This window comes from Sardina pilchardus, chromosome 4, assembly GCF_963854185.1.
Source record: "Sardina pilchardus chromosome 4, fSarPil1.1, whole genome shotgun sequence".
Lineage (NCBI taxonomy): Eukaryota > Metazoa > Chordata > Actinopteri > Clupeiformes > Clupeidae > Sardina > Sardina pilchardus.
This window is the reverse complement of record NC_084997.1, coordinates 12,170,741-12,242,829: the sequence shown is the minus strand read 5'-3', so window position 1 is coordinate 12,242,829 and position 72,089 is coordinate 12,170,741. Positions and strand designations below refer to the sequence as shown.

The 72,089-nt window shown below is 46.6% G+C and overlaps 4 protein-coding genes across 9 annotated transcripts in view; 2 read left to right on the top strand and 2 right to left on the bottom strand.

Moving 5' to 3' along the window:
• Positions 1-940: 940 nt before the first annotated feature.
• Positions 941-17,774, bottom strand: ppp1r1c (protein phosphatase 1, regulatory (inhibitor) subunit 1C). Its single transcript, XM_062534190.1, has 7 exons — positions 17,384-17,774; positions 15,801-15,861; positions 11,671-11,702; positions 10,537-10,603; positions 6,377-6,607; positions 3,978-4,199; positions 941-2,562 (listed from the first exon to the last, which is right to left on the bottom strand). Exons 1-7 carry the CDS (start codon positions 17,462-17,464, stop codon positions 2,468-2,470), a joined length of 789 nt encoding a protein of 262 aa, XP_062390174.1. The 5' UTR covers positions 17,465-17,774; the 3' UTR covers positions 941-2,467.
• A 4,236-nt stretch (positions 17,775-22,010) lies between these two features.
• Positions 22,011-59,452, bottom strand: itprid2 (ITPR interacting domain containing 2). 6 transcript variants are annotated; one of them, XM_062534184.1, is made up of 20 exons: positions 59,351-59,433; positions 50,326-50,435; positions 47,964-48,246; positions 46,604-46,643; positions 44,588-44,637; positions 43,806-43,859; positions 39,741-39,783; positions 38,941-39,039; positions 38,083-38,309; positions 32,776-33,611; positions 31,898-31,946; positions 30,829-30,914; positions 28,834-30,498; positions 28,045-28,119; positions 27,448-27,563; positions 25,789-25,978; positions 25,358-25,414; positions 24,501-24,920; positions 22,912-23,064; positions 22,011-22,320 (listed from the first exon to the last, which is right to left on the bottom strand). In XM_062534184.1, the coding sequence occupies exons 3-19, from the start codon at positions 48,166-48,168 to the stop codon at positions 22,960-22,962; spliced, it is 4,317 nt and encodes a 1,438-aa protein (XP_062390168.1). In that variant the 5' UTR covers positions 48,169-48,246; positions 50,326-50,435; positions 59,351-59,433; the 3' UTR covers positions 22,011-22,320; positions 22,912-22,959. The 6 variants fall into 6 exon arrangements, with proteins under 6 accessions (XP_062390168.1, XP_062390171.1, XP_062390170.1 ...); XM_062534187.1 differs by having other exon boundaries at positions 25,834-25,978; XM_062534186.1 differs by having other exon boundaries at positions 38,083-38,291.
• A 4,478-nt stretch (positions 59,453-63,930) lies between these two features.
• On the top strand, positions 63,931-66,888 carry neurod1 (neuronal differentiation 1). The gene is made up of 2 exons (XM_062534183.1): positions 63,931-63,989; positions 64,618-66,888. The coding sequence occupies exon 2, from the start codon at positions 64,627-64,629 to the stop codon at positions 65,686-65,688; it is 1,062 nt and encodes a 353-aa protein (XP_062390167.1). The 5' UTR covers positions 63,931-63,989; positions 64,618-64,626; the 3' UTR covers positions 65,689-66,888.
• A 1,900-nt stretch (positions 66,889-68,788) lies between these two features.
• Positions 68,789-72,089, top strand: part of cerkl (ceramide kinase-like) — a 48,017-nt gene continuing 44,716 nt past the window's right edge. Inside the window, 2 exon segments of the mRNA XM_062533418.1 lie at positions 68,789-69,137; positions 69,789-69,805. Of these exon segments, the coding sequence (XP_062389402.1) occupies positions 68,789-69,137; positions 69,789-69,805 (366 nt within the window).

Below are 72,089 nucleotides of genomic sequence, written 5' to 3'. Positions count from 1 at the left end.
CTGTCGTGTGTGTTGGCGTGTGTATTGCTGTCGTGTGTGTTGGCGTGTGTATTGCTGTCGTGTGTGTTGGCGTGTGTGCTCTCTGGCCTTCTGAGACCGTGGTGCCCTGTGGTAGCAGAGGGGCATCAGGAGCCCTCTGGGCATGCCATTCTCTCGGGCGGGCACCCCTCCACATGCCCTTTGGCAGGAGACACGACCCAACTGATGGCAGAGGGGCAGGTTTTGGACCCAGTAGGGAATAGTGAATTATTGGCACCTCTCACCTTGATACACACACACAAACACACGCACCAATATCCACACACATCAGATGTACTTCCAGCCTTATAAATGTCTCCACAGATTCACACACATACACACACTCATGGAGACACATACTCATGCACATAGGTGAACACAGACACACACAGACACACAGACACACAGACACACAGACACACACACACACACACAGACATATACTCATACTCGGACAAGCACACAAACAAACACAAAAACCCATTTAGTCATATTCACACTCACTTAAACCACACAGACCGAGAAAAAACACACACACACACACACACAAATACACACCATAAACCCCCTCATCCCCGACTCTGACAGTTCAACACTGCAGTTCCTGCTGCTTCAGTGCGTTTCCCCTCAACAGCAGGGTCCCAAGTGAGCACTCTGTGTCTGGAGCGCTGGCGATAAAAACAGCCTCTTTCACTGCAGAGGGCCAAGCACCAGGAGCACACACACTCTCTCAACTCCCCTGCCCTCTGGTGCAGTCTTCCACGCTCCTCCCTAGATGAGCCGTCAGTGTGCCTGCAGCGCCATGATAATCTACGGTACAATTAACACATTCATGTTGTGAATGGGTTGCCTTTCACACATGTTTAGTAGTCAGAAGTCAAAAGAGATGGGATTCCAAGAAAGGGATTCAAAAAATGAATGGTAAAGCAAAGAAAGCAGGTATATATTTTTTTTTTGGTCAGGTAAAAGCCATGCATCTAAAAAAAAAATACAAAATTAAACACATTCAGGAATGAAAGCTGCCAGTTCATCAGGCAAGTATCAGATATTCCATTACATTTGTATCTCCTTTTCGAATTACAAGTTGTTCTCACTCGTGGAAATGTATCGAACTAAACAAAGAATTATTGTTTCATTAAGGGTCATTAGGACAGCACGATCAAGTCCCATCAGATAATCAATAAACTCTTCCAATTCCCTCAGACATCTGTAGTAGCTGTGTACAGACCTGAGATGCTGTGTCTACATGTAGGCAGACACAGCCTTTCACATTTGCACTACATAATCAAAATACCTGCTTATTTCTTTTAAACAAAAATTGATACAAGTTTTTTTTATATATATATATATAATAGAACCTAAATGTCTCATTCACATAGAGACAGTATTTCTAAAATTCCATTCCTTACAGTTGAATAACATTGACACAGAGGATTTCTATTTCTTGAAATAGATTATCTTGCATATGCAGTAAACTATCATTAATTATGAAGTTGTTACCGTGAAGATAACGTGACCAATATTGACCAGGTTATTCAATCAGGTTAAGGCACTATTCAGCTTCTGGTGTGTGGGTATTTTTTATTGGAACCTTTCAGAGCAAGCTGTGTGTTGCTGTGTGCTTTTCTTAAGCTCTTTGACAATTCAAGGAGGGTGGTTCTCTAGTTTAACTCAACACAACGCACAAAAGCCTGTGGTGTCATTTGGATTATATACAAAGAGGAATTCTGGCATTCGCATTTCTTGAACAATAAGATGCTCTCTTCTCGGTATGAAATAAAGATGTCTTTTTCTCAGAGTCAGGGTTTTTACTAAAGCCACTTTTACAGAATCTCATCATAAACAGTATAAATTGCGATTCCTAATGCACACCACTCCATTCACAATGTCTCACATATTCAATGCATCGACAGCCTCAATATGAAACAGCAGAAACTACAAAAATAGTACAAGTACATTTGTCAGGAATGCACACGTCTTTGCCATTCTACCGGTACAAACTCAATAAAGCTTTACTCTCTGTGATGAGAAGACATCCACCAGTCCACAGCCTGACACACCTTTTGCATGCTGCGACAGTATTGCTGTGACATTGTCATACAGGCTCTTTCAAAGCAATCATCAACACATGAAATAACAAGAACCTTTACCTAAACTGACCTAAACCTAACCCTCAACTTTAAAAAAAGGAACGGTAAGAATACCAACTAAACTGTTGAAAGGAAGTGAAGGAAACACAGAAACTGCTGATGATTTCAATGCCCGTAACTCATTGTTACTTGTTGGTCGTCAGTATTACCACTACGCCATGAATCATTTAATCATTTCAGATCACTAAAAAAAAAAAGTGAGAAATAACAGAAAAATCAAAGTTCACTTTAGAAAACAATACCCCTATAGTTAGCTCTTTTAAACCTTCATGCACCTCCGGCCCTTCCAACATGTGCATTCACTTTGCGGTTCCTTCTTCCTGTTCGCTGAGGGCCTCCTCTTCCTCAGGGAAGGGCATCCCGGACTGCGTCTGTGTCTTCAGCTGCTTCACTCCTGAACAAGCCACACAGGAGGACATCATGAGAGAAAGAGAGAGAGAGAGAATGACAGTTAAAGTAGGACACAGAGGGTCAGCATAGGACGAACAAGACAGAGAGAACGAGAGAGAACGAGAGTAGGACATGATAGCACCTCATAAATTATACAGAAGGAGAGGAGAGGACAGGAAGCAGAAGACGAGAGGACCCTGTAACTGTCAAGTGGCACCCCCTGATAACTACAACGGTAAAGCATGCCACCACATCCAGCCTCCTAAACCCAGTCCTTTTCTGAGAGCTAGCATAGTGGGACATAAAAGACCCAAGATGAGACAAAGAAATGGTTGAAGATAAAACACATTCAGTGGTGAGTCAGGCAGAACTTCAGCTGGACTAAATCTTGGGCTAATAACAGTTAAAAGGGCTTATCGCCTGGGGACTGCATCTGCGTATCTTCACTGTGATGAGACTTTCCATGTAATGGCGACATAAGGAGGTGTTTGCGACGACGCATGATGCTTAAGATGTATATGGAGGGTGTGAACAAATGTGCTGTGTGAGAGAGAGGGAGAGGGAGAGAGAGAGAGAGAGAGAGAGAGAGGGAGCGAGGGCGAGAGAGGGAGAAAGAGAGAGAGGGAGAGAGAGAGAGGTGGAGAGGGCGAGAGGGAGAGTGAGAGCACAGTGTGTCACAGAGGGGAGTCTTCTGGGATTCCATGTGCGCTTTCACAGGAACACACCATCTGGTGTGCAGACACACTGGCACAAGAGTCCACCATGTTGTTTATCTCCCTCTGCTGCTCTTAGTTAAAGTGAAATGAGGGAACGATTTGAACACTAAGTCAACCAATTTACTCTGCTGAGCCTGGCTTTGATAAATTTCTCTAAGACATGTTCTTTGTTCAAAATACTATTAGACTGGAAGGCTATCTGATGTACTAAAGTATCCTAATAACCAGTTGTCATCCCCATAGCACAAGATCAGATACCTAGCCGGCTCCTCTGACTGATCTCACAGTATAGCCTGGACTCCAGCCATAGCTAGCTGCTATTGTGCAACACCACCACCACCACCACCAGGATCCAACAGATGCGTGTGTGTGGCTGTCAGAACAAAATGTGCTGAAGACTAGCTTTGAGAACCAAGATGGACTGACTGACTTGGCAAGTACATTTACTAAGGTGCAGTTGGGCAGGTATATTGCCAAGATGCCCATGATGGACAGGTAAGTATGTTGGCAAGTGACACTTTTGAGCAGGTTCATGTACCAAGATGCCCTAGTTTAGCAGGTGATCATGTTATCCAGATATATTAACTGTGCAGGTGAACATGTTAATCAGATACATTAGCCTGCAGGTGAGTGTGTTACCCGTGTTAACTGTGCAGGTGAGCATGTTACCCAGATATATTAGCTGGGCAGGTGAGCATCTTACCTGGGGTGAAGGGGGGCTGGTGCTGGTAGGGTGTGTCTTTACGGCGCGGTGGACCTCCCACTGCTGACAGCTCCTCGGACTCGGACAGCGGGTCGAGGTGAGACAGGCCCTGGCGGGACAGCGAGGCTGGGATGGGGTGGGGGTGGGGGTGAGGTTGGGGGTGTGTGGAGTCCCTGTCCTCCACCGCACGCGCTCCGTGGCTGTCGCTCTGATGCTCTCTCCCTGTAGAGAGACAGGACGCACACACACACTATGAGTCCAGCCCGATGGACCTGACCTGGCCACCAGGGTCACCTTTCTTGACCTCTCTCACCTTTCACCGTGAGGCAGCTCATTCTCTGCCAAGGGTCACAGGTCACCTCACTCATGATTAAGAGTGGCGTTTGGAGAGCACTGACATGGAATTAATGTTACATGAACGTAAACAAGACAGTGCTACTGTAGCTCGGCTAACAGGCTACTTTAACTTGACTAATATTGAGATACACACAGACAGAATCAGCTTGTCAAAGCCACATTACCACCACCTCTCTCCCCACAAACATTCTTCACATCACAACTACACCATATATTTCTACTTAATACAGTGTGAGTACTTGCCTACTACATGTATTGCATAACCTTACTCTTGATAAATGTATCTATTTACATTATTTAACATTTTATAAACAATGGAAGATCAGAAAACAAATGCAATCTAGCTATTAAAAAACATAATAGACAGATACCCAGCAGTTAATAGCTTCAAGCCATTAAAATAGTTATCTCTTTATTTATTTTCCAATATGTTCAAGAGAGTCTGCAATCAATCATTCCATAACCGAATGCTAAACAAAAATACACAACAAAGAAATGAGTGATACGGCATGTTGCAGAAAATATGCTGCACATATTTTTGGCCTGACAGAGAGAGTATGCAGAGTTAAAAGGGCCTGAGTGACGAACACCTCTAACAGACAGCTATTAATAAATGAACAACTCATTTTTGGAGTTCTAATTTAAGCAGTAGAAAATATTCAACAAGCTAGGTTGAAGGTACAGTCAGAGAATGGCTGGATGGAGGATTATGGATTATGGACACACTCTATGGAGTCTACGAGATTACAATGTACAATGTATTGTGATTATTGTGTGTGTGTGCGTGTGTGTGTGTGTGTGTGTGTGTGTGTGTGTGTGTGTGTGTGTGTGTGTGTGTGCTGTGCTATTAGGTTACTGTAGGAGGGAATCAGAGAAATGCTTCAGTCAAAGTGAGGAAAGTAAAAGTCCAGAAGTGCTGTACAGATACAGAGTGAAGACACTAGTGGGAGGTTATCGAGAAATTGTCGAGGGGCTTGACAAGTTTTTCTGCTGACACTCTGAAGCCTCTGGTGACTCTCCTGCATGGAAATATACGTAAAAAGGAAAAAATAACAATAACGACAAACACAAACCATAACCACAACAACAACAACAACAACGACAAAAGAGAGAGACAAACAAAAGGTGATTAGCCAAGTCCAGTCACAACACACCTGGAGTGTTCAATATACAACCCAGAGAACAGCTGAGTCTGGTACGGACCCAGACCTCAGATCCGGCCGAGATGCGGCCCACATGCGGCCCAGTTCTGGCCCTGATCCGCTTCAGGCTCAGCCGCTCTCTGTGGACTCATGTTGTTGTATACAGTGACAGCGGAGGACAGTGACTCTACTACATGCATTCAGTTGTGTTGTGTCTGTGTCCTCTTGCTCCTAAACTCAGCACAGGGAACATCCAGACACTGTAGACCGAGACCACAGCCGGTCCACATCAACTGAAGGCTTAACTCTGTGGTAGCACGCTCAGCTCAGCTCCTCTCTGCTGCCCTCTAAGAGTGTGGAAATCGAATCTTGCGTTGAGCAGAGGTGAAAAGTCCACCGCCAGGAAGTCGACATTCATCCTGGTATGCCGTGTTTAGCGTCTGGACAATTTACAGGCAGAGTTCCTCGACCGGGAGGTGGTTCCCGGAAAAGGAAGTCTGCAGAGGCCGCCTCAGGGCCCTAGATGGAGCAAACGCTCTGCAGCACATTTTCCTTCTCAACCTGAACTTTCCCACTTTCTAACATGCATGGGAGAGGGAATTCTTTGGAACGACGTACTGTACAGTTAGGGGATGAACAGTGTGGAGATGAGAGGAAAGATGCTGTGTCCACTATCACTTCCCGGTATCGAACATACCGTCTTCAACTGCATGTTCAACAATGCAATTGCACTTCCAATAGAAACACACAGCATGTTCTATTCCAGAAGGTTCTCTTATGATTCATATGGGCTCACAGCTAACATGTCACAGAGGAGCTGGATGGATAGTTTTCCTCAGTCATGCAGGTGAGAGTGATGGAGCTCCTTTGGGGTGGTCAGGGGGCCTGGACTGGACTTACCCCCAGCAGCAGTGCTGCCGCCCGGGCCGCCCTGTGTGCCGAGGGGCTGGCTGACCCGCGCGTCATTGCCATTGGGCTCGGGGCAGTTGTGGTTGGCCCACGGCGGGGCGGCGGCGCTGTTGCCGTAGCGCTGCGCCGTGATTGGGCTGGGCGTTTCAGGGCTGTCGGCGAGTCCCGCCTCCTGCCGCTGCTCCTGCCTCTGAAAGTGCTGCTCCACCACCAGCTGCAGCTCTGCAGTCCGGCGAGCACAGGGGGAGAGACGGCACAGGTCCACACACACACATGCACACACACACACACACACACACACACACATACATGTACACACACACATGCACGAACACACACTCACACACATGCACACACACACACACACACACATATCCATACACAAACACACACACATGCACAGACCAACAAACACACACAAACACACACACACATGCACAGACCAACAAACACACACAAACACACACACACACACACACACACACAAACAAACAGACGCACACACAGACACACACACACACACACACACACACACAAAGAGACCAACAAACACACACAAACACACACACACACACACACACACACACACACACACACGGACAGACAGACAGAGACACAAACAGCCCACCACACACACACCAACAAACACACACACACACACACGCAAACAGACAGATACATGCACACACACAGATCAACACACACACACACACAGACACACATCCATGCACACACACACACACACACACACACACACACACACACAGGGGCTGTCAGCCCACATCTAAACAGTGCTCCCCATCCCAACATACCCCATTCCACCCCGCTGTATTTCTCCCCCTCCCTCCTCCACCCATACACTCTCCTTTTTTTTACACACGCTGCTGTTTCTAAGCCCAGCGCTCCAGCAGTAGTCTCCCGTGGACATGTTTCCAGCTGCTGTGTTGTTGAGGGTCCAAGTGGTACTGCATGCCTCTGAGGCAGGAACACTTCTAATTACCAATAATTCAAAACAGTTCGCTATGGCTACACTACGCAACTTTCCATCTGTGGCATAAATTGCCGCATGTAACTAAATTATCCACAGCTTCTTCCTATGGGCATTCATACCCTCATTTGTTACGGGAGGGGTATTAGCACACAGACAGAGAGTATACTGCTGAGATGCACACAAAACGGTGTGGGCAAGGTTACTGCTTATGAAAGTCACAGTCCACAGAATGCCGGAATCTTCTAGAAAACAATTGTGTAACGCTGACGAGGCTGAATTCATTGGGTATCAGATGAAGCGATAGGAGGTCAGGATTACATATGAGCCCTATGTGAGAGACTAATGTCTGCTGTATGATGCATAGAATGGGGAAATGATATGTAAAAAAGGCCGTCGCAAAGGAAGCAACACAATAAAAAAAAAAAAAAAAAGCATGATACACATAGAAGCGCACATCCATATTGTAACCTAAAAGCGTCCAAGACGAAACCAACACTCATACACTCACACAGTCTGTGGTGGCACGTCTGTTAATCATAACACCCTTGTAAATAAACTAACAATGGCGACCTTTTACAACTTCCCACACACACACTGGCAACTCAGTAATACACATACACACACACACACACACACACACACGCAGGCACACACCAACCACGTCACTGCCAACTACGTCACTGCCTTGAGTGGTCTCGCCCATCATGATCTATGTCCACATCGTACAAGCAAGATACATACTGTGAAATGTCAAGGCATGACAGAGGGGGGTCTGAGTCAAGCATGTAAACAGTCATGCTCCATCTTGGTTCGGAGTATATTCACATTCACAGACAAATATTTGTTACTTATCTAAAGTGACACAACAAGCATGGATGATAATATTATTCACAGTACAGAGCACTCCAATCCGTGACCTCAGGGCTGATTTAAAGCAGAATATTTATCCAGCTGAACCGCGGAAAAGGAGCTTGATCGCCCCGAAGGAAAAGGATGTGATCAGCGTGTTCTCCTCACTGAGGGCAAACTCCTGCGTTTGAATAAGTCATGGACTAGACTTCACAGAGAAAGCACACAGTATACCACCACTGCACAGTAAACCTCTACTCTGAATTGCCCAGTAATTTCAGATACACACAGGAGAGGGATTTCATTTCTTGTGCTGTATACAGTAGGTAGGTGATTTACCACGGTGACAAATGAATCAACAATATCCAAAAAAAAACGTCACTGACAGAGCAGCCTTTGTGATCTTCTCATTGTGGGTATCAAGCTGGCACTTTCCTTCATCTGTGTTTTGTTGAATTGTGTGTGTGTGTGTGTGTATGTGTGAGACAGTAAGTAAGAATGAATGTAAATATTGTAGGAAAGAAAGAATGCTGGAAAGAAGAAAAAAGTGGACTAAGAAACTGTGACTATCCAACTTGTTTTCTTCCGTAAATAACTGACATCAGTCACTCCAAGGGGTTTGTCTTAGCCTCAGTAAACTCTCCCGCCTGACCTGCGAGTCCTGTGCTTCTGTAAGGTGAGCAGTGTAACGTCAACAGCAGGCAGCAGAGCAGACAGACATCCACAAGCCCAACCCCACCACCCTCACCACCCCCACCACCACTACCACCGCCGCCCTTGGTGGGATGGGATGAGTGCCGATGTACTTAATGAGATTTGAAAGGATGCTGAGTGGTCACTCATTACAGAGAGCACTGCTCCGACGGCCGCCTGTCCATTTGAGAGCTTGGGGGCGCACTGGAAGGATCCGTAGATCAATAGCAGAAGCTAATGTGTATTTAGCACGTCCATTACAGGAAATGCCTTGGCCATGAGTCAGCGAATCAGCCATTTTGTGCTGTTTCATATATGTCTGACAGCGGGCACTGGTACCAGCGCTGGGAGCCAAGACTCCCCTCCAGTCCAAGCGTTCTGCCCTTTTTCCTTAAACAACCAACAACATCGACAGACCACTAACAGAAAAGTCGTTGTTCATTCAATGACTTGAGATCCCATGATGAAATAGGCATGATGCGTTCATAATGGCGAGGCGGATTTGAGAACATGTGCCGTTTGTGCGGGCTGGATTTCGCTTCCTTTTCCAACGACGTCCATTGACCTCTGCGCTCATCTCTGTGATTACCTAGATGTGCCGTGCAGTCCGACAATCCAGCCTCGGCGGTGCCATGAAAAACACGATCCGTTCTAATTCCAGCAGAATTAGAGAGATGAATCGTTGAGTCTTTGAGATGAATCTAATGTTCGACATCTGTTTTTCCTCTGTAAACAATTGCGGCCTAACAGTGTTGATTCCTTATTTGGAATGCTAACATACAGTACCGAGACCTCTTCTGCTCCCCCTTTGGTAAGAAGCCTGCACCAAACACTTTCCTGCAAGCTACTCATTAAGAGTCTTAGAAAGACAAACTTCAGCATAATAAAGAAATGAGGCCAAACAAAATGTTAAGAGATGCGGGAGATGCTGGAACAGAAATAGACAAACTCAAGGGGCAAACAAGGCTGATCAAATGTAGGATGCCAGCAGCCAACCAAATGTTTTTAAATGTTAGCACAGGGATAGACTCAACACAAAATACCTGAATGTGTGAGAAGCAGCGTAGCAAATATTGTGCAGTGTAGTACAGTATATCCCTTTGTGTGTGTGTGTGTGTGTGTGTGTGTGTGTGTGTGTGTGTGTGTATTTGTATGTATGCGCATAGATATACATAATCCTGACAGCATGTACTGTTGGTCTGGGTCTGTGTGAATATTTATGTATGAACACATATGTGTGTGGATAATTGGTGCATGGAAATCTATGTGTTTACATGTAAAGGGGTGGGTGTATAGCTTACATTATGCATGTGTGCATGTAGGTGTGAGCGTGGATATGTGAGTGTATGCGCCTGTGTTTGTGTACGTGAGTGCATGTGCCTGTGTTTGTGCATGCCAATGTGTATGCTTGTGTGTTGTGTGTGGGTGTGTGTGCTTGTGTGTGTGTTTATTCATGTCTGCACATGTGCCCTTGTGTAAGTTTGTGCATGCAAGTGTATATGCTTGTATGTATGTATGTATGTATGTATGTATGTTTGTGTGTGAGTGTGAGTGTGAGTGTGTGTATGTGTGTGTGTGTGTGTGTGTGTGTGTGTGCGTGTGTGTGTGTGAAGAGCACCTCTCATGGTGGGCGGTGTGTAAACACTTTGCTTCCTCTGTGCAGGGGAGAGCTGCGTGCCGGGAGCCTACCGGGTTGGCGGCGGCGGCGGCAGCAAGGAGAGAATGGAAAAGAACAGCATGAGAGCACAGATCTGATTTCAGCCGCCTCCCCCTCCCCCTCCCCCTCCCCCTCCCCCTCCACCATCACCATCCCTCATCCCCCTCCAACACTATTTCAGGAGCTCTGTCCCTCTCAGGTAATCAATGACAACCGCATCAGAGAGAGAGAGAGCGAGAAAGAGAGATAAAGACAGAGGGAGAGAGTGAGAGAGCGTCCTCCATACCACACCACAGACCAGTCTAATGCTCAGGGCTATAGAACTCGGCCTACAGCGGGCGTTCACATCAACACACTTTTTCTTTTTACCTTCCAAACGCAAAAATTCCAAAGTGATGAGTGTTGAAAAATACAGTATGCAGAATATATGATAGAAATGGATTGCGTATGTTTTGCATGACTAAATATAGAGGCAGTTAAACTAATGACTCATTGTATGAAAAAAAACATGACCTCAGAAATTATTTTATTATATTACTATCACTATTTTTTTTCTTGTGAGTCCTTGCATTTGTAAGAGAGTCACTTAGTTTTCTGCTTACATCGCACTCAAATGGCCAGGCACGGGTGTAGCGGTCAGTTGGATTTGAGTGCCCGGAGGTGAAAAAAGTGTGTTAGTGCGATCGCCCCTTTAATGCACACGTCTGCGGGCCAGTTAGTGGGGCACACACACAGAGAGGCTTTAGTGGGAAAATGCAATAGGAGTCCTGTGTCGGCACTCGGTAGAGAGCAGAGAGCACTGCAGTATAACGAGGCTGGAGAGGATGCTCTGCACACATTCTCTCATATTCAGCTCATGTACACGTCTCTGTCTCTGTCTCATTTTCAGGGACTTTGTGTCTGCCTTTGAACTGCGCTATAAAAGCGAAGGCAGTTGAAAGGAGCATAAAACACAACCTACCATACAGTATGCAAATTTATTTCAACACATTTAAAATACATTATCTAAATCTGTATTTTGTAATCTTTCATAAAGACATGCAAGATAAAGAACATGAAATAACATGAAGTACATTGCGTGAGAAATCAACATACCTCTCCCTGGCCACTGGGTGTCTGTTTGTCATCTATAAAAACAAACACACACATGTATGACTCATCCTGGCCATTTCCTGTCCGAGCGTTCACATGGATATCTAACGAAATCGGCCTGTCCAGCCAGACAACAGGGTCCCGGTTCTGCAGACGCAATATTTCTACCAAGATCATAACCTGCTTAGTCATGCTTGTATACTGCCCAGGTGAATCATCTGTGATCTAAAAACATAGTGTCCATGTAACAACAGGGACAGCTAACATGGCAGAAAAACAGACTCCCTAAAGAAGCTGCAACTAAACAGGACCATCATGCCCCTCAAGACCACTTCATGTGTAATTGCAACCTCCTAGTCTGAACCATGATCTTTGACTTTGTGAATGTGAAAAAGAAAGACTTTAGATCTAGGGAGCACTCTGTCAAATAGATAGTCAGACTCGTTCTCCAGAGATTTAGACCCAGAACACATTGCATTGATCACTCTCTCAGCCTTAACGACCTTTAGTGAATTGGAATCGACCTGACTTGCCTGGCACAAACTGTCTGCAGAGATGCGCCTGACAAAAATGACAAGCACTGGTCATTCCCTTCAGTTGAACTGATACTCTTTAAGTCTGCTTTATACTGTAAACAAACTTACACTCATTGACTATGTTTTTCAGAGAGGTGCAGAGGTTACACAACTGCAGAGAGCTTGTGCTTACATAACCATGATTTGTTGACACATAGACTACATTTTGTGAAGCCGTGTTATGCGATTTTCCGGCCAAGACTAAACCATCCCAAAATTATGCCTGTTTTGACTAAATGGAAAACTTAGTCATCCACTGATGGAAATAATCATCATTAAATCTATACGGGAGGGGGAAAAATGGACACTAACAAGTTCTTTGGCCACTAGTTAGGCTACACAACAAAATCCCTTATAAAAGTAGGGGAAACATGGGTAGAAATATGGATGAAAGTGATCCATCCATGACTAACACGTTCATAAACACTAGGAAAAGCGGGAAATTATGACGCTTCCCCTACAACCGGCTTCCAGTGAACCCAGGAAAGAAACCCTCGGAACGGTCCCTGGTTTCGCGTGAAGCACCTAAACAGCTCCTGCTCCAGCTTTTATAGCTACTCCAGCCGCTCAGGGAAGCCTAGGAACGAGCCTGTTTATGGCCTGATTAAACCGTGAGCGGCGACACGGCTAGCTGAGAAAAAAGAACACAGCAACCTGTTATACACACGACTTTGCCAAAGGGGCCTGTTTTATGACTTTGACTTCGTCAGGACACCAATCTGAAGTAGGCCTACAAACATGCGGACGTTATTAACTGAGAAGCATTGTGGAACAGCGGCAGCTACCAGCGCCCGTAGGTTTGGAAAGGCTTCAGTGCGTTGTATAGTAATCAGGAGCACCGGGGGTAATGCGTCCAAGCTGCTGGGCTTCAGAGAGCCCTTCCCTGAGAACCATGCTGAGAACTGTAAAGAAATCTCTCAGATATCGTGCGTCACGTCACAGAGCAGTCGTGTGACGCAAACGTTTATGAATCTACAGAAATGGGCCCTATTTAACGAGACAAACTCAGTGTTTTATTTTTTATTTTTTTTGCTCTATGTGGTGAGGGAGAAATACCAGCTGGACAAAGGACTGCTTGTTGTTTGAATGCTGCTCTGTACGGCGCTCCCACGCACATTCACGTCCAGAAAAAGAGGAAAATAAGCCCCAGTCCACCACTCCAAGCACACAGCCACGCCAGTCCAATAGGCCCCTATGTGTGTGAGAACCTCACCAGCGCACACATACACTATATAGCCCGATCAGGAGCTGAAGTGGTGGAAAATAAACACATCTCAGGCCGATGCCTCCGATACATCTATCCATGGAGGGTGCGCAGCCAGCTAACATAGGCTACAGCAGGCCGGGCACAGCTCGGAAAACTAAGACCCAAGGAGGGAAAAAGAAATCACACTTTGGAAACAACCGAGGGTTTGGAGAGCGAGCCATCCACAGAGCTCCATTCTGCACTGGAGTGAAATAATCACTGGCTCTGGTGCACCGGAGGGAGGTCCCATTGGCAGCAATTACATAAGGATGGGGGGTATTATAGCCTAGCTAGCGCTTTGGCTGTGGAGGGAGTGTGGTATGAACACAAACGCCTGCAGGGAAAAGGAGTTAGCTGAGGGGAGGAGAACTGGACCAACTTTCCTCACAGACGATAGGCCACAGAGGCCAATGAGACCCATTTCAAAACTGCATTTGCACACTAGTGGGCGGATAATATGGCTCGCTTCTGTTGGCAATTCTTCAAAGACAGACAACCAGAGAGGACTGCCAGTGGCAGGCCAGTGAAAAGATCATGAGTAAGCATGATCCCCTGCTGATTCACAGCTTAGCCGATACCAATAAGAGAGCGGCACTTGTTTGATGGACATGGTTGATGGGCAGTTCCAACAGCAAGCCAGGAAAAGTTACCTCAAAGAAAAAACATGATCTGAATCGATCATTGTATCCATTGTCCAACTGGGGCTGTTAGATTACCAGCTCTGGTTTTTACAAAGGTTAGGCCTGTCACGGATGACAGAGACAGTTTTGACACCACACCTCTTTAAAGCAACACTAAAGCACTTTTCCTCTGTTGCACAAACGCTATTTGTTTATCCAGCAAATAACGATGTCCACAGACAAGGTAGAGTATGTTGCATGGTTTTATGAAAGTATGATATATTGCGACATTGAAGCAAGTCAAATTTGTAGTTTCTCATGCCGTATTCCATTGTACTACAGAACCGCTACCCGATCTGGTAAACTTGCATGGTGCGGTTTTTATGGGACAGAGGGTCACAAAGCGAATGCAGAAGTGCTGTTCACCCTGTTACGAGTTGATGAACCACTGAAATGATTTTGGGAATATTATTTGAAGGTACAAAAAACTCTTTAGAGTTGCTTTAAGTGAAGGTAATTAGAGTTGAGATGTTCTCCGACTGTCCTGTTTAAAATAATCTCATATTGTCACATACTGACTCAAAATCTTGCACGTTAAATGGTGACAATATGATTCAACTGTGAGAGGATAAAAGACAAGAAGTCTTTTCAGTTGTTCAGCACCAGAGTATGTACTGAACTCGCTTGAAATCAAGTACATCATGGCCAGTGTGTCTTCAGCTCTTTAGTTTGTAACAGATGTTAGGTTGAAAGGATCCGAGGAGTACTGACAGTTCTGCTACAAAATGGCTGATGATATGGGGTCTAAAGGGCAGAACACCGAGTCGTTCTGTTGTACAGTGTTCCGGCCGTGGACGTGACAGACCGTGAAATGGGTGGTGGCGTTCCTGCGGCGGCTGCGTCGTCGGATTTGCCGCCAACCCACTGACACCATATGCTGACGCCACATGGAGGGATGTTTGTGCTGATACCGGCCGGCAATCCCGACGTCACACACTCACACACACACACACACACACCCACACACACACACCCACACACACACACCCACACACACACACACACACACCCACACACACACACACACACACACACACACACACACACACACACACACATGCTACACTGCATTGCACTCAAGGTTAGATGACAGAACACTGAATCTCTAGTGAACTCAGCCACCCCCCCACCCCGTGCAGCCACCCAACCCCCAGGTGGCTCTCAGCATGAGACAAAACATTCCCCTGCATCATCACATACACTACTGATTAAACATTAAGGTCATGCTTTGAAATGTCTTTGTCTCAATGCCTGTGAATGTAAAAAAAACAGCCTTGATTGAAGCAGCATATGAGAAGAGTGCGTTAGTCTTAGTTTACCAACATTAGCAGAGCTCATTTGTATGGTAATTATGTTGATGGGAAACAAATTCATATTCAACCCCTGCATTCCAATTCTGTCAGACTAATCACAATCTAAATTGCCAATCACACATGATTTCAAACAGAACTCATAATATCAAGAGTGCAATAAGTGGGACAATACGGTGCAAAATGTCTGCCTTAAGTGTCTCTAAACCACTTGTTCTAAATGTCTCGCTGGTGTGAAAATTGAAATTTCACAGCTAATTTCTTTCAGCTTAGCCCCTCCAACCTAATGCATGTACTGTACAGATGACTAGATCAGTCTCACCGGCTGCGTTTGGATCATTGTAGATGACCAGGGTGGCAGGCGTGGGTCTTCTCTTGCGGATCTATAGAAGGACAGAGAGGGTTTTTTTCTCATTACATTTGATAAGCAGTCACGTCCATTAAGTCACCTTGATCCTGTCAAACATCATCCTAGCCAAAGCATGTGTTGACTACAGTATTTCAAACCTCATACCAGAATCAGCCCCACTTTATTTGGATAGTCCATCCACAGCACAGAGAATCTACAGCTGCTCAGATTAGCCAGTATCTGCTGACAGTGTGTTAGCTACAGTATATGGTTAAGGTTATGGTTGGATTTGTTTAAGGTGATATTCAGAAATGGTTCAAAACCAATTTTTCACGCTGAACATGAATCTTGAACAGATGATCAGTTTAGTCTCTATGGTCTCTATAGGCGGGCTATCCAAGTGAAGCGTAAGCGTTACGCCCAGAATCTGATAAACCAGGACATTGGCCAGAAACAGAGCATCCTCCGTTCCCAGAACTTCCACAGGCCTCTGCACGCACATGTGTGTGTGTTTATGACACACAGAGACTGAACGTCAATTGAATCAATAAGAAGAGAAGATAAGTGGGGGAAGGGTACCAGTCAACTACAATGCTGTGCCCCGACATGTCCAATAAGATATGATCTCATCTTAGAAAGCCCCAATTCATCCTCAACCAAGGACATCGCGATCAATGGAAAAAGCGCTTGAAGAGCAGCAAAAAAAAAGGAGAAAAGAAAAAAAGAAAGAAAAGAAACCTTTCACCTGCAACCTCTTTCATTTTCATTTTCACGCCTGTTCGGTGATATAGTTGATGAGGCACAGCGGAAAAGGCCTGAGAGAGCCTGTTCTAATGGCGCTCTTAGTCAGCACCGCCAGGCCCCAAACTGATTGGCCACTGACCCGACATCATCATAATTTTTCTCCCCAGCACTTCGTTGTTGTCCCACCGTCAGCAAAAGTTCACCTCAGATAAAAGAGAGAGGCTCACCGTGTCTGTCAGAACAGCCGCTTTGCGTGCAATGCTTCTCATTATACAGAATGACAGTTCCACAATGATGCACAGTGTGGACACTGACAGTATGGGGTTTGTGCTGTTTGAGCATTTACTTTTCTAGAATAGCAAAGGATCATCAGTCGACATACTTTTTTCTCCTTCTTATAACACTTGACACACAGAAGAAAAAGAAAGAAAGAATGAAAGAGAGAGAGAGAGAGAGAGAAAGAAAGAAATCCTGCTCTCCACACAAAAACACCCCACACAGCAGAACTGTGGCATAGACTACCATTAGCTCTAATCTCTATAATGTGCCCATACTGCGAAATAGATTTACCAGCAACCTGAACAAAGCAGAGCCTTTTGAGTGGGTCTCTAGAGAAGCCCAATCCCTCATCCCCACCACTCTCTCTCTCTCTCTCTCTCACACACACACACACACACACACACACACACACACATACTCCATTATCCTGAGAGGAATAGGAGCTTTCCCAATCCCCCTCTCCCTCTCTCTCTCTCTTTCTCACCTTCTCTCTCTCTCTCTCTCTCTCTCTCTCTCTCTCTCCCTCTACTCACATGTTCGGCGGCCTGCGGGTCCAGCTGGCTCTGGAACAGTGGCACAGAGAACTGGATCTTCTTGGGACTGTTGGGCTCCATGTTTTCCACGCAGGACACGCAGAGCGCGACAAGAGACCCGCGAGAGGAGGGAGGGAGCGAGTGAGCAAGTGAGGGAGGGAGGGAGGGAGCGGGAGAGAGAGAGAGAGACAGAGAGAGGGCGAGAGACACTGAGAGTGAGAGTAAGAGAGAGAGAGAGGAAGAGAGAGAGAGAGAAGAGCTACTACTGGTGTGCAGCTGTGTGGCCAAGCTTACAGCAGCAGCAGCAGCAGCAGCAGCCTCGTCTCTGGCCCCCACCTCTTATGAACACTCTGACTGCTCTTCCTGGACCGCCCGCCTTCCTCCTGCTCCACTCAGAGGGAGAGGAAGAGAGAGAGAGAGAGAGAGAGAGAGAGGGAGAGAGAGGGAATGAGGGAGGTGTATATGTATATGTACAGAGAAATGAGAGGGAGGAGAGAGGCAGAATAGAGCAAGGACAAAGACGAGAAAAGAATAAAATAATAAAAGATTCAGAAAAAAGAGGAGAGGAGAGGACGGGGAAGAAAACAAAGAGAGAGAGAGAAAGAGAATCGTTCCACTTCTGTCAAGTCCCGGCCCAAAGAAAAAGACAAAACAAAACAAAAAGACAAAACACAAACAAAAAAAGCGATGCAAATTTCTTCCTCCGACTTTCTTCCACGAAACCTCACAAATCACGCAGATAATAATGAAGCGTGGCCACACTGCTCTGAAGATTCTCAGTGTCCAGCACCCGTCCTCCTGCACTCGGACTCGAGACTCCCAGCAGCGCTGTCCCAGGTCCTCTTCGCGCAGGACTCCCTCTCGGCTCGGCTACCTCCCACGATGGGCTGGTCGGGGCTGGACAGCAGTGGGCTGGGCTGGGCTGGGCTGGGCTGGGCTGGGCTGGGCTGGGCTGCGCTGGGCAGGGCTCCTATCTGTGAGATACAGCTCTGCCTCCTCCCTCTCTCTCCCCAGTATCATTAGCGGCGCTCACAGAAGTGCAATCTAAGCCCCCATCGGGACCTGCTGATGCATCCTCCATTATTGATGATCCAAGTTCAGGAAGCTGCTGCTGATTTTTTCTCCCCTTCTCTGCTCTCTCTCTCTCTCTCTCTACCTCCCTTCCTCCCTCACTCCTTCTCTCTCTCTATCTCCCACACTTCCCTCCCTTTTCTTTTTCCCAGGCCAGAGTAAACCTGAAGACAAGAAGAGACTGTGTGTTTTATAATGCAGGATGTCCTCAATCAACTGTGGCACATCATTCGTAGATTTTTTAATTATTCAAAATGACTTCTGTGGAGACATATGCATCAATGTCATCACGGGGGCCCTTATTTTTAGGCTGACCTGGCTAATATCATTAGTGTGGCAGGTTTTGCGCGTAATAATTAAGTCTAATTATACAATTCCGAAGAATGGACATTTATTAAGCCAACCTCACGCAGTGTTAATGAGAGAACTTGTAGAAACTATAAAAGCTCCCACGCCATGCATAGACCCTGCTCTGAAAGGGCAATCTCTTTGCTCGTTGGCTGAAGATCCCAAATTAAAAAAAGAACATGGAGGTCAGGAGGGAAAGTTCCAACAGATTAACTATTAACAAAATGAACGAAATTAATTTTCTCCAAGTGAGCCCTCAGAACCTCTCCACTCCAACACAACACTGTAGCAACTGATAGAGGATAACCAGACGACACTGTGCAGGACATTCGACACACACACACACACACACACATGCACACAGCCCTATGTGTTTGGGAATACTCGCTGTACAGTTCCACTGCATATCATAAGTGCTTCGAAAACACTGCAGCGGGACGAGATGTTTGTTTTCTTATTTCACCACCGGTCAACAAGTCCACCTCTGTAGCTGCTGCCCTCTGGCTGTAGTGGCCCAGCGCTTGTTTGTGCCAGTGCGTCAATGGTGCCCATTAAGAGGGCATGAGGTCATCCCCCCCCTGTGCCCAAATACACCTCAGGAACACCTGATGCACCTCAGGAAATGCCAAGGAGTTAGAGTAAAGCTTTCAGGGGGGCGAAGGGCTGAAGTGTGGCCAAATGACCATGGCCCAGGGCTTGATGTTGAGGGCAAGGCTGGTGCTGGAGGTGTCCCGTGGGTGTCGTGACTTCAAATGCGGGGTTAACCTCAATCAGGATTCTGGAGGAAATATCTGTTGCAAGTGAGGTCATCGGTTTGCTTTGGGTTGCCAATTTTCTTTCTTTCCTTTTTTTTTTTTTTTTTTACCTGCCCAGGAAAAGTGAGTTTTCCAAAACACACACCCAACAAACTACACACACACACACACACACAACAACAACAACACGCCACAACACATCACACACAACACACACACCACAACACAGGCTCCCTTGTGTCCCTTCCCAGAAACGAGAGGGAGTGATGGCAGGGGTGAGGAACAGTGGGACACTGAGCGTGTAGACATGCAGGGTGCACACCAGTCCGCCAGACTCCTTCCCCTGAATGCACAGCAATCTTCTGGTGCCAGCAGCCAGGACACGGCAGCTCCACATGCCAACACTCAAAAGGCTGCTGGGGAGAAACACACTAGGCAAAACTAGCTTGGCACAATTCATTCTTTTGAAAGTTACTACACATTTGGGGGGGCGGGATAGGAGGGGGGGGTTAAAAAAAAAAAAAAAAACAGTCTCAAATGATCTCAGACGTACTTGAGGCTTGGTCCTCCTTGGATACATTTAGCGAGCACTTATTATTATCATGGTGATACCTGAGCGCTCAATGACACTTGTGTGTCAAACGGACGGGCAGTTCTCCTCAGCCGTGATCTCTTTCAGTAGCCCAGGACCCACTGACCGCTGAGTGTGTGCGCCAAGCCCGTTCTGGAGCCGGGGCCTGCACAAAAGGCCTCCTTATGATATCAAATCCCTTAAGCACCCATTCAACCTGCGCTGCCACCGACAGATCCACAATGTGGCCTCGTCCGAGAGGCCCGTTTCCATGGCAACGCGGGCCTAGATCGCACTACCAGCAATAGGAGGGGGGGAATGGTAATGACCTTTTATTCGTTTAATTCATTTTCATCATAAGCATGGACATCTCTATTCATTTCAGAGACCTTTTTTTCCCCCAGCAGTGCGTGCAGAAAAGGCCATCAGACAAATAGAAAATCACTCCATTTAAATGATGCTGTTTGGATGGCCTTATCGCTCACAAACAGTGTGAATTGCTGTGGCATTGAGTACACAAATGCTGCTAATATGTTTGGAGGAGGAAGTGGGAAACAAAAGAGGAAAAACAAGGGTGTGTGTGTTAAATTGTTCAGCTACCAGGAAGTGGAGCTGGGCTGAATGTTCAGCAGAGATGAGATTTGCAGCATGGGGCAAATTAAGGGCCAGGGACAAATTAAGAAGCACAACAACACAACACAACATGGTCTGCCCCATTGTACTTCCTACCTCATGAGTAGGTCACAGGAAGGCAAATCCTGCCTAAGCTCATTGCAATTCCCGCTGCTATTTTTATTTATTTATTTATTTATTTTAATCTAATGACTTATAAAGAATTTTGGACTACCAATGTGCATTAATAGTGCTATATAAATAATCATATCCTGCTGTTGTGTAATAGATAGACACCATTGCAACAGAGTTACTCAAAATAAATAAATCTTTATTAATGATTTGCTGTAGACATCATCCCTCATACATCCCAAAAGGTGACAAGTTAGCAAGTCCCTTTAAAAACAATGTGCTTGGCTAGCACATCAACTGCAGTCATACGTACAGGTACTACGAATCAATTAGTATTACAAATCATTTTCCAACTAAAGACAAACGACAACGAAAACGAAAACAAAAACAAAAACAACAACACAAACAACAGTGACAACAATCCCTGTGGTCTCTCTCCCTTGCTAAGGCCAGAGGAAAACACTTTTAGTGTCCGTCCACATCCAAACTCTTAGCTCTGGTCTCGGTTGTTACACCACATGTAAAAAAAGAGAAAACAACGACCTAAAGTAGTGCTGTCTACAGAGGCAAAACTTATTTAGGAATGTGCTTCAGGCTATTTTAGTTCTTTGTCCTCGTTAGGAGAGCGTGATAGATTACAGACATAAATAGAGCCAACGAGCAGAAACAAATACGCGTGGCCGAGGGGAACCTTCAGAAGTGGCACACCTAAAAAACAGTAGTTGCTATTGGTCAATTCAAGTTGCGAGTGAAATGTATTGCACAGTTAGTTCCTCACAGAGGCTGCATTAGAAGAGAATAGGACAGTGGGTCTGTTTATACAGTAGACACTGATCTGGAAAGAGGACATACACAGTTTCACGTATGAGTCCAGACAGACACACAGACACATTCACACTGAAGACACAAACGTACAATATATAATTTTTCGACACAGACAGACGAGACAGACAGCCGGCCTCTTCGAACTTGTTCACCTTTCGGCAATCGGACATGCACGTGGACCAACAGCACATACTTAAGCACGTCCCACAAAGGCATCACAATTCAACATTGTACCATCAATATAGCCAGGTCACCATCCCAGAACCCCCAGCCCCCCCCCCCCCCCCCCCCCCCCCCCCCACACACACACACACACACACACACACACACACACCCAGCCCGGCCCAAGTAAGCAGCCGGGTCACAGTTTTGATCAGCGCATCATCGTCCACATACAGCAGTGTCGGTGTGTGGAGAAAAAGGCGTTCCATGTGTGTCTCTTTCCCCCGAATGACCGAGGCTAGTCGGCGCGGGGGGGTGGGGTGGGTGGTGGTAGTTTGGACCGGTCTGAGCTGGCCAGGCAGGTCTCTCCTCAGTGCAGGCTTCAACAGTGTTCAACACACAAACTCTTCAGTCCAAGCTTGTGCCGTTTTTTTTTCCCTCCTCCTTCTTCTTTTCTTCAGCTGCAGGGTAGGAGAGGGGAGGGGAGGGGAGGGGAGAGAGAGAAAGATGTAATGTGCCAAAGTGACAAACGTCAGTGACGGCTCTGGAGTACCGTGAAGAGAGATGTCTTATTTCATCACGCCAGCGTGGAAGTGACTTCACTCAATGCCTCTTTTTATGACTCAACAGGACAAGGTGAGGCCATTCTACCCTTGCCTTGTCAATATAACAAAAAACACACTGCCATCAAAGACAGTCCACATCAAACTTTCAGTGTATAAAAAACAAAATGACGTAGTCATGCGATATAAATAAGCCATTCATGTAGAAACGCTGCCGCAGTATTATTAGACACAACCAGGGTGCGTAGGCCCGGGGAGGGAGGAGAGGGGGGTGTTGGGGTTAAGCTACTTTCCTTTTGTGCATTGATGATGCTGAAATGGCCCATAAGTGTCCAATTTCCTGCCCACTCAAGCAAATCAAAACATCTAAACGAGATGGGATTGCTCGGTTTATTAGAGCAAACCTCGCTGGCATGTTAAGTGGGTGAGAAAGCGCGGCGCCCTGCGCTCTGCTGAGCTGTGCTGTGCTGTGGTCGTGCAAAAACCTACCTCTCTCGTAAATCCACCCTGGCGCGCGAGTGTGCGCACGCGATCGGCTCAGGGCTGCTCCCTCGACACCGCCACGGCTCTCCTGGGGGCGACGGCGGCGAGGAGCTCGCTCACGATCTCCTGGCGGATCTCGTTAGCGATGCTTTCTTTGATCTGCGGAGAGGTGAGATGTGGGGAGAAGAGGCAGGGAAGAGGGGAGAGGAAGAGGAGGTGAGAGTCAAAGACAAATAGAAGAGGAGGATTGAGATAACGAAGAACAGAACGACTGTGTGTGTGTGTGTGTCTTAGAGTGGACTCTCCTGGCTAGCTTGGACCTGGCCTGGCACAGTGGCATAAACACATGGTGGAGTTAAAAAGAGTGGCTGGCAATGCCAGGAACATACTGTTCTCCTGGGGCATCAACACACACACAGGCATCAACACACACACACACACACACACACACACACACACACACACACACACACACACACACACACACACACACACACACACACACACACACACACACACACACACACACACACACACACACACACACACACACACACACACACACACACACGAAGGAGAGAGACAGTGGACAAGACATCTCACTCAAAACGCACAAAAAATCCTGCCAAGCCTATGACATCATTCCAAAACACACAGGAGGGGAGAAAACAAAGTCACACACACAAAGCCAGGACTCAGAGACGGCTCCGCTGATCAATTCCAAGTTTCCTTTAAGAGCTTCAGGAGGTGCAAGTGAAACTCGCCAGGGTCTTAAATTAAGCGGACAAATGGTTTTTCATGACAGGATCTGGTCAGTAGCCATGCTGTCACCACACTACATCTGTCACAAAACGGGAGAGGAAATGTTCCTGTGTGTGCGCAAGTTTGTGAGTGTGTGTGTGTGTGTGTGTGTGTGTGTGTGTGTGTGTGTGTGTGGAGGGGGCTGTGTCTCATGCGCTGCCAAGGACATATTAAATATGTTCAGGACAGATGTGCCCCTTCCTCTGTCCTTCCTCTGCGTGTCTCCGATGACCAGTAAGGGAAAAGAGACAGAACTCCCCTCTCTCTGGAGGACACACACTTCAGGAAGCAGAGCTCTCTCCATAGCACATACTGTAGCTCTCCATAATACATGGTGACAGTGGCACTGCTGCTTTAGAGTTCAGTAGAGGGCAGCCTTCCTCTTTGTTTTTGCCCAATTCTCTGCGCTACCAGAAAAGACTGTGACAAGGGCCTGAAGTGCCCCAAAACTTTTTTTTCTGATGACTGAGACCTTAGTTGGATGAGAATGCTTATGCAGCAAAACGGTTGGTTGTGAGGAGCGTGTGTTTAGTAGTAGTGTGTTTGTAAGGGGTTGTGCTGGGCACACGACTGGGGATTAAAGGGTTAATTATTCAATGCTTTGAGGCATTATAAAAATAGATGAAAGGCTCCTCCGCAGACAGCCACTGTATTCTGGTCTCATCCTCACTGCTGTGCTGTGCTGTACTGCGCAGCCCGGGGAGAGCGTTAGCGTTAGCCATGCGTGCAGGGCAGCGTTAGCCCCACGCAGCAGAGTGGACATCCCCTCAGGCTACTCACTCACACACACTCACCTCTTTGATCAGCTGCTGCAGGTGTGGGTTATCGGCTCCTCCTCCTGCTGCTGCTGCCTCCTCTCTCCCTCTCTCCTGCAGCAGATGGGGGTTAATAGCTGGCTGACTCCCCTGCTCCACCGCCGGCGAGCAGCTCTCCGTCCTCCCCTGTCCACCCACCACCTCCTCCTCCGTCCCAGCCGGAGGCTGCTCGGGGGGCTCCACGCCTGGCCGCGGAGGGGGGGCCGGGGTGAGGCAGACCGTGGCCCGGTAGAGGGCTCCCCTCTGGGGGGACGAGCGTCCCGAGGCGGCCCGGTGGCTCCGCACGGGGCTGACGGTGCCCGAGGAGCGGCCCGACATGGGGGTGGTGGCGCGGCTCAGGCCCCCCTCGTAGCCCAGCTCCGACTGCAGGTACAGCTGCTCCCGCAGGAGGTCAGACATCTGGGGGGAGAAGGGGGAGAACACACACACATACACACATTAACACAAACATAAAAACAAGCACACATTCAGTATGTGAGGGATCAGACATGTCACACACACAATCACACATACATATGTATAATGTATAGAATGCATAGACATACATGAAAAACAAGCATGCAAATGTGGTGAAACGAAGGTCATGCATATAACCACGGTTCTAGGAGTTTCGGATGACCGCCAGAGGCGGTGCTTTCAGCACCTGGATGGTCATCGCATGCACGTGTATGTAAACACACGACCACACACATGACCCAGATACATGAGCCTGACAGAAGAGCAGTGCTGATACACACACCCACCCACCCACCCACATAAACACACACAGACACACACACACACACACACACACACACATATTGTTATGCGAGCCGAGGCGACAGTAACACACTCACCGGCTCCAGGGCCGAGGCGTTGGACATGCTGTCCAGACTGTGACCTCTGTGCATGGCCTGTGTGGAAGAATCACTCATTACAAGGAGACCAACCCACCAGGGTTACAGTTTACAACAGCCACGTGCCTGACCTACAATATGAACGCCAGCCTAATCTCGGCAGAATAAAACAAAGTCCACACAGAGGTTTGGGACTACCAGTGTCCATCACAAAAGGATTTACATTTCAAACTAAATAACAAAAGACAACCTTGAGATACATAAATAATTCAACTGATTACACTATCAAATGTCTTTTCACCAACAAATTGGTTCATTTCACACAGAAGTTGTCAACTGTTTGAATTTCTACTGTGTGGAAAAGGTTAATTGTGAGCACCCATGTGGATATCCAACCTCATGATAATTATTCACAGAGCATTGAGTTTTACCCTGTACTTCTGTGGCATGGAAAAGGTGTAGTGGCAGCCACTGACCATAGGGTGGCAGTAGAGGCCGCGATGCTGAGCGGCACGGAGCTGTTCGTTGAGTGCCAGCAGCCGATCCTCCACCTGCAGCTCCAACTCCTGCAGCTCCTGCCTGACCGAACCACGCAGAGCCTGCAGCTGTTCCGCCTCCATCCTTATGGGGAGAGAGAGGGATAGAGAGAGGGATAGAGAGAGGGAGAGAGGGAGAGAGAGAGAGGAGAGAGAGTGTTATTGTCTATGCAGTTCATTGATCTTATTATGATTGCCTACACCATTGCCAAAGTATACTGATGAAACTATAGCTAGTCATAACAATAAAGCCACTTGAACTGAGGGGTAGGGGAGGTGGGGGGGAGGAGAGGGGGAGAGAGAAAGGAATGGAAAGAAAGAGAGAGAGAGAGGGAGGGGATGAGATGGAGAAGCTAGTAAGGAGATGAGGTGTATCATTTGGAGTAATGACTCATGCATACTACTGCAATATTTCAGGAAACAGAGAGGGTGGAGAGGCTTTATTGGGTATTGATCAAGGTCTATATTAAATTTGGAGGTAATGAGAGCATCATCAAAACTCCAAATGTTGCTGACACCGAGTCAAACTATTCTATACACCACATCAGAATACATCTTTACAACATCACCATAATCCAGCAACGAGATGCCATTCTTGCGGTTTCAACCGGAAAGACAGTTAAATAGAATCGGGTTACACAGAAAACCATCAAACTCTGTCCAAACAACTAGCACTAAAATAAGCCGTGAGCAAACAGAGAACCAATACGTGAACCTCACTGTTTTTTTTGTCAACTGAGCTAGTTCCCTCTTGTGGTGGGGTGTACACATAATGACGCCCAATCAAACGTAAACAGTGAAATGTGATCTATTGTGCGTCAGTACCCCCCTAAGGTCCCCGCACAGAGGCGAAAACATGAGTGAGGCGCATTTCGCTCTCGATGTTCAACTACATTCAATTCCAACCAGCAACCCAACACTTTCGCTTTGGCTCCTTGACGATTACGGTTTGGTTCTATTTTGTTTGACGCTACACACCGCTCTGTAAAGCCCATCGTTGATCAAATGTTGGTCAGCGGAACATTGCTGGTGTACGCGGGCGAGTGACCAGAAGTGTCGGCGCACTTGTGTCGCTGGCGAGTGTGTGGAGGCCACAACAGCTCGTCCACATGTGACCACTCCACAAAAGTGCCTTACACAATCACCACTAGCCTGAAGAGAAGTGCTTTGGAGAGCACTCCACTCAAACGCTAATCCATCCTGACTGGCTGACCAGTCCGTGTGTGTGTGTGTGTGTGTGTGTGTGTTTGTGTTTATGTGGCTGACCAGTCCATGTGTGTGTGTGTGTGTGTGTGTGTGTGTGTGTGTGTGTGTGTGTGTGTGTGTGTGTTTATGTCTGTGGGGCTGATGTCATATGTGTGTGTATCTGTCGCTTTGGACAAAAACGTCTGCCAAATACCATAAACATGTGCTGTGTGGGACTCTGTGTGTGTGTGTGTTTGTGTGTCTCTCCGCACCTCTCCTCCTGACTGAGGTGCTGGTAGACCTCAGGAGTAAAAGATGAAGTAATGTGTGTGTGTGTGTGTGTGTGTGTGTGTTTGTGTGTCTCCGCACCTCTCCTCCTGACTGAGGTGCTGGTAGACCTGAGACTGCTGCCTCATCAGGGACAGCTCCAGGTCCATCATCTGCGTGCGGAACACACACAAACTCCTCTTCCTCATCTGCAGATCCTGGAGAGAGAGAGAGAGAGAGAGAGAGAGAGAGAGAGAGAGAGAGAGAGAGAGAGAAAGAAAGAAGGAAAGAAGAAAGAAAGAAAGAAAGAAAGAAAGAAAGAAAGAAAGAGAGAGAGAGAGAGAGAGAGAGAGAGAGAGAGAGAGAAAGAAAGAAAGAAAGAAAGAAAGAAAGAAAGAGAGAGAGAAAAAGACAGAAGGAGAGAAAACTCATTAAAACTGATAACGTGCTTGTTTGGCCAAACAGGCAGGCAGGCAGACACACACACACACACACATAAATATAATCTCTGAGCCAAATCACATTCATGGTTTTGGAGAAAAGGACCGATAGCCTTGGGAATTAAATCAAGCTCTCCGTCACACCACTCCCCACAAGAGGGCCCCACAACAGCCCCAAGGGGGCTTATGGAATCAAATCTTCTCCTCTTCTGGGAAAACTCGCTTTTTTTTTCCACGGAGAAGGGGGGGAAAGGCTTACCTCATAGAGCGTCTGGACGGACCTCTGTGGACTGAAGGCATCGGCGGGCATGTCGTCAGGACCCGGGGTAGAGCCCTGCCAGAAAAAAAACACCACACAGAGTCTGTTAGGCCAGGCGGGCATGCCTCCACTCAAGGTTAACCACAACCGGCGCTTATGTTTACTCTGATCCTCATGCAAATGTGTGTGTTGTGTGAGTAAAGAGCATGTGTGTTTGAACGCATGTGACCATGTACGTGTATAAATAAATTGTGTGTGTGTGTGTGTGTGTGCGTGCGTGTGTGTGTGTTTGGATGCCTGTTTATTCTCAGGGAGGACCGACCACAAGAAAGCGAGAGCATTTACCCCCCTTTATCACGCAGTATTTGCCTAGGGAGGCAGAGCAAACATGCATGACTCAGTAGTGGTTGGATACGGATGGCTTTGGAGCGGGTATCACTATCAAAGTCATAAGTTAGTGTTTCCTGGAAGGGACAATAGGCTTCTACTGAACCAATCATGCAAAACCATACAAGACAGTCATAAGCTTTATTGTTGTATTTACTCACAACATGCCGTACAAAAATCATCAAACCATTAATGAGGGAAATAACTAAGGAATAAAGGGAAATAAAGGGAAATAACTAAGGAATAAAGATTTTTATACGACCATACTGTTCAACTTAATCTCACTTGATCATCCCTGTTGCATTCTAAGGACTGGAAGAGTTGATGTGTGCGAGTGTGTGTACGTGTGGTGAGTGTGTGTGAGTGTGTGAGTGTGTGAGTGTGTGTGTGGCCAGTACTCACGCGGGCCAGGCTCTGGACGGTGCCCCTGATCTCGTGCAGGACCCTGCGGAGCTGCATCTCGGTGGTGGAGACGGGCGGCGGGCCGGCGGGCGACGGCTCGTGGGGGAAGGGGAAGCAGGGCGGCCCCGAGTACTGCGCGCTGTAGGCCTGACCCAGGCCACCGGGGGGCGGCGTGCTGTACGGCAGGCTGTAGGGGGCGCTGTGGGGGTGCACCAGGGGGCTGTAGGACGGGGCTGGACTGGGGGCGTGAGGGGGGAGCGGGGAGCCGTACCGACTGTCAGGCTGCTGCTGCTGCTGCTGCTGGGGGTGGTAGGGGAAGTTGAAGGGTGAAGCAGCGTGCGCTAGAGGGCCGTAGGGGGCGCTGTTGAGCATGCTGGCGCTGTGCGGCGGCGTGAAGAAGGCGCTGTGGGGGGGCGTGAAGAAGGGCGACGGGGACGGGGACGGCGTGTAGGGGAAGGCACCGCTGAAGGACGAGTTCAGGCTGTTGTAGGCAGAGCCGGGGTAGGGGGAGCGGAAGTGGGGCAGTTGGTGGGGCGGATGCTGGTGGTGCTGCTGGTGGTGGTGGTGGTGGGGTGTGGGCGAGGGGGCATGCTGCTGGCCCAGCGCGAGGTTGGGCACGCTACTCCAGCCGCCGGCCTCGCCCAGAGCCCGCTGCTGGGGCCAGTCGTGCAGGGCCCCGCCGTGGAGCGAGCTGCTGGACAGGGTCAGGTGCCCGGGCACCGCCGACAACGGGGTGCGTGAGAACGGCCCGTCCGATGCCGTCGCTGCCGTCGGCGATTTGATGATGAGGGTGGTCCGGCAGCTGCGTCGCCCTTCCTCGCCCTCCTCCTCCTCCTCCTCGTCCTCGTTGCGGCCCTCCTCTCTGATGGCGTCGGCGGCGGCGGCGGCGTCCGAGTCGGGCGTGTAGCGGTAGGAGAAGGTGGGCGTGGCGCAGTGGCGCACCGAGCCGTGGCCCAGCTGGACGCGCAGCGAGGAGACCACGCGCGACGGGCTGAGCAGCGAGGCGGGCAGCGAGCTGGACCGCTGCATGCGCCCCAGACGGCCCTTGTGCAGCTCCTGGGCCCGGTCGGCCGACGCTGGCGCCGGCGCCCGACTCGTCCGGTCTTCGCCGGTCATCGCGGAGCGCTCCTGCGCCCGGTGCAGGGCCGTGCGGACCAGGTCGGACGCGCTGGGCTTGGAACCTTCCGGAGAACCGCCGTTGGACTCGCCAGCGGAGCCCGGCGCGGACTCGGACACCAGATCGGCGGTGATTCCGCGTTCTGCGGTGGAACCCGGTTCCGCGGGAGAACCCAGCTCATGGGCCGCCGGAGCCTCCATGGGTGAGGAGAGTTCTAACGACACGCCGGCCTCTGCCTGAGGTGAGGCGTCTGCAGTGGACTCTGTAGTGGTCAGACCAGGCTCGTCTGCAGAGCCGACCGGCTGCGTGGCTATCGCGTCGGCCGCTCTGGTGAAATGGTGGATGGTGTACTCAGGCACCTCCTTCTTGCCCTCCTCCTCCTCCTCCTCCTCTTCCTCCTCCTGCTCTTCCTCCTCACCGTGCGTCTGCAGGACGGCCTGGGCGTCCGTTTCGAAGGCGGCGGCGTCGGTGCTCAGAGAGTTGGCCGAGTCGCCGGCGTGGGACGTCACCGTGGTCTCGCTGTCGCAGCTGTCCGAACTCTCCTGGACCTGACCGCAAAAGGACACCAGGGTGATGAGAAACAAGCTGGACAGCTTCAGCTCAGAAATCTCTCTTTCACAACTCTTTGCACACTCTTCTCTTGCAAATTTCATTTTGATTCCAGTAAATATTTATGCCATTTAGAGAAAGAAACACGTAAAAGAAATCACCAGAACTTTTTAAAATGAGGCGTCAGAAAAGCCTTCGCCGTATCACACAAAGCACCTATTAGATATGCCCGTGTAATCTGCTAGTTCTGTCTCAGCATTCCCAATGGCTCTCTTGATCCTTCAAGCATGCACTCAGAACCTGCCGGAAGGTCAAATCGAGTTAATTACCTTCAGATAATTAGCAGAGCAATCAGCGCAGGGGTCTTCAGCGAATCCACTGCTGTCTGACTGCTGGCTGGCGGTCCTCAGCAGTTCTGTGGACGCGGACGGAATCAGACACAAACATAAGCCAGCCAGAAGAATAAACAATCAGATAAACAATCAACAGAGTGATAAAATGAAGAGGCCATTCAACAGACTCATTGTGTGACAAAACACAAAGGCTTGCAAACAAAGATTCAAAGGGCCTCCATATTTACTGACTAATGAAGGCCTTTCAACTGAAACGATAAGACAGCTACAAGACTACTTTAGGGAAGTTGTGGTATGGCTCAAACACACCTAAAATAAGGTACTATTGAATTCTCCTTATGTTTCGCAGTAGACACATTTGATATGAGGGCGCTGGGGAAAAACACTGATGTTGGAACAGCCACTGGTGACCACTGCTCTGCAGCGCTATCAATCAGTACACACAACTGCCACAAGGGGGCAGACTTGGATCAGTTCTGAAGACCAGAGCTCAGTCGTGGGGGCTATATTAAGGGCACTAAGGGGGCATCATGGAATAGTTTTCCACTGATGCACTTTGAAGAGTAATGCCTTCACCAAAGTTGTTTTGTCCCCAAGAAAAAGAAGTGAACTTTTAACTGGTCACGCAAATTAGATTGTCGTGACCTGTATTCTTAGTAGCAAATGTTCTGCATTAAGAGGACCCGGCTTAACTCAATCCCGCAATCAAGAATAGTCAGTGAATATCTGCTTTCACTGAAATAATCAAAGGCTTGGGGCCTCACTGTTTTGGAAAATGTCATAAGAAGTGAATTAGCTTAAATAAAACTGTTTATAAAATTTGTTTGTCAGAAGAGCAAAAGCTTATGTAACTCCTGCAACATCAGGAATATATTCCAGCCTTATTTACCCTGAAAGGCCTAATAATAGATGGCTGATAGTGGATGAGGGCCCCTTTGAGGATCCACCCAGCAGACAGGGCAAGAGACCGACAGCATTCCTGGCATTAAGTGCAGTGTTTTAGCTTTGGTGCGGATGAGCAGGTTTCACTGCAGGACAAACTCACCACTGCCAGCTCGAGATGTGCTTCGGGTGCCAGGCTCGTCTTCCTGCAGCTGCAAACACACACACACACACACACACATTAGACTTGCTCGGTTTTCAAAAAGCAGAACATTTCAAACTTCTACAACAATCGATTGTTTTTCCAAAGCATAGAAGCACTTTGAATCTACAATTGAAAACATAAAAAATGCTGAATAAATAAAACCCTCTGTTTTATACTCCTGTTTTAGGTGGTTACATAATTGTTAAATTGGACTCATTTCTGACCGAAACAACAACAGCTATTGTGGGAACATATCAAATGTTCCAATGACAAAAGTTTCAATTTTAAATCAACCACAGCTGCTATACTATCTTGCTCAACACAAACGTGGTTATACTCCTCTATAAGGTACAGTCTGAATCTTAAGTTTGAGTGTTCTCAAGCTGTGCAACATAAAGCGATTGTGAAAATATTTAGTCCAACTCAATTAGTAAATAGTCGTCTGCAACACGACCTAACCGAGGCACGTACCGCAATGCATTAGCAAAACAAAACCACAGTCACTCTTGCCTATTCTCCAGGGACAAACGAGTTCCCGTGCTTCTCTTATTTTTAGCTTCATGTCACGACCGACGGCTTTCTCACAAAGCTGTAACCACAGCGATACTGTGGGAGTACTATGGGATGTGGACTATGGGATGGGAACAGCCCCTCTCTTTCTCTCTCTCTCTCTCTCTCTCTCTCCCTCTCTCTCTCCATCCGGCGTGGGTGGTATCAACAGCCTTCAGCGTTAACCCAGTGACCAGTTCTATGTGGAAGAACAGGCCAAGCAAAACACAAACAGAACAAAACAAAACAGAACCAAACAAAAAAACAGGCTGGGAGCGGTTCTCTACCTCGTCCATCTCGAAAGACTCGCGGGCCTGGGGGGAGGTGCGGAGGTGGTCGAGGAGCGGGTTGGGCAGCAGGCTGGACGGCTCTTTGTCCGGCGTGGAGGTGATGGCCCTCTGGAGGTCGCTGCCCAGCTCCTTCACGTTGACCCCGATCGATCCGTCGCCGTCGCTCTCCTCCGAGACCCCACTGATGCTGACCAGTACCGGGGTCTCCGTCCCCAGCGCGGGGCCCTCCACCTGGGCAGCGGGCTGGGGCTGGGCCTGGTCATCTGGGCTCTCGGAGACGGGCGTGGCGGTGGCGGCGGCGGCCGGGTCCGAGGCGTCCCCGTTGCTCTCGCTGCTGCCCTGTCCGGCCTCCTCGGCCACCGTGGCCAGCGAGGGCGAGTCCTTCTTCCGGAACGCCTTCTGCGGCTTCACCTCGGCGAGACGCGCGTGCTCCTCCGCCGAAACGTTGCTAGCAGCAGCACCGCCGCCTCCGCCGCCGATCGCCGGGCTACCGGGGTCAGAGTTCGTTGCCGCCGCCGCCGGCGCCATGGTGGCCGTGGCCGTGGCCGTGCCCGCCTCGGGCGAGCCGGCGGGGGCGTGCAGGTTGTGGCGCGTCAGGGTCCTCTTGAGAATCTTGACGGCGTTGAGCGTGGAGTGGGAGTGGGCGCGGGCGCGGGGCACGGGCGGCAGCTCCTTGGCATCACCCTCGGCATCAGTGCTGGCACCGCCGCCAACGCCGGGGCTGGCGCTACTGACGTTACCGATCTTCTCCACGGGCAGACCGGACACCTGCGAGTAGAGCGACGAGAAGGCATTGGCCACAGTGGTCAGCACCTCGATCTGCCGGAAACGACCTTCAAAACGAGAAGGAGAGAGAGAGAGAAAGAGAGAGAGAGAGAGAGAGACATTTATGAAAAGTCAACTTTCAGGGGCTGTGTCAGCAGAAACAGATGTTTTTGAGAAACATACACACACACACACACACACACACACACACACACACACACACAAACACACACAAACACACACAAACACACACAAACACACACAAACACACACACATATTCAGCTCTTGAAACAGCAGCCTTGATAAATTTAGCAGCAAAGATGATTAATGCTGCATGGAACTTAAAGGTGTCGGATCATAGAGGAGTACTGTACATGCAGTACACTAGCCTGGGGATGGGAGGGGTGGCAGTCACTCGTATTTATCCCCCGTTCCACAGCCTTACAAGGCACTGGGAGACAGACACACACACACACACACACACACACACACACACACACACACAAAGGCAGGAAGATGAATGCCATGTAGATATGGGGGGAGGAAGAAAGGCTGCACTTCATCTCCGCTCCAAATGCATGTTAGTGTGATATGACACGGCACATTAGGCCAGCACGGCCCAGGAATTTATCACTCTTTCTGCAGACTTTTCCTGCAGTCACATGAGCCCACTGAGTCAGCAAGATCAACACACAGAGAGAACGAGAGAGAGACAGAGAGAGAGACACAGAGAGAGAAAGCAAGAGACAGAGAGAGAGAAATAGAGAAATAGAGAGAGAGAGATAGAGGGAGAGATAGAGAGAGAGGGGCGATGGTGCTACAAAAAAGGGAAGCGAAAGTCTTCAGTCTTCTTTGGGAAAGCATAAAGCAAAGCTCTCCCCTTCCCTTCCCTTCCCTTCTCCTCCCTTCCCTCCTCTTCTCCTCTTTCTCTCTCTCTGCTCCGAGGGGAGAGGGCCGCGCTCGCGCAGAGCTGATCAGTAGACGCCTGGGGGAGCGTTGGAAGGGAGGGAAAACAGAGAGCTTACATAAGAAAAGTCAACATGACTCTATGGGAGAGCCATGCACCCCGACTCAGCACGGCCTCCCTCGGCCAGCCGCTTGTGAAATGTCACCAGGGCTGGGACAGCGTGATATTGTGTGTGTGTGTGTGTGTGTGTGTGTGTGTGTGTGTGTGTGTGTGTGTGTGTGTGGGTATTTGTGAGTCAGTGTGTGTGTGTGTGTGTGTGTGCGTGTGTGCGCGTGTGTGCGTGTGTGTGTGTATGCAAGTGTGTGAGGGTATTTGTGAGTCTTTGTGAGTCTCTGTGTGTGTGTGTGTGTGTGTGTGTGTGTGTGTGTGTGTGTGTGTGTGTGTATGGGGGTTTAGGGGGGTGGGGGGTCATGGGATCTGAAGCTTTCTGAGAACTTTGATATTTAAGACTGTTCCGTGCTCTGCTTGTCCAAGAAAGCCGACATGGACGCATAATCCTACAACTGCCCCAGCGCGCTGCAGCTTCGGCCAAATCTAAATATACGGACATCACTTCACAAACGAGACACAGATCATTTCTGTACTTGCACTTCTGCTTTGAAGAGCAGCACTACGAGACACACAGCGGTATGCACGCATGCATGTGAGAACAGGCTTCTCTCCTCAAAAGTGATCTGATCATCTGAGTGAACTTCAGAGGCATTCCGCAAATCACAGGCCTGTTTTTGGACCATAAGGCAAATGAGATGCTGGGCGTCTTTGTTAAGTGTTGCCTTTGACCCAAAATAGACAAACGTCTATTTTTACCACTCTGACTGGTAAGCAAATGAACATGTTGGGCGTAGGATGCCAACGGTGTTGTGTATTTGCATTTAAGCGTGATGCATTTTCTGCACCTTGTGTTTTTGCAGAGGCGTCCTGAGCACTTAGAATCGGCAAAAAGGTTTAACTCCAATGCACTTAGAAAGGCACATCATTCACGTTTCTTTAGTAAAACATAGTGCATTTTGCACTTTAGATTAAACTAGATAAGATTTAAATGTATTGTCATTGTGCAGAGTACACGTACAAAGACAACAAAATGCAGTTTGCATCTAACCAGAAGTGCAAAAAAGCAGAGAAGTGCAATGTGATGTACCAGCAGCAATCTAAAGCCCAGTCTGATAGCGTCCTTAAGGAGCTTAAGCCAGCTACTACTGGGGGATGTTTGAGCTTGGTAAAGTTATGTAATAATGGCCTTCCTTATTGTACGATCAGATAGATTTCTCTGTCTGTCTGCGGTACTTTCACAATGAAGACCTTGATAAAAAAAAAGGGCATCCAAAAAAAGGAAGTTCCCTCGTAAAACTCAACATCCCAGAACAAACACAGACGACCACTCTCTTTTCCAGATGACACCTCTCACTCTCCCGCTCTCTCTCTCTCTCCGGACGGCACAGTCCGTTCTGCCCTCTCCCTCGGCCGCAGATGTGCGGAGGTCCCGCGTTCCCATTGGTCAAGGACACTGCAAACCGTCTTAACGGATTCCTCCGAGTCGTGTCGGCGCAGAGAGAGAGGCGCCGCTTAAGGCAGCGCTGGGGGAGAGGAAGTATGTGGGGAGATGATTGACAGACAGGGGCCGTAAAAGCTCGACCGCAGGCGTCAGCGCCGGAGAAGAGTTATCTAAGCGCTCGGTGCAGTCCCACTCTCCCCAGCGTACGCAACAGGGCCGGAGCCCCTGAGGCCCATCTGCGCACAGAGCCCGAGCCTCCAGCCCCCCCGGAGGACAACAAGGACCCTGTTCCGGCCTGTTGACACATCCTCTCGTCCCCACGTCGCCTTTCCCTCGCTTTTTCTCCCCCCCCCCTCTCTCTCTCTCTCTCTCTCTCTCTCCCCCTCTTCCTCTCTTCCTCTCTTTTTACTCGTTCTCTCCCTCGCTCCCTCGCTCTTGTTCCTTCCTGTTGCTCTCAGGGTCTGATTTGTGGCACCCTTGCTTTGTCCGCTCCCGGGCACTTTCACAAGAGCTATGCAAATGTAGGGCACTGCTGCGGGCCTGGCACCCCTCTGGCAGCGGCCTGGCTAGAGGCAGAGCCACAGAGGGAAGACGAGAGGAGAATCAGGTCTGCCCCCTTCCTCTCTGCCCGCCGTGCCACACTGTGTACCCAACAGCAGACAAAGGCCCTCTTGTGCTCGCAGGCCTCAAACTGTCTCTCTGTGTCTCTCTCTTTTTCACTCTTTTGAGCTCTCTTTCTCTCTCTTGATCTCTCTCTCTCTCTCTCTCAATCATTCTCTCTCTCTCTCTCTCTCTGAGAGGCTGATGTCCGTACGTGGGTTTTTGAGAGTAGAGTCGGAGGGGGGGGGGGGATGAGTGAGAGAAAGAAACACTGCAGTAATGATGTGGAGAGGAAATGGGGAGGTCACGATCTGCTGGTGACTCATCTCACTGGCCAGACCACAACAATCGCTGTGCAAACGTGCATGCACACACATACACCCCGACACATACACCCACTCACACGCACGCACACACCATATGTGCATATACATACACACAAACATACATACAGTACAAGCGCACACACACACACACACACCATATGTGCATACATATACTGTACACAGACAAACGTACATAAAAGCACACACACACACAAAACCGTTCACACGCCAAAAACCATATGTGCATACATAAACAAACACACAAAAAAATGCATGCAAGCACACACGTCCATACATACATACAAATAATGAAAAACACAAAACTACAGTACACGCACGCACGCACGCACACAAACACACACACACACCAACCACTATAATGCATACAGTATATAGTACACACACACACACACACATACAAGCACACACACACAGACAAACATATACATGCATACATACAAACATACATACACATACACATACAAGTGGTCACATGCACAAACACAAAACCACACACACCCACACACACCATCTGCTTTCGGTCACAAACATATGTCTACATCTAGTCTGCGAATCTCTAGCTGCCCTACTACTACTACTGAGTACTTCGAAATGCAAAACGTTAAACTCCACATGGAAAGCAAATAGCATTCCTTATTGTCCGATCAGATCGATTTCTCTGTCTCTCTGCAGCACTTTCACAATAAGGACCTTGATAAAAAAAGGGCATCCAAAAAAAGGAAGTTCCCTCGTAAAACTCAACATCCCAGAACAAACACAGACGACAACTCTCTTTTCCAGATGACACCTCTGAAGTGAAGACCTTCCGTGATACACTCCCAGACTAGTATTTTAATGCCCACGCTATCTGGATAATGAATGAGGACTGTAAGCAGGAGCACAAGCAAGTTGGAAACACCTTGTGCACTTTTCTTTTCTTCTTCTTCTTCTCTTCTTTTTCTATTTATGTCCTTTTTTATTTATTTACACATTCCACGGCCATGGAAACAGTGGACAAAGCATTTCACTGCATACACTCTGTATACTTCAATGTGACTAAGAAATTTGAATTGAATTAAACTGACACACAAACACAGACACACACACACACACACACACACACACACACACACACACACACACGTGGACCTACTTGTCAGGGCGTAGTTGGGGTTCTCCAGCTCCATGCGCTGCAGCTGGGCGCTCAGGTAGACCTTGATGTCGATGCCGCGGGCGCCCGACGTGCCGCTGAAGAAGCGCGAGGGCACCTTGGAGGAGATGTTGGGCTCCTCGCGGCCGAAGCCCAGGTTGTAGAGGATCTCCTCGGGGTCCTCCTCGTACAGGTCCAGCAGCTCGGACACGCTGAGGGAAGACAGGCCGCTAAGAACCCCCGCACACGCGTTAGAGAGGCGGCCGGCCATGCAGTGCGCTCCACACACACACACACACACACACATGCACATCGCAACTCAGACGACGCACACACTCAGCATGCGAATGAATCATTTACCAGCACAGAAACAAGCGTCGGACGCTAACGATAACAATAATGAACTAATTCTGCTGATAACGCCCCATTAGGCGTTTGACACAGAAACACCGTTCGAAATCACAGACGTCCAGATAAGTGTTCTAGGCCACAGGACCAGAGGTTATATAACACAGAACCGCACTGAGTAAACTCCTGAGTAAACCTCAGAAGCCTCTCACTGTAGGTCTGTGTACGCGTTTTACAGAGACATTTCCGCTGTATCATTCTACAGTACGTCAACCGGCAGAGAAAAGTGTGAAATATTGGGTGGATTACTCCCCTGAGCACGGCCTTAGTCTGCCTGGAACAGTAACGGATGACTAACGCAATAATGACTAAACCAAGGTGAAACATACACACACACACACACACACACACAAGGCAAAGCAGCAGAGAGAGAGAGAGAGGAGAGAGAGAGAAAGAGAAAGAGAGAGAGAGAGAGAGAGGGGTGGTGCTGTTCAGGACTAGACTGTTCTGTACCTGGACACTGTGGTGTTGCTCCTGCCGGAGCCCGTGGAGTTCATGCTCCTGCCTTTCTGCTTGAACTGAGTGCGCTTCTCTCGGGCTGGCACCCCATAGCTGACACACACACACACACACACACACACACACACACACACACACACACACACACACACACACACACACACACACACAGAAGAGGAGGGTCAGTTAGGTGGAGCTCCTTGAGTCACGCCACCATAACAGGTGAGGGCAGACAAACACACACACACACACACACACACACACACAGACATATGTGACCCTGCAAGGCAAAACCAGTGGCTTTGCGCTCAATGCTATATAATATTGAGAAAATCCACGATAAACAAACGTATGGGCTAAGATGTTGAATGTCACGTTTTCGCTTAATTCGACAGTATACAGTCTACAATTTCATATCGTGAACACATTTCACAGAAAAACATACGTTTTGACTTTTAAACCTGGTGAAGATTCAACACATTAGCAGTCATTCCTGTTGTCCACGCCGCTTAAAAAGGGGAATTTCTCCTCTTTTGGCATGTCGTGACGGGAGAGCCATGCCAACTTTGAATGCGGTTATCTTAGCAATAGTTTGTGCTGTACCCTCGAAAAACATATCGTCGGAAAGCTTAGTTTACGGCCATTCATGTGAGCACAGTAACTTAATTTAGTCAATTTGACCAAAGCGACTGATTCCGCTTTGCAGGGTCACAAATACACATAGAAAGACACACAAACACACACACACACGCACACATAGAAACACACATATGCATCTGTGTGGGCTTGCTTACCATGGGACCTCTGCTTTGGTGCCGTTGGGCTGGAGGTGGTTGGCTGTAGTGGAGAAGAGGAGAGGAGAGGAGAGGAGGAGAGAGGAGAGGAGGAGGGCAAGAGCACAGAAATCAGAGTCAGATGGCTGTCAGCACCACCCCACTCTCTCTCTCTCTCTCTCACACACACACACACACACACAGAGACACACACACACACACACACACACACACACACACACACACACACACACACACACACACACACACACACACAACAACCGCATGACACATCCTGCCGCATACCAATTGCTTTCTCTGCTATAAAACACACACAGACACAGACACAAACACACACAAACACACAGACACACACATGGACAAAGAGGGATTTCCAAAGACTTCCAAAGATTTTAGTTTCACAATCCTTTCCCTTGCAGAGGGGTGGGGTGGGAGGGGGGGGGGACACACCTTCCCAGAAACCGAAAGTTTAAAACACGTTTCGCAAACAGATGCCACCGCTCAAACGTCATTGGCCCAGTGGCAGCGAGCAGTGTGTCAGCGCAGCCCCAGGGGCCTGGCTACGCACCACGCTACTGGCTACGCCACACGCTAAGTGCGGGAGCTCTCGTCGTCTGGCTCCAGGCCCTCTCGCTCAGCCGGCCGACCCAACCCGAGCTCAGGCTCTGGTCGCTGGGGGAGAAAAATAGCGCAACGTGCAGCATACAGTACGTCCACATCTTCCACCTCCTCCACAGCCTCCACCCACCAAAGCAGAACAACTCACTCTCACACTCTCTCTTCCCTCACAACACTCACATCCACACACACCCACCCACACACACACTCAAGGAGGACACTAACTAGCTTTAGCGCCGAATTGCCTCTCTGCCCTGGCAGGCCGCGGATCAAAGGCAGCATTTTCCAGCGCATTGGGCTTCATCCTCGCAGGAGTGCTGCAGAAGAGGGATCAGCGCGGCCCGCCATGCTACGCTACAGCACACCGCAGCACACCGCCGCCTACACATAGTAGCTCTTAAGTGGAGCGGAGCCGAGATGTGTAAGGCGGGCCAGCTCGGACACGCCTGTCTGCCTGACACACACACACACACACACACACACACACACACACACACACACACACACACACACACACACTGGGAGGCAGACCTGGCATCTGATGATGGTGGAACAATAGACTCTCCAGTTGCTGCTCTCCCACCTGCTCTGTGTGTGTGTGTGTGTGTGTATGCTGACTGGCTACTGTTCCAGCCTGCAGTAACACTATCATGTCTGTATAAGCGGGACAGTACGTCTACGCACAAGACTTCAAGAACAGTGTGTATGTGTGTGTGTGTGTGTGCATGTATGTGTGTGTGTGTGTGTGTGTGTGTGTGTGTGTGTGTGTGTGTGTGTGTGTGTGTGTGTGAGAGAGAGAGTGTGTTTGAGTGTATGCAGGCATGTTGACTGGTTACTGTTCCTTCCCACTGTAAATGCACCATGCCTCTATGTGCAGTACAGTGTATGCGCTGGACTTCAACAGCAGCACCAGCGCTTGGCCTGCCACTTCAGCTATCTCACCTGCTGTACAGCTACAGTGTTGAGACACCATGTTGAAACACTTGAGTCAACAAGCACTTTTCTGGTGACAAACGGGACACAGTGTAATCATTTCTCCGTTGGTTCAGCGCAGACGGCAGAATGAGGTGAGATATTATTCCTCTCGGCCAGAGAAACCCAAGGCAGGCCTGCGAGCCGCGTGTGTGTGTGTGTGTATGGGTGTGTGTCTGGCTGAGTGGAGTCTTCTCACAGTAAACGCCATCTTTAATTATTTATCCCCTGCTCTCTCGCTCTCTCTCTCTCTCTCTCTCTCTCACACACTAACACACGTCAAGGGGTCAAGAGGAGGGCAAAAGCATGCAAGGGCGAAATGAGAGATATCCTATCTGATCTCTCAGTCCCATGTCCTTTGAACTAAGAATACCAAATATGTCTGGGGGTACGTGAGGGTGTATGAGAAAGAGAGAGAGAGAGAGAGAGAGAGAGAGAGAGAGAGAGAGAGAGAAAATTCCAACAGGATGAAGTGCTCAGACCAGGAGCTCTGTTAATAGGACTGTTAAGGGATTGAGTTCCAAAGCAAAACAAAACACTCCTCCTGCCTCCTCGCCGCTGTTTGACAGCACGCGTCTCTTATCGGCTCAGTGCCTTCCGTGCGCCCGCGCTAAACCGTCAAAACACTCGGGCCAGTCTCAAGGAGCCAGCGCACTGGAGAGTCATTAGGGCTTTATTCAGAGAGCTGGAGGAAGAGGGACAGACACAAAGAGAGGGAGAGAGAGAGAGGGGGAATGAGTGAGAGAAAAGAGCAAGTAAGAGAAGATTTAAGAGAGATGCAGAAAGACAGAGAAAGAATGAATGAGAAAAAAAGAGAGACACAAAGAGAAAGAGAGAGAGAGAGAGAGAAAGAGAGAGGGAGAGAGAGAGGGGGAGGAATGAAATGAGAGAAAAAGAGCAAGTAAGAGGAAGAGGACATAAGAGAGACAGGGAGGAACAGCTAGATTGAGAAATGCGGAGGGAGGCATTACCAGGAAGGAGGATGACAGAGGAAGGGCGAGAGGATGAGGTAAGGCCAGAGAGAGAGGGACGTTTTCACAAACTTCCAAAATAAAACATACCAAATTTGATAAATATTGAAGAGAATGATAAAATGGCCACACTTCTTGGTGAAGGGCCCTCAGCACAATGTCTTAAAATGTCACAATCTGAGGGACATGAGTTAAAGGGATATTCCGCCATTTTTGGAAATACGCTCATTTTCCACCTCCCCTCGAGCAAAACAATCGATATTTACCTTGTTCCCGTTCATCCAGCCATTCTGTGAGTCTGGCGATACAACTTTTAGCTTCAGCTTAGCATAGATCATTGAATCGGATTAGACCATTAGCTTCTCGCCTGCTAGCTTCATGTTTAAAAGTGACTAAGATTTCTGGTAATTTTCCCATTTAAAACGTGTCTCCTCTCAAGTTAGAAAGTGCAAGAAGACCAACTGAAAATGAAACATGGCGTTTTTCTAGGCTGATTTGACATGGAACTACACTCTCATCTGGCGTAATAATCAAGGCAACTTGCAAACTACTGGCACTACTACTGCTTGTTGTCTATGGGGACTATTTTCGCATGCTGCGTACGATATCACTACGCCTATGGTACGTTTGCAAGTTGCCTTGATTATTACGCCAGATGAGAGTGTAGTTCCATGTCAAATCAGCCTAGAAAAACGCCAGGTTTCATTTTCAGTTGGTCTTATGGCACTTTCTAACTTGAAAGGAGACACGTTTTAATTGGGAAAATTACCAGAAATCTTAGTCACTTTTAAACATGAAGCTAGCAGGCGAGAAGCTAATGGTCTAATCCGATTCAATGATCTATGCTAGGCTGAAGCTAAAAGTTGTATCGCCAGACTCACAGAATGGCTGGATGAACGGGAGCAAGGTAAATATCGATTGTTTTGGTCGAGGGGAGGTGGAAAATGAGCGTATTTCCAAAAATGGCGGAATATCCCTTTAACAGATCCTCGTGATAACAGACACGCTTATGCAAACATGTATGCGTGCGCTTATGTGCAAGCTTATGCACGCAAATACACACACACACACACACACACACACACACACACACACACACACACACATATACATGTACACACACACACACACACACACACACAGAAGTACACGCACACACAGACGCACGCATGCACACACACACACTTAATATCTCATTATTTCTACTAATTATTCTGTGCTCAAATGTTTATACCCACACTGTATACACTATTTCTGTTTTCTTTCTTTTGTGATACTACTGTGTTATTTATAACATTGTAACACTAGCTTTGCCAACACTGTACCCAAACAGTCATGCTAAAAAAGCACCTTTGAATTGAATTGAATTGAATTGAGAGAGCGAGGAGGTAAGGACAGAGACAGAGAGAGAGAGAGAGAGAAGAGAAAGCAAGAGAGAGATATAAAGGGACAGAGGGAGAGACAGAGGGAGAGGGGGGTTGGATAGAGAGGGGCCAACACTCACCCTCTGCTCCCAAGGAGAGGTCGTCCTCAAAGCTGCAGCCATTCCTTGGAACTCCTGTGAAACCCAGAGCAGAGCGGTCACTGCTAACCCACGCCACTGACCACAAGCAGCCTGAGCCAGAACAACTAAACCATCAAAAAGAAGGCAAACTGAGAAATGTTTTCGAAACATTCAATTAGAGCGCATACACACACACACACACACACGCACACACACACAAAACACAAACAAACACATAATTATACACACACACATATTGCCCCTGACACCACCGGTAGAGCTAACGCTCGGGGCGAACGCAAAGGCAAACATTCGCCGCCTCGGTTTCCTGCTTCACTTACATTGTGGAATGATCAAACACACGTGCTACCGGATCATATTCCCAGGGTGTCAACACAAAAACATCCTCTTCAGCTCCACGTCCCAAACCTCAGGTCATTTCTGGCGGAGACGGAAGGAGCCGAAAGAGAAACTCCGCCAGAGGATCCCTTGTCCCATTGCTGTGCTGTGCTGTGCTGTGCGAGTGTGAGTGTGAGTGCTATGTGTGTGAGTGAGTTGAGTGGAGTGCACTTGCTGTGTTCACTCCAAAGTTCACGAGGTGTGGTGGGTTGATACAGAGTCACTTGACAGGCAGATCCTACTGTTGAGTAATCCTCCCGGCGTTACGACGTACCCGACAGACGTTGCACCGGTTGTGAAAGCGGGGAGGAACAAGTTCCGACACCATTCGCCAGGACACACACACACACACACACACACAAAGTTTGTTTAGTGTAACTCACCCTTGGTTGGTGTGCCACTCTGCTCATCCAGAGAAGCCCCTAAAGGAGTCCTGCAGACACAATAGAGATACGTCACCTTCCCTCCAGCACATTCAGCCAACACACACACACACACACACACACACACACACGCCAACAGATCTCATACCAAGACAAGCACCATAATTCACTCCTGTCTCATCACACAGCCCACACATTTAACGACACCACACACCCAACAGTTACCATCGGCGCCACTCCATATATAATATCACAACAAGCACTGTCACTTAGACTGACACACACGCACACACACCTTTTACTTGACTCTCCCTTTTAAAAACACACATAGTCCACATTCTATATGATCCTAAACCACCCCACTGTGCAAACACCGTTAACCAGCTGTCCTACATAGCAAACTTACAATCCGCCATGTTCATATTCTCCTGTCACTCTCATGAAGCCAGACCGTAACTCTTCAGCGTCTGGACACGTTGTGTGAAAAAAACAGCAACCCATGCAACAGTCTTTTTGAGGCTAAAAATAACTCGACCGGGCGGAGTGACACGTTACACAGACATTACCCAATCCCAACCATGGAAACACAACTATCGATCGAAACCCCGCCTAAACCAAAACAAAACAAAACAAAGACAAAAACAGAAGGAAAACGACTACAGGGGTGTAAGGAAAGCCTATAGCTCTTTCGCACTCCTCCGACCTGCTTCCAGACTCGAGGTGTAAATGAAGTCTGCTGCCAGCGGAGACTGGCACGGGAACCAACAAACGAGTTTCAGCAGAACTGATTACTTGACACAGCGCTAAGGAGATGGCAAACGGCAGGGCGCAGCGTGAAGGACGGCCAAAAAAACCCGTCCGTTCTCTCCTGCCGAGCGGTTTGTGGCGCAGGTGGGGGATTTTTTGAAAACGCCGAGATATTTGACTAAACAGACAGACCTGGCCCAGTCTGGACGTCCTGGAAGCCAAAGCACCAGAGGACGTGCGAGATCTTGTTTGCTGAAGCTAACTCCTCCTGACCTTCACCCAGATACATTAACCACGCTAAGGAGCCAGCCTGAGCCTCCAAGAGATCCATTAATAATCAGGTGGAAGAGAGAGCTCAGAAGTGCAAGTGTCCAAGAAAAATGTCGAGTGACAGAATCGACTGCTTTCGAGAATGTTTCCCGTTTGACATAAAACATGCGGACATAAGCTGACAGCAAAGAGAGCCAGAAGGTTTGTGGCTGTCGCCAAAAGAAAGCAGAGCTGCAGTCTCCAAGCTACGCCGTTCTGCGGCGGAAAGCATTCATCTATATGGAGAGCGGCCATTCGACTGAGCCAGGAGAGTCACTAAATCACACCTTGTCCCGCCATGAATGGAAAAACAACAACAATGACAACAACAACAACAGCAGCATATCAAGGAGTGGAGCAGGAAGAAGACATACAGGCACCTTTCAGGTTTCAGTGCACACTTGGCCAAGCGCTGAGGAAGACTGAGGAGAATGTGAAGCAGGAAGAGACAGTTCATTGTGGGTTTCTCAAACTTGTTCTACCATATGCCTGTATTCACACGGAAACCAGAAATGTACAGTGCCAGAGGCAAGCTCTGAATGTAAATGAGAGAGCGGGGGAGAGAGAGAGAGAAAGAGGGAGAAATAGGGAGAGAAAGAGAGAAAGAGGGCCAGAAAGGACAGGGGGAGAGAGAGAGGGAGATGAAATGAGAGAGATAGATGTAAAGAAGGCGAGACAGAGAAAGAGAGAGGGAATGAAAGAAAGAAAAAAAGAAAGAAAGAAAGAAAGAAAGAAAGATAGACAACCAGACAAAGAGAGACAGAGAGTGAGAATGAAAGGGAGAGGGATAGAGAGGGGGAGAGAGATAGAGTTCTCCCCGCCAAAGGCTTTAGAGAATCGTTGATGTTCTCACTGTGCACCGAGCCCGTCTGCCTGCTTAGTATGCAAGTGAAACCATCAACACTGTTCTCAACATTTGCATGTGAATGTATGGAGTTGCATAACAGTACACCACCTTACCTGCAGTCTTCCAGCCAGCTTGCTATTTTGTTGTTCCGACCTAGAAAGAAAAAAAAAAAATAGTGAAGGACAAAAATGGAATGTTAAAATGAAATGACCACAACATGGACTATCGCATGATCATGAGCAAGGCAAAGGTCTTTTTATTGGCAATGGTGGTCGTGGTAAGTAAAAGCGTGTGCTACCACTGTGCAATCCGAACTCGTACTCTGGTGAGAAGAAAGCGGCCCGTAAAGGTTGTTTATTGAATCTTAATCATTTTATGGCGGCTTGCGTGGAGCGGTTTCAAGACAGCGGTCGAAAAGCCAAAGCCACTGTAATCTCAAAGCTATTCCCTTCTGCACTTCATCAGTCTGTGCTTACACAGACGAATTTTTGCCGGGGCTCAGCAGAGCCCTGAAAAACGGAGAACCCTCCTGGTGCGTTCTTTTTTCACCTCCTACTTGGTGTGTATGTGTGTGTGTGTGTGTGTGTGTGTGTGTGTGTGTGTGTGTGTGTGTGTGTCAGGTCAAATTCGAGCCCAGTGGTGTAAGCGTAAGAGAGAGCTGCAGGCATATACTGGATCATCTCACCACTTTTAACTCTCTGGAGTTAATTATCCCCACCAATTATCACCACGCATTTTTTTTTTCTCCTTCCTCCCCACTTAACTGCCACCCCCCAAAAGAGAAACCACAGCCCTCCTACCAAGTACAAATTTTACTGCAAGCCTCAGATTTGGGGAAGAGACTGCACTCAGTTTGAGGTTTGCCACACTAAACACCAGGGGAACACATGTCTCCCTTATGCTCATCAGTCATCAGCATGAACGCCTATGAGCACGCACTGTGCCTGCGTAGATCACCGAGCGTTGCCCATACCTCTACAACTCACCTAAACATTCGGGATATACGGCAGCTACCATCTGATGTGTACATTTCATGACAAGCCTTCGAGCGGCTAAAATTCCCGCACCCTTTGGGCACAGGATCAACTCCAGCTTTACAGTAGACAGAGCGGCGTAGTCTGCAAGCACCACTAACGCCAGAGTGATGGTTCTCTGTAGTTCATCACAGCTCAGCCTAGATCTGTGCAGTGTTCTCCTAACCTTCATCAAAGCCAGAGGATGGACACGTTCTATGCGTCGTTCTACAAATATATCTAACTGGATTATGCACTGCGCAGTGTTCTCTAACAAGTCGAGCCAGAGCCTGGACGTATATATTCTGTGCCATGTTCTCCAAATATATCATACTAGATGAAGTGTTACGTGAAAGTGTTACGTAACCAGATTGTAAAACCCTGTAAAGGTGAACAGCCTGGAGGAAGCGACGCTGGTGTTGGTGTTGGTGTTGGTGTTGGTGCGGGCGAGGGGACCTACCTGGCTCCTTGGCTGCGGAGGGCTTCTCCTCCATGGGCTCGGCAGCGGGCACTGGCGGGCTCTCCTCGGAGCCACCGTCGTCCTGGGACTCGGGGGCCTGCCAGGAGTCTCGGCTCTTTGCCCAGGCCCTCCTCTTCGTGGTGGCATCCTTCCATGGGTGCTCATGCTCGCTCGCGGGCTCGCACTGCTCCATGTCAGTCTGCATTCACACACACTCTCTCACGGTCACACACACACACACACACACACAGCGTGTGTGTTACTGCAGTAGGGGGCAAGTCACCTGGGGAGGGAAGAGAGGGATAGGAGTACAGGCTCAGCATCGTATGACAGCACACGCCAGAACATTCCTACACACACACACACACACACACACACGCACACACACACACGCGCACACACACACACGTGCACACACACACACGCGCGCGCGCGCACACACACACATGCGCGCACACACACACACACACACACACACACACACAGAACGATTGATGTATAGTTTACAGAGAGGTGCTCTGTTTCATCACACAGGTATGTAGGGAACCATCGTTGCGAGTTGTGCATCCTATGAAGTGACTCGTAAACGTTGACATATTGTTTATCAAATGTTTATGTGGATAAATTTTACTATGTCATACAACAAACTGTAAATGTTTTCTTTTCTCTTTTTTTTTACAGTGACGGAAGAATTCACTATAAAAACACACGGAGCTACTGTGTTTCTGCTGGCCTGTTTATGGCTGTGTAGCCTACATCCCAGACCCACCAGGCTAATGAATGCTCACAGATGTAAAGTCGCTAATCGGTAGGTTTGGGAAGTTTCCAGGTGGGCAGTTTACGTGTTGAGGCCAGTCTGAATACTATGAGCTTAAAGATATCGTTGCTTCAAGTTTAATTGATGCACCCTTATGGACCTTCAGCAGCCTGGGCTGTGCGGTCATAGCCCCTTAATTAGTGTTTTCCAAATATTAAAACAGAAGCACTCACAAAACCTGTTTGCAACCAAGTCTACATTTGAAGTAATTTAGGGCCGTAAATCAGCAGCCCATCATTAAGTGCCACAGCCCTAGTATGACAAACTCTTGTGTACGCAGGACAGATTATAGTGATGATAATTAATTTCACTGTAAAGTAATAAATTAGATCTCAAAGCCATAGAAAATGAAATGAGATCCAAACATGTGTTTTGGGTCCTCCTCCCACATAAGATTCTTTCACGTTCCGTTTCAGAAAGCAGAAGGGAAGCCTACTCTACACAATGAGAGAAGAGCCAGCGGTGCGTTCAGATGAGGAAAACCAGCAGAACAGGAGAGAAAGCGCACATTTACAGGGCTTGTTATCGTAAGCACGTGGTAGATTTTTCACGCTTGAATTTCCCCTTGGGGATCAATAAAGTATCTATCTATCTATCTAGATGCTCCTGTCTAACTATGGAGAAGAAACGATCTAAAAGTGCACTAAGGATGAGGTGTACGGGCTCATCTTTAACAAGTGCCTGGTGGAGAAGAGGACCGTTGTGAGTAGGTTCACTTACAGTATGTGCTGAACAGATAAACAGAGTGGCCTTACATTGGCTTTGCAAAATGGAAATAGTGAGTCTTCACACCATTATTTCTTTCTCATGAAGTTTGAGCATGAAATAAGTTTCCAGATTTCACTCAGATGTGTAGGTAGCTACGAGGCTTCCAAAGTTCACATTTAAGTACAGACAGAAATGTTGAGGTAGCAACAGGTCGTTACATGCCTCCATTGGCAGCAACAAGGCGATTGTTAATGTAACAGCTTTTATTAGCTAATTATAACATTAGTGTGGTGCAGTGGGAGGATATTACCATCCTGGAAGTATTAACTCCTGTTCTGTATAGACTTGTCCCACCATCCCCCTTACCTGTATGCCATAGAGAGTGTAGTGGGCGATAGGTGATGTATTTATTACAGTACTGTTTACCATATGAACTACGCTACTGTGCCGTATCCAAAGCACAACACGGCAGAAATCACATTGCCAACACACCCCTACACAGACACACAAACCCAACCAAGGGCAAACTGGAAGAACTGAGTTCTCACACACCTGAAAGTACAAACCTTCAGGTGCATGTCAGTAACCAACTGTCACAACAGCATGCACAGTACCATGCATGCATGCAAGTCAAGCAATGAGCACCAAATAAACAAAACAAAACACACACATTAGATAACCTCTTACCTAAGCAAGCCCAATATAAGCACAAGCAGCTGACAACAACCAACAAACAGACCAATTAAAGTTAAGTGCACTAATCACAGAGGGCACGTCGGTGGCAAATCTAATAGAAAGCAATGACCCACAATGACCCAGCGAGAAAATGACCGGTACCTCAGCGCTGGTCCTGCCCACAACACAACAAGGGATCTACAGTGAGAGCGGCGGGAAGCTCGGGAAGCCGGACAGTGTGGCGGGATCCCAGTGTGGGATGGATGGCGGAGCTAGAAGTCAGAAAACAAGTAGAGCAGGAAATGTCTGTTTAGCCGAAAGATTACAAGCTGGTGCACAGTCATTTCCTGTTTTTTGGGCCCCGCGCGCTGACTCTTCTAAAGGGATTCGGACAGGGGGGACGGCGGCGGCGGCCAAGTGGGATGGATTTATCATTCAAGTGAATGATCTCTCAAGGGGCCCGAGGAGAGACTATTATTAGGCCAGGCCTATTTCCAGAGAGCCATTTTCATAAGTAAGCAGGAACTAGGCTTCCAAAAGACTAGTAAATACAAATGAACATCAACAAAGGGAGCGGGGAGGGCCTAGACGTGGCATGAGAACTGAGAGACAGAGAGAAAATAAAGCGAGAGAAATAACAGCTGTCCAACATAAGTGGGCGCAAGCTCGCGTTTGTCCTGAACCAACATCCCGACCGACGTCTGGGTTCTTGGGGGCAGCGAGCGGCTGAGCGGGTGAGTAAGTCAACGCAGGGCTGGATGCCACGCGTTCGCCCAAGCGTGACGCCTACACGCTGCCCTCCCTCCGCGGTTTCACCATGCTCTGCCACACACACACACACACACACATACACACACAAACACGCGACACGGAGAACAGATAGCTCCCACAGACCAGAGGTTACGCAGCGACGCACAGGCCTGCATGCCACGACGAGATCGCGTAGGGACGGCTCTGGCTCATTCTCGGGCTGCGCTGGTGACTCATCAGGAAACCGTCTAATGATTATTCACTCCGTGATCTTTCAATGGAGTCCTCAATGAACATCTCAGTGTTCGCAGGAATTCTGTCCAGAAAGCATACAGAGGCCCAAGGTTTCAGCCATCAGCGATCACGTCACCTTTGATGAAGGTCAGGATTATTAAAACTCAATAACACACACTGATATACACTAACACACACACGTCACTCACACATACTGGTCTTTAGCAATATGCATGGAAACTTTTGACATACAAACAGATGTCTCTGTGGGGGATGCCCAACAAACAAATTAAATAGACATTGCCTTCTGAGAGGCGGAAATTAATTTTCTTTTTTCCATGACACAAAGCGACGCCATGCTAAACATTTACTGACGTTCGCAAAGACAAAGACTGTAAACAAACTCCTCTGTCATTGGCAGACCAGCGACGCAAGCGTGGCTCTGCGGAGGATGACAAGCTGAGGTGGGCCGCCCTTTAAAAAAGGAGTGTTGCTGTTTAGTGTCGTAAACACGGACGAACACCCCCCTCAGTCCTACAGCCCCATATTGGACCTGTGGTGCCCGGCCACCACTGTAAACAGGGCCGTCGCAGAAGAACACAGCCTGCTGCTTTAAATGGACACAGGCTCCGGGGAGATGGATGAAGGGCGGCATTGTTTTAATCTAAATAACTGTCAGGCTGCTCCACGTAGCGCGCGCCTCTCTCCCGCTCCCGCTGCCGCTGCTGCTGCCTCAGCAGGATGAGCAATGTCGCTAGCGCTAGCACCCCTCCTCCCTCCTCCCCGCTTCCCCCTCCCCCCATACTCCCAGCGCACGCAGACGGAGGAAGCCATAGCTCTCCTGCGCTTCAGACGGACGCAGCCAGCAGATGTTCAGGATGCAGAAATCATCATACAGATATCATGTTATTCAACGAAGCCCCCCACAGACAGATATATACACACACACACACATACACACACACATACACTCACTCATCGCTCTCACACACACACACTCTCTCTCACACGCACACACACAAACACACAACCCTAAACCACCATCCCATCCACTCAGAGCTTCCACCTACACCATCCCCCTTGTGGGGCCACAGTGGAGGCAGCCCGTCCAGCTGTTTGCCTCGTGAGGAACACCAGCGCAACATCGCGCAACACTGCACAAAAACATACACACTGGGTACAGGAACCAAAACAGCAGGGTGTCCTTCTAATAGGACAGGCCTTTTTTCTATCAGATCAGAGAGGGAGTAGCGAGGCATTAATCATGCTTCAGCCGACACTGTCATCACTGTCAGCGTGATGGAAATTGGAAAGTGATGAAGGGAGAGTAATATTTGAAGAAAGACAGAAGGTAAGAGAGAGAGAGAGAGAGAAAGAGAGAGAGAGAGAAATAAAGACAGACAGACAGACAGACAGAAAAAAAGAAAGAGAAAGTTTTTCTTTCTGATCACCTGACAGGAGGTGTGTCAAGCAGGTCAGAGGAGTGTTGTGTCCAAAGCATTAGGTGTACCCCTGGAAACTAAAGCCTTGCCTCAAGCGTTGATGTTATTACAGAACAGGAACGACACTGGAAACCAGAGGGGGGCCTTTTTCTCTCTCTTTACCCAGAATAGACTGTAAAAGCTTCGACAAGAATAGAGTGAAAAAAAGAGCTTTGAACACACTGTGACACTGTGCAACACTTCTGTTTTCTTTCCTGGTTTGTCTCTAGTTCACAGGAATGGAAGCAACATTGGCAACAGTGTCCATGACAAACACCTGGATGTCAAAGCTACAGTACAGCAGACAGGAACAGTACAGCGTACCACCCATCCCCCAGCCACTTTGTCCATCTCCAAAAACGGACAGAATAAACATCAGGATGAGTCAAATTAAGCACAGAAATAAAACCTCCCGCAACCCTACAAAACACTTTTCAAAAGAGTAACTATTTTTAGGGCTCTTTAGTGTGCCCCCCACACAAACATAAACTGCCCTTGACATCATGAACCCTTGACCCCTATCTCGAGAACCAGGATGTTCCAGTTCCCACATGTTCAGTGCCAGATGGGGACCAGAATGGAACCGTCAGTTCAGTTGTGACAAAGCCAATGTCCCAACAATCTGCTTCACTGTCAGACATAACATTACTCTCACACCCATGTCTTCCCAGAAATAAATTATTTACAGATGCAGACACCAATGTGGAACTACAAACACTTTCAATTTTGCTCTCAAATTCTGAGTCAGAAAGTGGCTTCAGCAAGCTGATTATTATATAAAACTGATGGTAGTGATTCAGAATTTTGCCCAACGGGATCAACATACTTTTGAACTTAATTTATTAAATATATTTATACAACAGACTGAAATCAATCATATGACACTTCTTAGAAACAACATCAACAACCACCCTTTTCTAATCCACTTCCAATTTACCAGATATCTATGAGATTACCGCAAAAATTAAGAACAGGACTTAAGATCTCCAACTCTCCTTTAGCATGCAACAGGAACCAAACCTGTTACACCTTCTTCCCCATGAGGAAATACAATACTGGGCTCTGTTTAACTGCCCCACTGCACCGCCACTCTGACTGATGGCAGTTGAGTTCCTGGCATCACGAACGGCTGCTACCATCCTGGCCTGTCAGCAGCCATGGGAGTAACACTCCAGCACAAACTAGCTGCTCCATTGTGGCATTGTTTCACAAGGTGAGGTAAGGAGAGGCACAGACAGGGTTAGGCACCAGCAAAAAGGGCAGCTACCTTCCTGTGCCACACCCTTTTGGAGTCCCACAGGGACCAGTCCACGGACCCGAGCGAAAAAAAAGCCCCTTGGAGAGGTGAACTTTCAGACGGCTAACGTTTCATAACAATAACGGAGCTGACGTAATGCTCACTTCAAAGCAACAATGTGGGCTGTTGGACAGCACCACGGAGCTAAGCAACTGAGCCAGGGGAAAGGAGACCTTTGTAATTCCAGCTGGCAAACACAACACCGCTGGTGCCTGTCGTTATCTTCTCAATCATCAGCAATTTAATCAGCATCAGTGCCGCAGCAACATAGCCAGACGCTTCACACCGAGTGCAAATAGACCCAAACAGACGACCATTATCGTAAGGACTTTTAGCACATCCACAAGCTCTTCACAAAGCCAGACAGAGATCTAAGCAGTGCAGTAACAGTACAGTGAGGCTTTCCAGAACTTAAGCCCCTGTCAGACACCCTCAAAAAGAAATTATGAAACGCACAAGGTCCGCATACACACATGGACTGCGAGTGTCAAGACCCAAGAATCAATCGGTGACGTCCCTGAAAAAATCCTTTATTTTGGATATGTGACAGGCTGCTTACAGCATCAGCACTTTTGTTAAAGCTTCTCCGCCTCCTGGCAGCAAGACCGTTTCCGCTCAGGCTTTAAACAGCGTGGCTGTGAACAACTGGGGTTCGTCGATAAATCCAGGGAAGATCAAAATCATCTCTACCTCCCAGACAAAAAACACAGCTATGTGTCTAGGAGTGGACATGTGCCTGTTCTCTTCAGCCATTGTGTTTGAAAGCGCTAGAAGTTAAACTGCTCTCTATTGTCCGAGAGCATCCATAGATTTAAACCAGAGCACATAAAAGTGTCTCTGGTTGCCTAGTCCTCCAGTTGTAACGATGGACGAAAAGACGTGAAGCTCCCATTCCTGAAATTGTGGGGAAAAACAGAGAAAGACTTTAATTGGAAAAAGCCATGGTACCACTGCCAGAGATCACCACAACATATGCTAAAGGAATCTGACAGAGTCCTGTGCCAAATGTAGGGGAACCTCATGAAAGACTATGTCCTTGGACAATAACAGGCCCATATTTTTTCTTCAGTGGAAAAGGGGCTTTTGTTGGACAGCAAGAACACTAAGTATCTTCAAGCCCACACAGAAGGCCAGAGAACACAAACTGTACTCTTTGGTCAAAGCCACAGGCTGATCCTTTACATCCTTCCAGGTTGTTTGCTTTGCTTTTTGGGGGGAGTTTGGGTGGTGGGGGGGGGGGGGGGGGGGGGGGTCGTCTTGCAGCCCCGTGACACATTTTGTATTCAAGACAAAAGCATTGCCGGCCAGAGGAGAAGGACTCCAGCAAAGATGCAATGTGTAAGGGCATTGAAGACAAGGTCAAATGACCCGTTAAAAGACAGTTGCAAGTTTTAAACTAAATACACCGACTAAATCATGAAGCTGACCAGATAATAATACACTCTCAGATATTATGAATAAGAGGTGACTATGTGTGTATAGGTTCAGCATAGGATTCAGAATATACAAAAGCCACTGAAAACTCAGCATAAAACATCTTCAGGTGAAAGGCAAAGCACACCCTTTCATGTCTAAAGAAACATTTAAGCCAAAGAGCAACGACAAAAATAACACACTTGCACAGACTCATTTCCAAGCCTGCTTCTCTTGGCTGATCCAACATGAGGGGTAAAGCATCTCGCCTCCACCCCCTTAATAGACCAGCTGACACCAGGACAGACCTGACATGAACCTGTCGAACCCATGCCAGAGCCTTGCCAAAATTCAACAGTCACCAAAAAAAAAAAAGAAACGGGGGCGAACAAGTCCATTATCACCCCCCTGTCCTAAGGCTGCTTGTTAAGGCACACCACCACCAGCAGCAGCAGCAACAGCAGGGACACGGCATGTACCAGCATTATCATAACACTGTTTAATCATTAGCCCGAACAAGGTCAGTGTTGCCCAGGGTTTCAATTCGAGCAACACGAAATAAACACACAAGGCGCCCAGAGTGAATGTCCAGAGCCTGCCATAAAACTAAAAAAAAGCTAAGCTAAGGCAAATGGTTACCAAGCGCTCCCATGTCATATCCTGTATGAGGCAGAGAAACCCAAATGCATCACAGCACACCATAGAGAGAATAAGGTGGAAGGATAAAGCCCTGCTTATTGATGTTGGATTAGTGGAGTACAGAGCCAAGTGCTTGAGAAAACAAACGTGTGTCAGTGGTGCTGAGCGAGAGGCAGGAAGGTTCTGAAGCTCACTGGAAGGATTCCCAGTGCTGGGCGCTTCACAGAAAATTGGTTGTAAAATGGAACTGTGAGACTGTAGAAACCGCTACGTGTAAGGTGTACAGCCAGCAAAACATGTGTGCAGTCTTATGTTTAAAACATGAAAAAATAATGCATGACATAGATTCTGCTGAGGCTACATTTTGTGGATAAAATGCATGCTGCGTAAGTCAAATGCATATGAGATCCAAACTATCTGATACGTACTCATTACTAAGTTGTTCTGAATAACTTCAGGGCGCGCAGAATCCGTTTCAAACTATGTTACAGAAAAGTCTATACATATAGAAAATGTAAGCATTCCACATAACCTTGCCAACAATGTAAGTCTAGTGAGCTCAGCTGAATCCTAGACAGATGCTAGAGAACATTCTGTGGTTGGAACAGCCACTTTGTGGAAAAGCACACACGCACACACACACACACGCGCGCATACATGCGCGCACACGCACACACACGCACACAAAAGCAGTTAATTTAGCACAATTTCTCATCCTCTCATCCATTACACACACTGCCTGTTTCTGTCCATCTTGTTTGTCCATCCGCATCGGACTCTGGCAATGATGATTTGGGGGGCTGTTTGTGGGACGTCAGCCAAACTCATTTCCTGTCTCTGCAGACTCAATCCCCCCTCATAGCCCGGCATGTACACCCTGTCTTTCAATTCAAAGCGGCTTACTGGCATGGACATCTTGAAGGAGACAGTGTGTTGCTAAAACATGGAACATACAGGAATACTGTATTGGAAACATCAATACAGAAAAACACCAAATCATCTATTATGTGAGTTGTCTGAGTATAAGCACTATTACACTTCAACTTGTGAAGCATTCATCAGTGCGGACTAACTGAGTGTCTGACTGCTGCGTCTGCAAAACTAAAAGATGTCTGGTCATTTATCTATCAAGACATGAGTAGTGTCCTTCTAGAGCCAAGACCAGTCGATTTCCCTTCATTCTGAATAAACTTGACCTGGGGAACTCTGTGATACTATGGCAACACAGACTTCCTCTCTTCCTGTAACAATAATACTGCCCCGAACACCATGTTGTGGACTTGGCGGCTCTGATACGAGGGGGACGTGAAAGAAAAAAAGAACTGAGAGATTACATAAAAGTACCTGACTCAATTCTGCGACTTGAGCTCCAGCCAAAACTAATTTAAAGGCCAATGGAACGCAAAATACACAATCAACAAAGTTACACAAAAAGTGGTTACATTTATAATGATTCAGAAATATGAAATATTTAAAGTATCCATATACACTCCAAAAAAGGGATGGCTGGCCTGCAGAAGAGGCGAGGCCCGACTAACTTTTCCTGGTTCGAAAAGAAAAAAAATACAGAGTCATGATCATAGCTTTCTTGTTTGGCAGGGAAGGCTGTCTCTTTCTCTCTGTCTGTCTCTCTCTGTCTCTCTCTGTCTCTCTCTGTCTCTCTCTGTCTCTCTCTGTCTCTCTCTGTCTCTCTCTGTCTCTCTCTCTCTCTCTCTCTCTCTCTCTCCCTGTATCTCTCTCACTCACTCCCTCCCTCCCTCTCCCTCACATCTTGGCCACAGGGAGTCATGTGAGGGAACATGAATCCACCCATATTGGCTCAGCAAACACCCAAGACGTAAATCAGGCTGCTGAGCTAACACCTGTAGCCTATGCTCTTATCTACAGGCGCACTCACAGACCTCTGTGTTCCACCCTGCGTTTGCTCAGAGTATGGGCTGCCCTACTTTTCAACATCAACCAGCAAGAGTGGAAAATACACCGTGGGGACAGAAAAGGGGAAGGCATCAGAAACAGAGAACTGGGCCCCTGGTATATACACATGTCACTGTCTCTAGAAGTTTAACAGAGACGACGGGGCTTTCTTTAATAGTGTACATGCTGACTGATGTGAGAGGAACACCACTTCAAAATGGTTTACAAAGAATATGCAAAAGAATGCCACAGATTAGGCTATTTCCTCATCAGAAAGGGCCTATTATTAGAACATTCTATTACCGAATGATGACTTGCAGAGTAACAGGAACAAGGACAACAGCTGGCACTAAAGTGGAGGTGTGACTGGCTCTAGAAGGAATTTTATACTGCAGTAACTCATGAGAGGGATCAGTGGGTTTTCATTTCAATGGCATGGTCCCACTGCTGTAATATGCACCTGCTAAACTCACCTAGCATACCAGAGAGAGAGAGAGAGAGAGAGAGAGAGAGAGAGAGAGAGAGAGAGAGAGAGAGGGAGGGAGATAAGGGGAGAGAAATAGAAAGTAAGGTAGCTGGAGAGAGTGAGTGAGCTTGCCAAATATAGAAATCCATATTTATGTATCTGCCTAGGTGTGCACAACATAAAGACGAGCACCTGCTCCAGACGGTTTCTCTAATCATGATTGTTCCATGTTGATCTAAATGATCTAAATGATCTAAATGAGCGAATTGACGGGATGAGCAGAATCCTAAATTTGATCGTAATGGTTCTGCAAGCCAGAGGCTACAGTCTAGCTCGCTGCCTGTGTTCGTAAATCATACTCACCACGGTCTTACGTTGCCTAATCTTTCAAGAATGTGTCTGACATGAACATTGACACTGCGCGTCTTTCCTAAAGCCGTGATATGACGCTCATAATCAGCAAACACACTACCTGTACTACGTAAGCAGCATGCTTCACACAGCCAACACCCTTCATCCACAGGTAAACTTTCACCATCCAGCTACGATTACAAGAAAGAAAAAAACAATAGCCTAACAAATCAAGGAAAAGTTGTTGTTTCCATGTTCACCCCTAGCCTACTTCAGTATCCTACAAAGCACAGAAATGTGATGCGTCATGTAGATGAACGCGGTAATAAAGTTCATAATTTGCACCTTGTCACCGTCGTAATTCTGTTGTAGTACCACATCTCTACAGTCAGGAACGTACACCTTGACAGATGAATGCAAAGGATATGCTAGTAAAAACGACTACGCATTCCACTGAAAACTTTTCTCCATTTACTCTTTTCTTACTCCCAAGTTCAAACTCATTGCCCTCCGCATGCGTCAAAGAAAATCTGAGTGAATCCTAGACTGACGCAGATAAGATCAGATTGTATGCGCGCCTACTCTATTAACGCATCGCAATTTGAATGACACTCACATGAAAGATAATTAACATTTTCTTACCATTGTAACACTACTGTGTGGAGTTCAATTGATCAGATTCGGTGCTGCTCCGTGTCATCTGCCAAACTTCACCGAACTTCATGGAACTGAAAAGCTTCCGCTTCCGGACAAAGTATAAAGTAACATAACAAGGGCGAGTGTGGAAAACAGAGAGGACTCCTCCAAAACTTTGACCGTCCTGAAACCTGCTGGAGAAGAAGATAAGTGCAAGGGGAAACAGGACCAAATGTTGCTTTTCAGCTATAGCCGTCAAAGTAGCCCGTACCCGGTGTCTGGGTATAATTATCGATAGAAAAAATGGATGATTACGAATATCATGAAACAGAACATGTTACAAACCAGAGGTATGTTTTAATAAAACAAAGACAGTAGGCGTGCGTCAAGAACCTCACTTCATCTGAGAGGCCAAAATGCACTAATGTTTCTGACGATCAGATCAGATGGCACATATTTTAAAAGTAGGATCATTTTTGAGCTAACCAGACTATTCCGTAGCCTAACAAACCAAAGCTTATCCCTTTTGTTAGCCTATATAGATAACTTTGAGTAGGTTAGTAAGAATAGATCTACGTATCGTGTGGCGTGCTGTCATTTTGTAGTTTTGAAGTTTAAACTTTAAGGGATGTATACAAGTTGCAGAGATATAATTTAGCCACACGAAGGCGCCATTGTATGCCATATCTGCTCCTGGTCCTCTATTTTGGATAAACATTCGAGGAATAGGCCTACGTCCTCTGCTTGTGTAAGAGTAGCCTAGCCTATTTGAGTTAAAAAAAAAAAAGAAAGAAAGAAAAGTAAACATAATATTTCAAGCAAATGGAATGATCTGATCTGAGGTAAAATCATTATCTTAAATTCTTATATTAATAGCTAAAATGGCTATGGGTCAAAATCGTGATTACAGCATTATTCCAGCATTATTTAAAACAGGGAATGTAATATATACCTCTGAACATCTAATTAAATGGACCTTATCTCTCAACTTCAAGCCAGAAAATGGTCGCAAAACAGATGATTGCGCATTGCAGTCAATGACACCATTCTAACATGTCCCATGAGAGCGCAACACAGGTTGATAAATGGTTCATTATTTTGATGTAAATAAGGAAAGAAAAAGGCTTAAGCAACAGGCAGAGGCATAACATGTGACATTTCCTGACTCACAGGCTGTGTGTAAGATTTTGTTCAGGTAGGCTATAGCTCAGAGAGACAGACAGTCGTTTTCGTTAAACGGGTCCATAAGCCCTACGTCTGAGGATATTAGGTCGAGAGGAAAACTTGCATTGAGATATTATTTGTATGTCTTCCAGGGATGATGTTTTGTACAGCAACCTAGTGGATGGTATTTATTTGTGACATGGGTTACAAACTAGGAAACAATAGTTTGTTTATTTATTCTTATTTATTGCCTATAGGCAAGTGATTGTAAGACAGTGAATATAAGAGCCACGGGGTGGCGCTAAGGCAAACAAAAAAACCAAAGGCCAATTCTCTGTAACTGGATTGCTTGGAGACTTACAGCCCGCTGAAATATTGAAAACTTCATTTCTCGTTTGAGAAGTAGAGTGTCTCACGGCCATTTCACTCAAAACACTACACCTAGCCTACTCTTGTTAGAATAACCTAACGTTGCTTCATCAAATGTGGAGCTATTAACCGTAGGCCTACAACTGTTTATTGGAATTAATTCCCAAAAGACGAAAATCACTGTTTTCACCCCACAGTGTTTGCAATTAAGAGTTGAGTTGAACAGCATCTGAGTTGAATGCATCTGTTTATCTTATTGCGCACAATGTGAAAGGCTTAGGCTATTTCACATGATTTAACTAGATTTCTCAATAATATATATTAAAAAAGAAAAAACTCACAATTTTTAAGCAGTTTCAGTGTCTGTCACAACAATAAAGAGCAAATAATAATTGTAAGGTATATGATTTTTTATTATTATCATTATTATTATTACTACTACTATTTTTATTATTATTATGTAGACCTATTCATTATTTTTATTTTCGAGTTGGGTTTTGGTTTTCCTGCTTGGTACAATCACAACGTGAGCCAGTCCTTATGCTGTGTAGCTTGGACATGTTCATATGCAGCAGGTGGTCTTACCTGTGATACAAATTCGCATTTGCTGGAGGGGCTCCTTTAATACGGACCGTGTATTCCGCTCGGAGCCGCAGATGGGTCTCGAGCCAAAAATTAACGTCTGACTCTGTACCTCTGTCCCTGCGTGATTTATTGCGCCAAAATACCAAAGAACTAATCAGCAGTGTAACTAATTAATACAAATCTGCATTTTTGCATAAGCAATCAGTGCAGAGGGAGCGCAAAGAAATGGGAGGTTGAATTCGTTTAAGAGAGAGGCTCACTAAAGCACACACAGCTTTTAGGTACAGAAAAGCCGTTAAGGGAAAAGTGCTATTTGATGAGGTACAGGAAAGGAAAGGTCATATCATCAATATCTCAATGACACCTACATTTTTTAATTCTTAACCACCGTGAATACCTTGTGTTGTTTATTAACATTAAAACAAAATATGTTGTTTTATTCTTTATTTTGTGTTTAAAACCAGAGTTAATATTGAAGATTTTACTTCAGATTACTCTTAAAACTTTAAAAATATATATTTTTCATAACTTGGATAATGCAGATTTCACATGTGTTTCAAAATACAGGTGTGTGAGAAGTTTAGTAATTTGGTGTGGATCTTTTTTTTTTAGTGTGAATTGTTTTTTAGAACCGAGTTGGCCAACTCGTTATCGCTTACAGCCTACATTGAGTTTGTTCACATATTAAATGAATTGAACAGAAAAGACTGAAAATGTCTTTCCCCCTTGGGAGGTGCTTTCGGTGGTGCTGAACTTGCTTTCTTCGCTCCACGGTTTGAATGGTTACGGAGAAGTAGTAGGGCTAAGTAAACAGCTCCCCTTGCAGCAAGCAGCGTGTGGACTTTCGACCAAGGCAACTAGTCCATTTATGAGCAATACTAGCAAGCCAGTGGATGGAGGCTGGCTTTGCGTTACCATGGGCACTTCACTGTTACCTAGTTATCAAATATCGACCCAGCTCCACAGCTTTGCGCTGGACCATTAACAGATGTCAGGAGTAGATAGATCAGAAGTTCGCAAACAGAAGAAATGAAATATTTGTCACGCATCACTAAGCACCACATACGGACCTACCTGTATGGGGAAAGCCCTCATATGTGCTATATCGATGGGAAAATAAGTTGTCCTTCATTTAGGGCAGCACTGAAAATGTATGCTCATATTTTGATTGAGGAAATGTATGCTCATTTTCATTGAGGTGAACAAATAGGACAGCATATCGAAACGTTAAAGTGTAGGCTATATTTTGCTCATATATTTTACATGTGACGTATAGGCTAACGGCTCCAGATGTACAGGTTGTTTTGGGTTTTATGATAGCCTAGTTCTGTGGATAGCAGATGCTTCTGCCGGAGCATAAAGTAACAAGGGCACACTGCCTTGAGTGTTCACAACTTTGAACAAGTGGGCTAGGCTGCGGTCAACCAACTATAACTGTTTCCCTATCATGGAAATTAATATGGTCAGTAGGCTAGTTGACCATTGTGTCACTTTTGTTTCGTTGACTGTTCAACGGTCATCACGTCCATTTTTTCCTTAGGATTATATTAAATTGAATAGAAAACAGCAGATTTTGGACGTTGGATCAGGTTAGTGAGCCGTGAAACAGGCTTTTGTTTGCGCGCGTGCAACTCGCGTGCCGACCAGCAGCTTGAAAAGAAGGGACTCATTATGAGGGTCTCGCGCCAGACTCCACAACCACTATTTACAACATATCACCCTCGCTGAAAAAAATAAGACGCGACGTGAAGCAAACACTTTCCAATATACTGAATAGGCAACCAACACAGGGCCTACATTCTACCTGACCTGTCACTCAAATCGAAATAGGTTATAAAATAAAAAAAGTCAAAGACATTAACAAAAGGCTTTTTTGCTCAGTATTTCTTAAAATTGTTATTCTCTTTTTTTGCATTCATAATAGCTTATACATACACCAACAATAACAATATAATTTAGATGCGTGGTCATGCAAAATATTGACTCCCTGACACATCTCAATCTGATCATTAATTATTACTTCGAATGCTCCTCGATTATGAGACTAATTTATGATTCCCAATAAAGAATAATCCAAATAAAGACAAGGAAACACGTGTTCAATGGGATGGGCAAGAGAGATGGTCGTGATTGAATGTGTCCTATGCTTGAAAGGGTTAATTCTTCCTGCGGGTACAAACAGGTCTACGGAGTCTCTAACTGGCGACAGATGGCCACTTTCTTTTAGCCACAAAGGGATGGAATACGGAGCTCTGGCGAATACAAATGGAAGATGTCACGTGACGCTTGGGGCCGTTTTCCTGACGTAGCCGGCCATATGGCGCGTGCCGAGGAAAGAGGCGGGGTTTGCTCCCAGTCATTGGTGCAAGGGTTTTAGCAGTAGCCATAGATATACATGTTCATCCCTCAGCATCAGCTGCCGCCGTATATAACCGGAGCATCCCCTGCGCAGGCACAGTCCATTTCGTTGGTCCTTGCACACCAAGAGGGGTATGAAACTATCATAACAGACATTCTGCAAAATCAGGTATGTACGAGTCCCATTTATTTTATTGTGAACTTTGTTCATGTGCGTTGTATTGGCATACTAGGAACATAAATCTGTTTGTGCAGTTATGCTGTAATTGAAACGTGCACATATGTGATTTACTAGTAATGTTGGAGAAAGATGTCACATGTGGCAGGTGATGTCTGGGAGAACTTGTTAACATCTAAAACCAAATTCAGAATGTTTCATCTTTCCTATTTTCATCTGGAAGTTGAACAACTTGCACTGATTTCATTATCTTCAGAGTTGTTCCACTTTAGAACTAAACAAATTACTGCGTCCACTTTCTTCAATTGAAACTACTTAGTTGTTTTATTTGTTTTGTACTTAAACATGAAATAACTGTAAATGATGCAGTTCGTTCAAGTTTTAATCATTATGTCTCGTGGAGATGCATATGAGTTGCTAAGAGTGTTATCGACTTATATTCCGATTACTGCGTTACATAACAGCATTGACAGTCAGCAGTGATGATTTCATACAGCCTACAGGTGATATATTGGTTTACGTGGCATGAGTCCTGTCTGTCTGTCTGCCTGTCTGTCTGTCTGCACTCACGCCATCCATCCTGCTTGTCATACTGACCATTTACTTTTATTGTTTTCAGTATTCGATCATGACCAAGTCTTACACTGAGGAGAACATGATGTTGGAGTCACAGAATACAGCCAACTGGACAGACGAGTGTCAGAGTTCCCAAGACGAACAAGACATGGAGAAGAAAAACGGCGCACATGATTCCATGAATAAAGACATGGATGAAGATGACATCGACGACGATGAAATGAACAGACTGGATGAAGAGGACGACGAGGAAGAGGATGAGGAAGAGGAGGGAGATGACACCAAACCCAAAAGACGTGGACCGAAAAAGAAGAAAATGACAAAAGCTCGTATTCAGAGGTTTAAACTCAGGCGCATGAAGGCCAACGCGCGGGAAAGGAACCGTATGCATGGACTCAATGATGCACTTGAGAGCTTGCGCAAAGTTGTGCCATGTTACTCCAAGACCCAGAAGTTGTCAAAGATAGAGACATTGCGTTTGGCGAAAAACTACATTTGGGCTCTGTCTGAGACTCTGAGATCTGGCAAAAGCCCGGATTTGATGTCGTTTGTGCAGGCCCTGTGCAAGGGTTTGTCGCAACCTACCACAAATTTGGTGGCGGGCTGTCTCCAACTGAACCCCAGAACTTTCCTCCCGGAGCAAAGCCAGGAAATCCCCGCTCATATGCAAACAGCAAGTGCTTCCTTCACCGCTCACCCCTACTCTTCTTACCAGACGCCTGGTCTTCCTAGCCCTCCTTATGGTACAATGGACAGCTCCCACATATTTCATGTCAAACCACACGCGTATGGAAGTGCGCTGGAACCGTTCTTCGAAACCGCTCTGACAGACTGCACTAGTCCGTCATTCGATGGACCTCTTAGCCCACCTCTGAGTGTGAACGGGAACTTTTCCTTCAAACACGAGCCTTCGTCTGAGTTCGAAAAGAACTACGCCTTTACCATGCACTATCAAGCGGCAGGACTGGCGGGACCGCAGGGCCATGCCCCGCTTTACGCGAGCTCTGCCCAGCGCTGTGACATACCGATGGAAAACATTATGTCCTACGAGGGTCATTCTCACCACGAGAGGGTCATGAATGCCCAGCTAAATGCTATATTTCACGATTCATGAATCACGTGAAACTTTCTAAACAGACTTTGATTATTATGTGTTGAGGTGCCCGTGTGTGCGTCGGCGCGAAAGAGCAACAACACTATATGCTTAATCTTATGTATGTATTTATTGTTGTTACTGCCTTTAGGAGAAGTGAGGATGCATATTCTCTTTCACCTTATGTATTGTATTCTATAGCGCTTCTACATTGCGGTCACAGGAGGAAATAGGTGTGACCCTATTGAGAATGTGTTGATTATCCATGTTACAAAATCATAAGCAATAATTTGGAAACTATGCAATTTTTAAACGAGATACTGGGCCAATTATAAAAAATAATAATATAGATTTTATATTTTTCAACCTGCATTTTACTACTTATCTATCCCATGCTGAATTATTTTGTTGTGATTTTGTATAGAATTGTCAATTCATTTTTTATAAAGTCGAGTTCCTACATCATTCCAACCATCTCCATGTCAATGTTTTATAAAATAGAGTTATCTCATGTTTATACGAAACTAATAATTATTCTAGCTATTATTCAGTGATGTAAACGGCAGGCAAGTGCTTAAAACCTGTTATGTTGCCTTAGCAATTATTTACTGTAAACCATGCAAAATTGCACAATTATGATCGTTTCTCTCCCAACATTGTTGTTTTCCAAACAATCAAGAATGCTTAATTATTCGAGAGAAAATGGACGAATGACTTGGGAGTCACGACAGTCGCCCACATAATTGGTGTTGGAAAAGTATTGCTGATGTACATAAAACGTTTGACTATCATCTGAAAATTGCACCCTGTGTACAATCTAAACAAGGGACTGTCATAACAGAACGATAATAAACAATCACCCTACCTTCATACTCAATCCTTTTCTTCTGGTTGTTAATCGGTACAACATAGGCTTCAGTATATCATTATCGACCATCCCTCCTCCCTTTGAGCAGTAGATGTGTTGCATGTGCGACTGCAGTCCAACAAGCGTGGTTCCGAGTTTGGATTTGTGCTGTACTTCTGTTTGTAAAAAATGTAGAGTGATGTATTGCTGCAGCATTCAAAGTTTGGTTGAAACACCTTGAAGTATCATCCAATGTGGTTCTAGTGGGATTATTGTATTTATGTTGGTCTCATGGAGCCCACTCAATGATTTGTAGAATAATGTGAATGAGTATGATTTTTGCTATTATTCAATGCATTAAATATTTTACTACATACATTGAATGCTGAGTATTATCTATAGTTCAACACGTACAATTTAGGATTTGTTGGTAGGCCTACAATCGACAGGTTGGTCAGCCGTGTAGGCTTGCTCTCGAGAATTGAACAGTCTTAAGTCTATAAACTATGAAAATAATATTGTCCTGCCAGACATTTTGGAACTTTTTGCTGGTTTTGTTGGTTAATGTTGACACAAGTCGTAAGGGATTTTCTTTTTTTAAAGTGTAACCTAAGCTCTTTGGGTCGTCAACAGCTTAGTTAGATTTCATTGCCTACAATGGCAGTTTATTATTTTTATCCACTCTTGAGTTAAGACATGCGCCACTTCAGGGTCCTTCACACTTTGTTGATCAGGACTGAATGCACTGTCGGATCTTGAATCAGAAAAAGGGGTTGTGAATGAACACTCAGAGCCTTGGCTGAGTCAAAATTATTTTTTTCAAATAGCCAAAACCCGGTCACCCTATTGGCAGGACACTGACATACTTCACGATTAATGTGCCAGACGTGGATTATTTATTTGTATCACACAAAACAATTATTTGTTGAAGTTTTTTATATATAATTTCTAGAATGGTCTGAACGCATCCCGATATTATAACCGATATATATTAGGCTTGCATATGGAAATCACATTGGATAGTGTTACTGTAAGAAACACACGGTCCCAATCTGCTAACTGACCCTGTTAGCTGGAAGAAGAAAATGTGACCAAGAAGCATGCAGCGTTGACATGTATTAGCCTGCATGGAAACCGGGAACACAGAAAGTGTATGATTGATGTAGATGAACGCCTGATGAACAAACCTACATATTTGCTGCCATACCACGAATTGCTGCAGTCAGTCGATGGGCATTTTCGTGCCACAATCTTTTATGCAAAGTGAGAGAGGCACAGATGTTACTTCTGCAGGGGAGGTTTTAATTTATGAAAATGATCTTTTTTATGCATGAACACTCACTGCATAAACCAATACATCTAACCCAATGGGATAACAACAAAATCCACGTCAAGGTTGTTGCATGGATATTCTGCAGGTTTATTTCTTTGGAGCTGTTTTACAGGGATGATCACCGCGTCAATACAAATTATTAAACATTTCTATGAAATCAGTGGAAGAGCTCGTGAAGGGAATTCTCCAGAACAAGCGAATTTTTGTCCCATCGAGGATGACTGAGATTCAACACTGAAGTGTTGTGTGAGTGAGTGAGTGTGCGCCCGCGCGTCAATGGGTAGGCTACACTTAAAACTTTGAGGGATAGAGTGCGACTATCTCCCAGAAATCTATGACTGTATTTGCTATACGGCATAATGAGAAGTTAGCGCTGCAAGCAAAACATGTAGTTCTCTGAAATTAGTTGCAGACATGTAAGCAGGCAGGTTGCAAGGTGGACGTGTTTCGGCGTCCCGGCCTTATAGGAGCTGTCCGGAGTGCTGGGCCAACTTAAAACTCCTACCGCTCTATCACCACCCCTGGTCGGTGTAAATTACTCGTATTTTTCACAAGTAGTTCACATGTTGTTTACAATATTGCTAATTGATTTGGGATGTTGATAACTAATTGTTGACATTTATTAAAACACTCTTCATCTAAAATTGTAACAATATGTGTAATTTTTTTTATCACACACAAACAAGTTTTATAGACGCGTAAAATGGATATTCAGATGCACTTCTGTGTAAAGGTGTTCAGAACAGAGACGGCTATTGTGAAAGGTATCCAGCGCGTCCCCGCAAGGTACGCTCCGCGGGAGCGCGCGCCGCTGAGGGAGTCCAATTGTGCCGCGAAGGAAGTTTCACTGGATCGCATACGAAATCCCAGCAAGCGGGAGCGCGCTGACTCGAAAATAACTACACCGAGCCCACCTGCTGACAAACAACTTTGCCGAAATAATGTACGAAAGTCCACGAAGCTCGATTAACGTCCAAGGAGTATGGTCAGAGAGCCAAGAAGAGTTACACGAGATGCAACCGGTGTCTCCCGTAGATACCAGCCATCGCGCTGGTAAGAAGAAAAAGAAAAAGAGGAAGACACAAACAGGCGGTAAACGTTCCGTTTCTGCCCCTCAGTTAAGCACCGAGGAGCCCTCTGAAACCGAAAATCTACTAGGCGACTGCAGTCAAAAAAGCAATGACGAACCGATAGTTAGGGGAATATTTCAGATAGGGAAACGGAGCCATGATGTAGTTCTAACTACATCGCGGGTTACATGGACTCCCATCCAACCCGAGACCCCTACAGGTGAGCTGCGTAGTGTTTTCTGTTTCCATGACAATTAGCTTCTGTTCCTTTTTCTGTGAGGTTGCACCAGCAGCATTTCCAAATCAAACATGGGCCACACACTACACGACCCCTTTATCGGAAGGAACTTGCTGAACACAATCTACCACGATGGAAGTCAATGCGTAAAACGAAATCGCTAGCGCTAGGTGTGACTAAATTGGCCAGTGATACAGCAGGGATTAATGAGCATTAGCCGGTGTTTACATTTAAGAAAACAGTGTAGAGAAACGATGGCCGACCATAAGGACTATGACCTGTCATGTTTTTCCCCCAGTGCCATGATAAGACGCTCCCTGCAACTTAGTCATTGTAACCAATCAGAAAACACTTTGGCGAGGGAGGCGGCCTACAGTAAACCTCGAAAGACAAAACTATTCAGAATTATTTTGTGACCCCCCATCGTTTATGCCTATTTAATGGGTCATATATGCATGAAGGCTACACAATACACTACACGTGTCTATACATTAGCAAATTATACCTTGATTGTAATGGGTGTAATAGTTTATGCAAGTACTGTTCTTGCAAAAGCTCTTTTTTTGTAAAAAAACTTTTCATTGAATCACACAGCATGTGGACATATAGACTTTCACATTGCCTGTATCATAGCATCCAGAGACTAAAAGGTTATCCTGAAAAAAAGAGAGAAAAATGTTATTGATGCCAAAAAGTCCTATGTGACAGATGTGCTGGTAATAGACCCCGGTCCACTGTTGTGACCACCTAAAGTAGGGCATCTGCTAGTCTTGTGGACAGTTAGCAAATGTCCAAGTAAATGATACTCAAAAACTACCATCTGCATCAGTGCACAAGGAAGATCAGTGTATGACTTCCTTTTTGCGGGGAAGTCTTTGCAATATGCCAGCACACCCACTAATGAAGCTAACAAAGCATGTGTTGCTTTTTAAACTGGTGGACGTTTTTGACACACTTTGATTTAATAGCCAAATTAGAGCCATGCATTGGTAAACCCTAAACTTTCAAGTTTTCCCACTTATGAACTTAGCTGTTATTATGTCAGTATCAATACACTGACTAGCTGGTTTGCCTCTGTTTGACTTTGATTCCTTCCCTGCCACTCTTTGCCAGCCCAGGAGTGAGTCACTCATTTGCTTTTAGTGCCACACACTAAATAAATAAATAAATAATGCATGCCTGGTGGTTGAAGTGAAACTGTTTCATCAGCGACGAGCAGAAAGAGAAAATGAAGTGTTTTGATGCACGTCCAGGTGTTTGAGGCGAAGGCATGTATCTCTTGGTGATGTTGTTTTTGAACAGAGCCTTCAAAAGCCCCAGCAGTGCCTGGTGCAAGAGGGCCTCCATTTTGCTTAAGCTTTATAGACAGTGCTTTTTTTTTTTTATCTGTGATCCAAGCTAATGTTATTAAGCCAGCACTCTCATTACACAGAAAGCATCCATCTAATAACCCCCTATGGCCTTTACCAAATGCCAATGTGATGAAACTGCCAAAAAATGACACACCAGTGCTGATATGCTGGGTTGCTTTATTTGACGGCTTTGTGATTCTGTTCTGCCTGGGGATAGAGGATCAAAACATCTCCCCCTTTATTCTTTAGAATTGGACAATAACTCTCATCACTTTGCAATATTGTGTTATTAAATGCCCATAATGGTCGTGCTATTCTTCCATTAAAGAGGGCATTTCAAAATTGCAACAGTCAGATAACATTTTAAATCTGACATTTCATGACTTCTTGTCTTTGTTGTTCTCACAACATGGTGTAAAATGCTGCAGCACTCGAGAACAAATGTCACACTGTGAGGAAAGTTCTGTGTGGGTGTCTTGTCAGGTTGTGGTTTGTTTACACTTGAATGTCAGTGTATCTTAGCAATGACTTGAGCACAAAGCACAAAGCTGCTTCCTCTTGGTCTGAACTCAGCGACTTTGTATCTTACTGGCCAGAGTGGTACATTGTTCTGTACTGTTCTCTGTAGATGTGTCTCAATGATTAACACCTCCAGTTCTCACTGTATGTAGATGAGACTGTTCCCTTGCTTGCTCTAACAGTGTGTGAGTACTATTGGGTTGTACAGCAGTTTCAGTGTCCTGCAAAATCAGAACATGAACTATGAAACAGTAGTGCAACTGTTTATGTTTGTGTCTACATTGTTTGAGACCAAACTGCAGACAAACAGAATAGGGACTTGGTAATGGTATTGCCAGTATAAGTGCAAGTCCAGGGGGAGATGTCTTAGAGCTCTGCCTTTCTTTTGTTTACTGTATCGATATGGATTGTGTGTTGAAGCAAAAGTAAAGATTTGAGCTGGATTAAAATGCTATTTGTGTTACTGTAATCTTTACATAGACATTAATGCACTGGGGGATTTTATGTCCGTGATCTCCTTTTTCTAAAAATTAGTATGAATGTTCAGAATGGATATACTGCCTTTGCTTCAACATAGCTGTTGACACAAATGTGCATCTTTTCTTCTTTGGCTTGGGGTCTTGTACAGTGCACACGGATTGAATTGTTTTTCATTTATCCTAATCTAAACCTAGGTTTGTTTTCTGTTTGAGATAAATGTAATTCCTGTATATATGGAATGACGTTGAGTCGGAGGTATTGAATTTGTTGACATGAATATACGTTTTAGATAGCTGTTTTCCTAGAAAAGAAAATAAGCTGACAAGCACAGCATCTAGGATTGGGTCACCCACATGCTTAAATGTTATGATTAAAATGAATTCTATATGTGTTACGCACAAACTGGACTGGACACTTTTGGAAGTGCTTTGAAGTCTTAGCTAAGTTGTGGTGTTGATGTGAGATTTTAAGTGACCTGTTTTTTTTCCAGAACTCTGTGGAATCTTGTTGACCACTGAGGTCAGTTGAGCTTGGTCTCTTGTCACCGGTTTAACTAGCCAGTCCTCAGATTTGGGACTCCACT

What these genes read in the sequence shown, in the direction of transcription:
- ppp1r1c (XM_062534190.1), bottom strand. Translation starts at nt 17,464, where the DNA reads ATGGAGCCCAACAGTCCCAAGAAGATCCAGTTCTCTGTGCCACTGTTC. An exon ending in CAATGATCCAAACGCAGCCG is followed by an intron (nt 11,703 to 15,800) that starts GTGAGACTGATC and finishes TTGTTTTTATAG; the next exon opens with ATGACAAACAGACACCCAGT. An exon ending in CACCCAGTGGCCAGGGAGAG is followed by an intron (nt 10,604 to 11,670) that starts GTATGTTGATTT and finishes CCAACCCGGTAG; the next exon opens with GCTCCCGGCACGCAGCTCTC.
- itprid2 (XM_062534185.1), bottom strand. Translation starts at nt 48,168, where the DNA reads ATGCAGACTGACATGGAGCAGTGCGAGCCCGCGAGCGAGCATGAGCAC. An exon ending in AGCTGGCTGGAAGACTGCAG is followed by an intron (nt 44,638 to 46,603) that starts GTAAGGTGGTGT and finishes TTGTGTCTGCAG; the next exon opens with GACTCCTTTAGGGGCTTCTC. An exon ending in GCTCTGCTAATTATCTGAAG is followed by an intron (nt 30,499 to 30,828) that starts GTAATTAACTCG and finishes TTTTGCGGTCAG; the next exon opens with GTCCAGGAGAGTTCGGACAG.
- neurod1 (XM_062534183.1), top strand. Translation starts at nt 64,627, where the DNA reads ATGACCAAGTCTTACACTGAGGAGAACATGATGTTGGAGTCACAGAAT.